Raw genomic sequence first — 72089 nt, forward strand, 5'->3', positions numbered from 1 at the left:
TAGCCCATAGTTAGCTTCTTCCTTTCTCTTGCTTTCTTTTTTCTTTTCCTACTCCCAAATAGCTTCTCCACCTTTCCCTTTCCTTCATTGTCTACAGCCTTACTGCCTATTTAGCGCACTAAAATCAGGGGGATGACACCTGAAGTAGGTGCAACGGCAGCCCTTGTCTCTGAAACAAATTCTGAGCTCATTCAATGTAAGCTTAAATTTGGGCCCCTATGTGTTGGACACGGAGATTAGTATAAAAGTGAATGAATGTATAGGTTGGAGAATCACCAACTTATATATACCTAAGCAGAGCCAAACTAAGAGGTAGGAGCTTACTTTTGTAGTACAATTTTAGAATAACCAAGAAGTTCTCTCCACCTGTAAATTGTTCTCATACTGGCTTGCCATAGCACCTGAGAGTCCATTAGGTCCTATGCATGGTGGGGACTTTTCCCTGCGCTATAGTCACTGTTGCAGTGGTCAGGTTTCTGGCACCCTTGCTTTATTAAAGAATGCCAAAGCTCTGTTCCATTTAGTGAACCATACATTCATGTTCTGAAGAGCCTTGGCAGTTTTTAGGATCATTCTGCTGGGACTTAAAATTGTCACCAAGGGGAGGAAGGTACTAAGAGAAAACAATCCTTGCCTTCCCCTTTCAGTCTTTCTCTGAATTCAAGTCTGCTATCTAGCATCAACCACATGAAACCCAAGGTTAGGTTTGGGAACCAGACACAAAAATCCCCGTTCTTCTCTCTCCCCTTGCAGTCTTTACTCTAGCATCTCCTCATTGCTGCTTGGAACAAAACAAATCAGATCAGTGTTAAACCATTTGGGTTATCAGTTCTCATGAGTTTTGGTATTTAAAAGAGGGCATGGGGACAGCTGTGTGCACTCATGCCCACACTTAAGCAGTGCCCCTACATTCTGAAATTAATCTCTTTGCCCCTTGCTCGAGCCAATTTCCCAATTTTTCTATAGTGGAGACCTTCTATTTGCCAGGGAGGAATATTCTGATTAAATTAACTTGATTTAATGTGTGAATGGTAACTGGCTTAATGTGCTTATTTTTGAAAATAATAAAGAATTTTGAAGGAGAACTTGCTAAAAAGAAATAACTCTCAATTGGTGGGAGTGTAGTAGAAATCTGGGGCCCTTAAGGCTTTTTGAACCTCAAGATACAGTCCATTATTTATTAATGTTTTCTTCTCAATGCCCATAAAATGTTAAAATATACCCACTTTTGTTTTCAACAAGTCTCATGACCATGCTTAATTATGCAAGATGTCATAGGCTTTCTGTTGACATAGGGCCACTAGGCTCCATAGAAGGGTATGGATCATCCTGGAGGCATGGTGAAGTAGGGGTGACAGGAAATCACCCCTAATCTTTCCACAACAACTAAAAATGAACTTTGAGGGGCGCCTGGGTGGCTCAGTCGATTAAGCGTCCGACTTTGGCTCAAGTCATGATCTCACGGCTTGTGGGTTCGAGCCCTGCGTTGGGCTCTGTGCTGACAGCTAGCTCAGAGCCTGGAGCCTGCTTCAGATTCTGTGTCTCCCTCTCTCTCTGACCCTACCCTGCTCATGCTGTCTCTCTCTATCTCAGAAATAAATAAAATAAAACAAAACAAAAATAAATGAACTTTGAAAGTCCCATAGTAGAAGTCTAACCTAGCCCCAAGACCCCCATGTAATTATTGAACTCATTTCCACAAATGTTAAGATCTTCTCTCCCTTCTCTCTCTCTTTCTCTTCTCCTCTTACTTCTGTTTCTTCAGAAGGCATTTAAGGACCTTATTATGCCTGGTGGTCTATAAAGGGACCCATATCACTATGAGATCTGTCTTCTAAGAAGAAAGACTCTAAGGTAGAAAGCCCTGAAATATGTTTTTATATGAGGCAGATGGCCAAATATACGGAAATAAATTGCAAGAAGATATTCTATTTTTTAATGTTTATTTATTTTTGAGAGAGAATGGGGGGAGAGGCAGAGAGAGAGGGAAACATAAAATCTGAAGCAGGCTCCAGGCTCCAAGCTGTCAGCACAGAGCCCATTGTGGCACTCGAACCTAAGAACCATGAGATCATGACCTGAGCTGAAGCCAGACACTTAACCAACTTAGCCACCCAAGTGCCCTGAGAGGATATTCTTAACAAGTCATGATAAGTTATACAAATAGGAGTTAACATTTTTTGAGCATTTGCTATGTGCTTGGTATGGTATTAAGTGCTTTGCTATATACTCTACTCTTTGAAAGTATTGCATGGTTGTGGTTAAGACATAGAGTGCCTTGGGGTGCCTGATTGGTTCAGTCTGTGGAACATGTGACTCTTGATCTTAGGGTTGTGAGTTTGAGCCCCACATTGGGTATAGAGATTACTTATAAGTAAAATCTTAAAAAAAAAGAAAAAAGAAAAAAATAGAGTGCCTAGATTCACATTCTAGTGCTACCACTTACTAGCTGTATGACTTTGGGAAAATTACTTAACTTCCTTCTGCCTAAGGAGTCCTGTAAACTGGAGATAATAATAGTTCCTGTCTTATAGGGTGGTTGGGAGGATTATGTGAGATAATCCATTTAAAGAGTTTAAAACTTTGCCAGATTCCAAGTATTTGGTCAATTAATGTTATCTCTTGTTAATGATACTCTCATTAACCTTATAATAGTTATTATAAGGTTATATAACCTTATAAGGTTATATAATATAATTATACATAATTATATAATAATTATATTAATAACTATTATTATCTATATTCCAAAGATTATGAAACTGAGGCTCAGAGAAGTTAGTTAATTTAACCATGATCAAACAGACAGTAAATAGTGCAACTAGTGTTCATACTCAGGTCCACATGACTTCTCATTGAAGTAGTTTGCTACTCTATAATGAATATAACAGAAGGGAAAAAAACAATCATTAATATGTGAGTCCTAGCTTCACTTATATTCTTAGGTATAATATCTTGTAATTTTAACTGCTTTTCTACTTTCATCAAGATCATTAGTAAACATTATTTAGTTCTAATTCACATATATGCATTTAAATTCTGCATTTGTATTTCACAAAAAGAGATCTAGCCTGTTCTTATACTTTTATATCCTAATATCTATAACAAAAACCTAAGATTTTACTTAATCTACTAAATTAATGCATTGTACAGTAGTAGTATGGGTAGAATTCTGAGTCTTGGATTTATGAGCTATTTGTGCAGCAGACATTACTCTCTGTTAAATCTTTGACCAGAACAAATTCTGCCGATATAAATGGTAAATGTACTTCAATAAAGGTGAGGTAATGAGGGCTAAGTACATGATCAGGGAGGGAAGGATGTGGGTGTTTCATGTCCAGGCTAAACCAAACCAAACCAAACCAAACCAAACCAAACCAAACCAAACCAAACAAAAAACCTGACAGTTGGCCAATCAATCTTAGAAGACTGTAGGGTTTATGGGATTTCAGAAGTTGTTTAAATGATGGGAAAGACCACTTGACTGCCTGAAGGAAAAGTATTCCAGGGAGAATATATTGTTTTGGAAAAGGTTCAGAGTTCAGAGCGGGATGTGCCTGCAGGGAACCTGAAACAGGTGTGCTTTCACACATGAGACATAACCATAAAGTGATGAATGTGGCTTGGTACAAAGATACCAGAACTTTATATTCCAACAGTGTTGTCTTCTTCAAAGCAGACCTCTTGGGAGTCTAGATTCTTAATGAAGCTCAGCACACCATTGAAAATTCTCTTCTGGCCCAGGCTTCAGAGACAAATGTGCTACCTGTGTCTATTCCTTTAAGACAGATAGTGGAAATAACTAGCAGAAGACTTGAATAAAGATCACAGCTTTTCAGCAATCACCTTTGATGGTCATTTGGGAAGCTGGAGACGTGACCTCTATACCAATAAGGTAAACGGAGCCATCTTACTTGATTAAAGGTGGTGAGACTCATATGGCCTTTGATATCTTCTCCTAGGTCTAACTCTCTTTTTTTCCAAGGTTATCTCGAGTCTACGGTCATTCTGCCAGAGTTTGCTTACTTGAAAATGGACAACTAACTGGAGTTTCTACCCTTTATGAAATAGATTCCATGTGACCAAATGAATTTCACCCAGGTCTTAATGGATAGAAACAAAAGAAAGAGAACTTTCAGAGGAAGCTGGTCTGATACAAAATTGAATAGACAGATATTATTGGGTGACCCAAAATATCTGAGGACTATTATCCTAGAAGGCCATTCAAAGAGCTTGGTAGGGCATATGGGGTGTTTTACCAGAGGCTTCACAGAAATTGACAAGTATGAAACAAATAATTGTCACTTAGATTTAACAATGAAAAGTATACAGGACAAATATACATAGTCTAGAATGGAGCTTGGGTTTGGGATCAAGGGTACTGAAATGGCATTGGACAAAGTCTGGATGAACACTGAGGCTCATGAACTTCATACTGTGAGCATAAACAGCATTGCTACAAGAACTTAAATTTTAAAGGGGAAGAAGAGACGGAGTTAAAGGTGTCAATGTGTCAAACTTTAGATAATGTTAGTTGAGAAGTAATGAAGGATGACCCATAATATTTATTAAGCATCTTTTATGTTCTACATTCTTAAAATGTACTGCTTCAAAACAAATCTGCAAACTATATGTTACTTTATCCATTTTAACAATGAGAAAACTGAGGCTCACAGAGGTAGATTAACTTGCCCAAAGACAGATAGCTAGTAGTTGGAAGAGCTAGGATTGCACATAGATCTCACTGACTGATCATGCTCTTTATTAGTATATTAAGCCACTCTTTGAGGATGATGCTTCTTAGTATGTACATAGAAAAGAAATAGCTAGAAGAAAAGTATTTTTAAAAAACAGCTAATAGTCTGAAGGAGGAAGCCTTAAGCATGTGGGCAGCAATGGGATTCCAGATTGGTGATGCCAATGACAGAGAATGTTGGAGGAAGAATTAGGTAGTGTTTTGAACAGAGGTTATAAACTGGTGGCCCGTTGGCCAGATCCAGCCAGCGCACATGTTTTGTTTGGCTTGCACAATGTTTTCTAAAATATCAAATTTATTGTCAGTATTTTAAAGGAATTTTTCGCATAGAATCCCAGTTTCTAGCTTCCCTTAAAAAATAAGATCTGGCAACACAGGGCTTGTAATCCTGCATGGCAAAATCAACTGGAGCCAGGTTGCACATTTACTGGGTACTTGCTTTCCAGTTTCCCAAAGTCTTCAGCACATCCTATATTTGAGCAGCTTTACTTATCAGGTTACCTTCTTAGCCTCTAAAAAACTTTTATGACAAACAGTTTAGATGGTCACACTGGATGGCTCCTTGTTTTCTCTGAAGAAGATGCCATCTTCTGGAATACACAGTAATGAAAGTAGGGCCAAGACGTTTTTCATGAGGTGACTCGGTGCTGAGATATCTGTGTGGCTCATCTGACTGGTGTCTGAGAGTAGCTAGAACCATTGTGTTAACCATCAGCCTAGTTGAGGTTGGTATGCTCCTTTTTAGTTGTTCAGCAATTTGGGTACAGGAGTGAGGGTACTATTTTTATTCTTGTTTGTTTGTGATTCTGGGTTGGATTATGAAACAGTTTTTAGTTGGCAAGTAGAGTGGACAGTAAAGACATTCATTGTCTTTGATAACGTGGACCTCAAGACACCAACAGTAGGGTCTGTCATCCATTACAAAGAATCAATGGTAGAGAAGGAGGCAAGATGGAGGAGAAGTAGGGAGCTCCGTACATTTTATTTACCCCCGTCTCTCAAACAGAGAAGGCCTGAAGCCATAAGACACTGAAACGCAGGAATCTGGGAGGAAAATAGACAGAGTCCACTAAGAAGACAACCTCATGGGTATGTGAGTGCGAACTGGGGAAGACAGAAAAGAGCCAGGACTCAGAAACACTGAGGGTGGGAGGGAACCCCCTTCATGGGGAGCTGCGGACAGTCGAGGAGAAAAGAGCGGCTGAAACTGTTCATAGAACTGTTCCTGGAGAAGAGAAAAACCTTGGCTCGGGACAGAGAGTGATCCTATTTCTAGCTGTGGTGTTGACTTTGGGCTGGGTGCCCTGGTCCCAGGCGGCACCAGGAGAAACTGCTCTGCTACTCTCCCAGTTCAATCCCCAGCTGGGAAACAGCCCTGCCCGCAGGATTATATTTTGGGTGGTATCAATAAAGCGTGCCGACTAAGGCTTGAAAATGAGGCGGGGCTTGGAACACAGAACATGGCCCACCTTGGCTACACCTGACAGCACAGGGAGATCAGACCCAAAAGAGTGATTTGCAATGCTTGGTTCGAGAAAGGACTGGGGCACAGCCATTTTTCTCCCAACAACCACCAAGGCGGGATGTCAGGGAGTGGCCCTTGGGACCACAGTGGAGGCTAAGACCTGCCTACACCAAACCATGCCCTTCCTCGCTAGAGAGCTGCTTTTTTTTTTTTTTTTTCTTTACTGGAGCCTGGGGCAAGACCAAAATGGATGCACTGCTGTCATTAATTCTAGATATCAATTCTTCCTGTTCAGATATATTTCCCCTTGTCTCATTTGTATCTCTACCCTCTGCTGGACTGGGCACTCTGGTCATTGGTTTGCTTAAACAGTCACATTTAATCCATTCTCTAGATGTATATTCTACACCTCCACTGCTAGTGTTCTCTCTCTCTCTCTCTCTCTCTCTCTCTCTCCATCTGGAGTAATCAGACTACATAGTTTCTTTGAGTAACATTATCTTCGTTTCTTTCTCCTCGCCTCCTACCATATTCTCCTCTTTCTCCCTCTGAATTAAGCCTTTTAATCTCTCTGCCTGGTCATTGTCAAATTTCACTTTCTCTCCACACCCATCGTTTCTGTCTTTGTATATGTTCTTCCATCAGCACTGCGTACACCCTGCTCTTTATTTATAGCTGGGAATTCTGGTTTCATGTGTTTAGACTGTCCTTTGTCTTTTTTGTTTTCCTTTTTCCTTTTTTTTCTTTTTCTTTTTCCCTTTCGGTTTGCTTGTTTCTTGAATCTGTCTGTACATTTGCGTGCCTTTGTTCCCTGCGTGTTTGTCAGTCTGTTTTCCTTTCCAGGGCTACCTCAAGAAACAAGCCAAAACACATGGTGGAGCATCCCAAATACCACTACAAATAGGGAAATAAAATAATTCTCCACAAGAGACACCAAGAGACTCCATTCAAAGAACACTTCCTGAACAGACAGTCCCTGGACAGTCAATGAGCCTTTTTAAATACAGCGGTACTCGCAGGTGCATAGTGCATTACAAGCTTTTAAAACTAAAAAGAGACAGAAAGCTAGCCAAAATGATGAAACAGGAGAACTCTCTTCTATAGAAATTCCAGGAATAAACGACAACTAAAGAACTGCTCAAAATAGATATAAGCAACATAACTGAACAATAATTTGGAACAATAGTCATAAAATTAATCACTCGGCTTGAAAAAGGCATGGAAGACATCAGAAAAGCTATTGCTACAAAGATTATCGAGCTTAAAAATAGTTGTGATGAATTAAAAATTGCTATAAATGTGCACAATAAAATGGAGGCAGCCAATGCATGGATTGAAGAGGCAGAGAAAAGTATAGGTAAATTAGAAGACACAATAATAGAAAAAGGAAAACCAAGAAAAAGTGAGATAAACCGATCCAGGAGCATGAAAGGAGAGTTTGAGAACTGAGCGATACAATCAAACAGAACAATATCCGTATCATAGGAATCCCAGAAGAGGAAGAGAGAGGGAAAGGCGCTGAAGGAGCACTTGAACAATTATAGCTGAGAACTTCCCGAATCTGGGGAAGGAAACAGACACTGAAATCCAAGAGGCACAGAGAACTCCCCTCAGATATAACTTGAATCGATCTTCTGCATGACATATCATAGTGAACCAGGCAAAATATAAGGACAAAGAGAGAATTCTGAAAGCAGCTAGAGATAAAAGGGCCCTAAGATACAAAAGGAGACCTATAAGAGTAGTTACAGACCTATCTACTGAAACTTGGCAGGCCAGGAAGGAATGGCAGGAAATCTTCAATGTGATGAAAAAAAATATGCAGCCAAGAATCCTCTATCCAGAAGCCTGTCATTCAGAATAGAAGGTGAGATAAAAGTCTTCCTAAATAAACAAAAATGGAAAGAATTCATCACCACTAAACCACCCCTACAAGAAATCCTGAGGGGGACTCTATGAGGGAAAAGTTGCAAGAACAAAAGTTACCAGAGACACCACTACAAGCATGAATCCTACAAAGAACACAATGACTCTAAACCCATATGTTTCAATAATAACACTGAATGTAAATGGACCAAATGCTCCAATCAAAATACATAGGGTAGCAGAATGCATAAAAAACCAAAATCCATCTATTTGCTGTCTACAAGAGACTCATTTTAGACCTGAGGACACCTTCAGATTGAAAGTAAGAGGATGGAGATATATCTATCATGCTACTGGAAGTCAAAAGAAAGCTGGAGTAGCTATACTTATATCAGACAAACTGGACTTAAAAGTAAAGGCATTAACAAGGGATGAAGAAGGGCATTATATAATAACTACAGGGTCTGTCCATCAGGATATCCACCCTTGTCGTGTTCCTGATTTCAGGGGAAAAGTTCTCCGTTTTTCCCCATTGAGGATGATGTTAGCTAAGGGCTTCTCATAGATGGCTTTTATGATGTTTAAGTAAGTTCCTATCCTGACTTTCTCAAGGGTCTTTATTAAGAAGGGATGCTGTTAGGGGCACATGTACCCCAATGTTCATAGCAGCACTCTCAACAATAGCTAAAACATGGAAAGAGCCAAGTGTCCATCAACAGACGAATGGATCAAGAAGATGTGGTTTATCTATACAATGGAATACTACATGGCAATGAGAAAAAATGAAATCTGACCATGTGTAGCAACATGGATGAACCTTGAGGGAGTTATGCTGAGAAAAATAAGTCAGGCAGAGAAGGACAAATATCATATGTTTGCACGTATAGGAGGATTAGGAGGAACTTAACGGAGGATCATGGGGGAGAAGAAGGGGGCAAATGGTGGGGGAAGGGGAGAGGCAAACCATGAGAGACTCTTGAATGCTGAGAATAAACTGAGGACTGATGGATGGGGGGGAAGGGGGGAGACGGGCATGGAGGGGGGCACTTGTGAGGATGAGCACTGGGGGTTATATGGAAACCAACTTGACAATAAACCATTTGTAAAAATAAAATAAAATAAAACAGCCATTTCTCCAAACTCCATACCTGGAAAACAAACAATCCAGTGAAGAAATGGGCAGAAGATATGAACAGACACTTCTCCAAAGAGGACGTCCAGATGGCCAACAGACACATGAAACAATGCTCAGCATCCCGCCTCATCAGGGAAATACAAATCAAAACCACACTGAGATACCACCTCACGACGGTCTGAGTGGCTAAAATGAGCAAATCAGAGGACTCTAGATGCTGGCGAGGATGTGGAGAAACGGGCACCCTCCTACACTGTTGGTGGGAATGTAAATTGGTGCAGCCCCTCTGGAAAACAGTGTGGAGGTTCCTCAAAAAACTAACACTAGAACTCCCCTAGGACCCAGCAATAGCACTGCTAGGAATTTATCCAAGGGATATAGGAGAGCTGATACATAGGAGCACATGTACTCCAATGTTCATAGCAGCACTCTCAACAATAGCTAAAACATGGAAAGAGTCTAAATGTCCATCAACAGACGAATGGATCAAGAAGATGTGGTTTATCTATACCATGGAATACTACATGGCAGTGAGAAACAATGAAATCTGGCCATGTGTAGCAACATGGGTGGACCTTGAGGGTGTTATGCTAAGCGAAATAAGTCAGGCAGAGAAGGACACATACCATATGTTTGCATGTATAGGAGGATTAGGAGGAACTTAATGGAAGACCATGGGTGAGAAAATGGGGAAAAATAATGGGGGAGAGGGAGGGAGGCAAACCATGAGAGACTCTTGAATTCTGAGAACAAACTGAGGGCAGATGGGGTTGGGGGGAGTGGAAAGGGGTTGGTCTCATGGAGGAGGGATTTGTGGGGATGAGCACTGGGTGTTATATGGAAACCAACTTGACAACAAACTATTAAAAAATAATAAAAACAAATGAAAAATAAAAAAAATAAAACAGCCATTTCTCCAAAGAAGACATATGTTTTTAGGGTTTATTATTCATCAACAGATGAATGTATAAAGAAGACATATAGACATACAATAGAATATTATTCAGCCTTAAAAAGGAGGGAAATACTGTCACACTGAAAACATGGATGAACCCAGAGGACATTAGGCTAAGTGAAATAAGCCAGTCACAAAAGGACAAATATTGTGATTCCACTTATATGAGGTATCTAAAATAGTTAAACTCATTGAATCAGAGAATACAGTAGTGTTTGCCAGGGGCTGGGGAGGTATTGGGAGAAATGTGACATTGTTATTAACTGGATATAAAGTTTCAGTTATGCTACATGAATAAGTTCTAAAGATCTGCTATAGTTAATAATGTGGTATTGTGCACTTCAAAGTTTGTTAAGAGGGTAGATCTCAGGGTGCCTGGGTGGCTCAGTTGGTTAAATGCCCAACTCTTGATTTGGCCTCAGGTCATGATCTCATGGTTGTGAGATGGAGTCCCTTCAGATTCTGTGCCGCGCATGGAGGCTGCTTGGGATTCTCTCTCTCCCTCTCTCTCTCTCTGCCCCTCCCCTGCTCTCTCTCTGTCTCCCTAAAAATAAAAGAAAGAAAAAAAGAGGGCAGATCTCATGTTAAGTATTCTCACCACAATCTACCCCTGCCAATAAAAGAATAAAGGACACAAGGAAGCTGAGGGAGTTGTTGGTTGTGTCTTATTATCTTGATTGTGATGATGTTATCATGGAGTTTACATTATGTCAAGCTCATTAAAATATACACATCAAATACGTGCAATTCTTGTATATCAATTATACCTCAATAAAGATGTTAAAGTAGCTGTATGAATCCATCTAGATGAAATGTCCAGAATAGGTGAATCTGTAGAGACAGTAAGTATACTAGTGGTTGCCTGATGTTTGGGAGACGGGTTTGGAAGGAATGAGGAATGACTGTTAATGGATATTGAGTTTATTTTTGGGGTGATGAAAATATTCTAAAAGTAGATAGTGTTGGTTGCACAACTCCTTGAATATACTAAAAGCCACTGAAATGTACACTTTAAGTGAATAAATTGAATTGTATGGAAATTATATCTCAATAAAGCTCTTTAAAATGTGAATTTATAAAACATAACTATCTGCAAGTCATTGTTTCCCAAACTTGAATAAAGATAAAAATTAAAGAGACTCTGTTCTTAATTGGATCCTCCATTCCTTTTTAACTCCTGAAAAAGCCTTTAGGCCACCTCCCCATAGGAATTCAGCTTAAGTAAGTTAGGGAAGAAGGCTGAAGATAGTTGCTCTGCTCGAAAGTTCCTTTCAAATTCTGTATCTATCTGAAAAGCCTCTCTTGCCTCAGTGCTCATTTATATGCTCACCTCATCCTTTTACTCCTCAGTGTATCTGTGTTCTCTTCCTGAGTATAGTTGAAGACAAATATCACTGAATACAAAAGCTAGCCAACTAACCAACCCAAAACACCACATAGCACTCCCAAAGTCTAGTAATGGAAAGGACCTTGAAATGAATATATTCTAGACAATCCTTTACATGAACATATATACAATGAAAGCAATTCCATAATTTCTTTTGATATGTGGTACAATCAGTCTACCTGTCTATCTGGCAGTTTCTTCTATTGTGAAACTTAAATACAGTTCTCAAAATCCTCAGAGAACATCTGAAAGAACCCTGGGCCTCTAGGAAAAGGCCTTATGGCTCTACAAAAGGAACTGGAGTGAAGAAAAGAATAGCTATCTTTTGGGGATGGAAAGGACTTATCATTACTGAAGACCTTATAAACAGCTCTCAACAGGCAGACAGCACTTCAGCTCTAAGACCACAAATAAATTATCCTAGCTATGATAAAAAGCTTTTCTACTGATGTGGAAAAAACTTTAAAGTGGAAACTCCCTAGGCAATTCTTAGTTTTATCTGAGACTTCTCTTTCTCAATTTGAAACTCAATGATTTCCTTCTGTGGTTTTATCAATGGGCCAGAGGTCTGATAAGATTGCTTCCTTCCTACACTTGGAACTCAGGCATGTCACTTGGAAGAAGTAATACACTTGCCTTTCTGGTCTGGCTCAGAACACAGCAGAACAAGAGTCAAAGGAGATGTGCAGCCACAAAGTATAAAGGCAAGCCAGTGTGTCTAGCCCATGGGTGGATTGGAGTGGACTTGAGTCTTTTTTTTTTTTTTTTTTTTTTTGAGACAGAGAGAGCATGAGTAGGGGATGGGCAGAAGCAGAGGTAGAGGGAGAAAGAATCTTAAGCAGGCTCCATGCCCAGGGTGAAACCCTACATGGGCTCTGTCTCACGACAGTGAGATCATTGACCTGATCTGAAATCAAGAATCTGATGCTTAAGTGACTGTAGACTTGAGTCTTCTATCTTCATCTCTATGAATGGCAATCACCTTCCTTTGCCCAGCTAGTCTGTGAGTTGAATCAACAGCATAGTTTGAAAGTAACAATGATTTAGGCATGATTCTGGGGAGTAAGCCTGGCCCCAAATAATCTATCTTTTCTGTCATTGGTGTTGTCACTAATACAGCTTTAGAAAATTTAGTAAACTGAGTATAATCCATGACAGGAGATAGCCATTGTGTGAAATTCCTAAAGAGCAATTTGACCAATAGGGTAGGAAGTAAAACTAACTTCCCTCTCTTTTTCCCTAACCAGTTTCTAAAAAAATCACTAGGCAACCATTCAGCTTTGGGAAATATCCCTAGTGATCCAATAATGCCATCCTCATGCCCAAGATCAGTCTTTTCTAGAAGCAGAATAGGCAAGTCTCCTGTCCCAGAATTTCCTTATCTACAGTCATGCTTATTCTTCTGAGGCTATTCCTTTAGTTTAACCCCTATGAAAATGCAACAGTCATACAAGCGAAGAGTGACACATTAAGCCACCAACTTTATTTAACATGTTTGGGAAACTTCGTTTGCTGTTTTGTGGAATCAAAAACCGGTCCCTGAGAGATAAGGATGAGACATGCAGTAGAGGGATCTTGAGGCAGGGGGCTGGACTGAGGGAGTCAGGATCAAGAAGGACAATGGTGTTGGAGGGACAGGTGGAAGGATTCCAAGACAGTCAGCCCTGCTGTAGTAGGACTTGCGCTCAGAGGAGAATCTTAGAAAAGGGATTCTACTGCCCTTCTGGCTCACCCAAGAGAACTGAGTCACAGGACTGCAGAGAATAACATGGCAGCAAGAGATTCTGCAACAAAAGAGACCTACTTACAATGTGGTATCTTTGTCAGCCACTGAAAGGTAAGTGACCATTGGCTTTTAACCAAAAAGGGATTTGACATGTCCTGCTGTCTGTAGATGTGTGGGTTTGGTTACCCTGAAAAAGAATACAGCGACAGAGTAGGGTAGAAGGAACAAGAATAAAGGTGCAGTGAGTGGAGAGTGGAAGGGGGAACGGCAAGCTCCAAGGCATCAAAGGCCCTCATCTGAGGCCCTCAGAGAAGTGCTTTGCTGTTTCTTTTTCTCCTTTGTCCTTCCCTTCTTTCCTCTCCCTCATCTTTGTCTCCTCTCCTGCTCCTATTCTCCTAAGACTTTCTGCCTCCTCCAGACTTCTCCCCTAGCTGTGTGTTTCAAGGATGCCAGTGGTGCTCTTTAGTCTGCCATTGCCTCTGGCCCTATCCCAGTCCCTGCTGGTGTCCCTCAGGACCAGAGACTGCTGGCAGACATTGTTTTCACAAATCAAGTCATATACTGGGCCCAAAGTCTACATACGCAGTGTTAATTATCAGCCCATCAATTAACGGTGAGCAGCTGTATGCTTTGTGTGTTTTTCCAGAGCTGCACAGGGAGCCCTGGTAGCTGCTCAGTGGCTTGGGCTTGATTCCCAGTGGAGTTGGAAGGAACAATTTGTTTTGGCTGTGGGTTAGAATAGAATACCTGTTCGAATAGAGTTTCTCTGCTTCTCCTTGGTGTCCAGACTGTTTCCCATTACCTTGTCTGATAGTCAATAAGGACTTCTCCAGCACAGGATGCAGCTTTGATAGCAAACCAAACAAAGAAGATGGGAGCACAGAAGGAATCTCACCTTACTCAGCAGCCCCTTCCTCTTTCCTAAGCATCGACCTCCTCCTCTAACTCCCCATAATACTAGCCTGGTTTTTTTTTTTTTTTTTTTTTTTGGTTTGTTTGTTTTTGTTTTGTTTTGCTTTTGCACCAGAAGTTACCTCCTTATGGATTATTAGAGGTTAGGGGAACCATGAATTCCTTTGCACCCAAGGGACCACTGGGAAAGGGATGTGGAGAGCAGGACTCCCTGTCTCTAGCCTCATCCTCTCCCTACCAGAGACTGGAGTAATAAGCAGAAAATACTTTGTCATAGAAGTTTCAAAAGTGAGACCTTTCCCTGAGGCTCAAAGTTACCTTGGGTCCTCCAAGCTCCTTTGGTTTCTTTCATTTAGGTGTTTTGCTGCTGCTGAAGCTCACATCTGGCATGAACAGAAGGAAAGACCCAGAGAGTTGGCCCCTATGAACTGACCAAAAGCCTAGTGGTTGAAGGAACTGGAAAGAGGTAGTGAGGGGGAGTCAATGAATGGAGAGGAAGAGCAGAAGGTTCTTCTGAGAGCATTCCAGAAATTTTAATGTTCCCCATATTCTACAAGTGCTACTTCAGTTTCCTGTGCACATGGTGGATGCTCAAGAAGTTCTTACTGAATTGAAAAGGAGAATGAAGTCACATTCTTTGCAGCCACTGCATATCTTTTATTAAGCCCATACATATTTCTTGCAGAGGGGCTAGAAACATATCTACATCAATCTTTTTTTAAGACTTCCCCAAATCACACCATATATAGGATATACTCATGATAACACATAGGAAGAAAATTCTCTTTTGACAAAAGCAAGCACCATCTGTAACATGCATCAAACCCTAAATGGCTGATGGATTGTTTCAGCTTTAGAGAGGTGAAGTGACTTATTGAACTTCTTTAGTAGGAAAAACAGGAAGGTGAAAACATAACTCAAATATTCTAACTCATATAACTAAAAGGATAGCTTTTATTCCCCTGGTTAAAATGGCAAGAATGGACATTTTATTTGACAATTCTGGATTGTTCATCTAACGATGGTCAGTTCACCATGAGCAGGAATAGGGAGGTAGCATTATGGTGACTCAAGAGATGTAAAATGTTTGCCTCCACTCCCTCAACTAAATTGTATTTCTAAGAACTTCATAAAGAGTTGTAGCAATGCTAATTATAATAATACGTTGTGGTGTGCCTGGGTGGCTCAGTCGGTTAAGCGTCCAACTTTGGCTCAGGTCATGATCTCACGGTTTGTGGGTTCGAGCCCCGCGTCGGGCTCTGGGCTGACAGCTAGCTCAGAGCCTGGAGCCTGCTTCAGATTCTGTGTCTCCCTCTCTCTCTGACCCTCCCCTGCCCATGCTGTCTCTCTTTCTCTCGGAAATAAATAAAACATTAAAAAATTTAAAAAAATAATACTTTGCATATGTTTGTGATTAAGACCCTTCAATATTTCATCTCTTATGTGTTTCCATGGCACATTTCCCTTTGAATGAAAGTATCTTTTTTTTCATTTTACATAATGCTAAGTACTACAATGGTTCTTTTTGCACATTCATTCTTTCTTGAAAACAATTTTTTTTAAAAGATGTTTTGTTTTTTTAAATGTTTTATTTATTTCTAGGAGAGAGAGAGAGAGAGACAGCGTGAGCAGGGGAGGGTCAGAGAGAGAGGGAGAGGGAGATACAGACCCTCAAACAGGCCCCAGGCTCCGAGCCGGCAGTCAGCACAGAGCCCGACGCGGGGCTCGAACCCACGAACCGCGAGATCATGACCTAAGCGAAAGTCGGACGCTTAACCGACTAAGCCACCCAGGCGCCCCTTGAAAACAATTTTTTTAAAAAAAGCTTGCATTCATTGATTTATAGAAGCATGCATTACTTTTAATGACACTGTATCTAAGTTGTTGCTAGCCAAGCCTTAATTATGTTCCTGCTTTCTGTTCCCCCCTTCCTTTTTTTCTGTCTTATTTTTCTGTCTTGTAATTATAAATAGTGTAATGTTCAACTTGACTGGCTTGCATTTAGCACTTTCTCCAAAGACCCTAGCAGAGGACCTGGGGATGAGCCAGTGTTTCACAAGTTTGGTTTGGACATGTACCCCAGAGGCTTCCCAAGTCTCCAATCTGCCAAGCTGGCCTAGCAATCTCCCAAAAATCACTTCTCCCACTGTGCTCTGCCCCTTGGACTTCCAGGGGATCTATTCAATTGGTTCCTTGTGTTCTAAGAGCCCCAGGTATGCTGGTATCTGAGGCGTAACTAAACAAACCCAGCAGGGAATGGGGAGCTGCCTGTGTTACTACCACCATAAAAGCCATTCCCCCCATCCATCTTTCATCACAATTCCCAGCAAACATTAAGCACTTGGTTGCAGAGGAAAAGACACATTCGCTGGACTCCCGGGGCTCCTGTTCCGTGAGGGCCAGGGACACCCTCAAGCAACAAACACACAAAAGAGAACAATATAACTGGGAAATGCTGAAGGGACAGCTTTAAACAATGGTGTGTGTGTGTGTGTGTGTGTGTGTGTGTGTGTGTTTCAAAGCTACATAAGTTGAGGCAATTTTTCTAGGCCCTTTGTCCTTTTCAGATAATTTGGGGCAGGGCCGGCCATAATCTAAATGAGTCTCTTAGCCAGCACACTCCTAAGCCCATGTCTATATGTTCCTTCTGTCTCCATCTCTTTTTTAAGAATGAAAAGAAAGTCCTGTAGTAAAGCTGTATACATCCATACTTTTATTTAGTAGAGGCAGAAATGTAACCATCTTACTTACATGTGTTGGTCCTTCTTTCTTGTCTTTTCTTCCTCCTTCCAGTGTCCTTTTCAACCTCTTTTTCTCTCCTAACTTCTCAATCAATCTGCTCTCCTCTCTTCCTTTCTTCATCCCTAAAATACCTCTTCTGAATATTATAGCTGGAGGGAGGGAGGGAAGGAGGAAGAGAGAGAGAGGGAGAGACAGAAAGAGAGAAAAGGGAGGAGGGAATAAGACAAGGGTGGGTGAGGACTTTATGGGAGGGCAAATATTTCTCCAGTTCTTAGCATATTGCTACTCTGGCTTCCCTTCACTTTCAAAGAAACGAATAACCATTGGTACCATACTACAAATACTTATTATGTGCAAGTGCTTTCAATATACTATTTTATATCATTTTTATAATAACTCTGCAAGCTGGCATCATTGTTCCCATTTTACAGATGAGAAAGCCAAGGTTCACCAAGTTAATCAAATAGAGCCAAACAGCGGGGGTTTAAATCCTGGCTCTGCTATCTACTAGGTAAGTGAACTTGGGTATGTTTATTTCCTTTCTGTGTCCTAATTATCATAATTTATCACAAAGTTTATATTCCAGGTGCCAAGAAGCTGTACTTTACTCATCTGTTAAACTCCTAGGTACCTATTTGCTAACGGGAGAGAGCCAACCCAGATGTGCCTCAGGACCCGCCCCCCCACTTCTCTCTTCCCGTGAGGTTGATGAACTTAGCTAAAAATCTTTGGAAGACTTGATTGGTGGGCATTTTAGGCCACTAATTTTTTGCACAATTAGACAAATGAAAAAACATACCTACTTAGTGTTAGCCATGTCAGATGCAGAGTATGCAGTGGTGAACAAGACATGGCCCCTGTTCACAAGTTTTTGAGCACACAGGCACATGTGGTACCCTTCCAGTGTACTATATAAGGACAGTGATGGCATATCAAAGATTTTCCAGGGCGTTAATGAATTCAAACATTTTGTTGTGTTGTTGTCATAAGCACTTTAATTCCAATGGAGGCAGATATTAATTACATCATCACACAAATATATGCAAAATTACAACTGTGGTAAGTGCTAGAGTGGATTCAATGGGTAAGATCATGGTGCTACGATTGAGGAAGGCAGGGAAAACTCCTGTAAAGAAGTGATGATGGAGGCAAGAGCTGGAAAAAGATGGGAGTTAATTCTAAAGAAGAGAGTAAGAACTTACCAGAAAAGGAAATTGCTTGCACCTTATAGCAGGAAGGAGTGGGGCAAATGTGAACTGAAGGCAGGTGAGTGTAGTCAGAGTGCAAGGAATGAGCAGTGTGGGTAAGACGTAGTCAACATATCAGGTCAGTAAGCATTGTTTTTGAGCACACAGGCACATGTGGCACCCTTCCATTGTACTATATAAGGATAGTGATGGCATATCAAAGATTTTCCAGGGCATTAATGAATTCAAACATTTATTTGTGTTGTTGTCATAAGCATGTTCATAGCATCAGTTCATGTATTCTAATTTATAGTTTAAAGAATATGGTAGCTGTATGCATCCTTAGTTCCCTGTGTCATGTCTATTTTGTGGCATAAATGAGTTGGCCACAGGAAGTTTCCAAATAGTGAAGGGAATTGGTGTACCATGAAGGAGGTGGAGACACTGGCTAGGTATCTTTATCACTGACTCTTCATCACTTATTGATTTCCTTTCTGTTTCCTCAAACTCTCACCACCTTGAGGGGTGGAGTTTCCAGGGACAGTAGCTTGAATTGGCCAGGGTAGTGACCTAGAACTGTAAGGAACAGGAAGTGCCAGGGAATGAGGAAAGCCTGTTCTTAGAGAGCGCTGAGAGAGAGTCAAAAGCTGAGCATGGAAAGCCTAAGGAATGAATAATGCAAGGCCACAAATAGAAGAAAGTTCCAAGAAGGTCTGGAGCCAAGTGTGCAAAAGGAACAGAGCAGGAAGTGAAGAGCAAGGGAAAGAGTGAAGTGAGAAGGTTTAAGGTAATGCTTCAAATGACGCCCTGAGGTCTGTGATTCATTTTCTTTGGCTGCCTGCCACATAGTGCATGGGTGAGTTGGCCCAGTATAATGGCATGGGGCCGGGACTTCCCCTGGTTTGCCCAGTGAGAAATTGTGACTTGCTCAGGAGCATTCTTGAGGTGGGAGGCTGGTTCCCATCAGTATTCGCTAATTCACAGCCTTCTTCTTGCACCAGCTCCTGCAACTGGCCACTTTAGAGCTGAGAGCTTCAGCATCTCCTCTTCCCAAAGTGCCCAGTTGTCATGACAGGCCATGGTCCTATAGAGAGGGATATGGGTAGGCTGGGCTTGACCCAGGGTGCTGGAAGCCACATACTCACTATGTGGCCAGGGTTAGTAGAAAAAAGAAGTCAAATGTTTTCACGATTTCTTGAATGTAAATAAGCCCAGCAAGTTCTTCAAGCACTTAGAAGGGTGGGTATAATGTAAATTGGGAGCCAACAGTGTTCAGTAATTAAAAATGTGGTATTTAATGGCATACAGACCTGAATTAAAACCTCACCTCTGCCATGTGATGCCTGCATAATTCTAGGTGAGTCACTAAACTTTTCTGTGGTTCAGTTTCCACAGTTGGAAAATGAGGATAAAAAATACATAAGGCTGTTGAAGAGCTTAAGTGAGGGTATGCATGTAAACTATTTAGCATTGTGCCTGGCATATAATAAATGTTTAATAAGTAGTAATGATTATTTTATTGGGAAGAAAGCTGGATATGATCTGCTATCACATTTTTCTCCCCAAGAACTTGGAATCTACAGAGGCTAGGATGCTGCTTAGTAATGCAGAAAAGTGATAAGGATGGAAACTGCCATTGCAGTGGTTGGGTTAAGGGTGCATTCTAGATGTAGGAAGTTCCAAAATGGGAACTCAATGGTAGTAAACTAGGAAAATCAGTCATATTGCTGCATAGCATGTGCTAACAGAGGTTTAGTCTGATGGCCCTTGGCACTGGCTCAGGGCTGCCTCATTGGGAGTTAAGTCTGGAGTTTGGCTGCTTAGGGGATAGCTAAGACAGTCAAGGACAGCAGAACAGAAGATAAATGTTACTCTTTGCCTAGGAAGAACCGAGGTGGTCAAATCTGAGAGAGCTATTTGAAGACAGACACAGGATTCAGAGCCAAGTTCAGGAAGCAAATACCCATAAGGACCAGTTCAGAGTGAATGAAGAGCCAAAGCAGGAGCAGAGTGGGTTTAAGACAGTTGCCATAAAAAAGGGGCCCTGAGGGCTGGTATTTGGCTTTATTGGCTGCCAGGTAAGTAATATGTGGGTGGGCTGACTTGACTTGGTTGGTATGGGCTGGACAGACAGTAATAACAACCCTGCTAGGTGGATATCATTTCTATTTTATAGAAGAGGAAACTGAGAATTAAAGATATCAAGCAATTTGTCTTATGTCACACAGTTCATCATTAGCAAAGACGGGAAATTGGGAGTGATCCCTAAGAGGGCAGTTGAGGTAAAATAAAAGGCAAAGCAAAGTTTCTTCTTGGAGGGTGGTGTGAGAGCAGGAGCCATAAGTACAAGAGAATGTTGGCAGTTGTTATTCTCTCTGAGACTGTGTTAATTAGAATTGCCACATCATAAGAGATGCAATATGATTTTGTGGTTAAGGGGTGCTTCTGGAGCCAGACTGCTTGGTTTCAGAATCTAGCTCTGCTACTAGTCAGCTGTATGACCTGGAGCAAATTACTTAACCTCTCAGTGCCACAGTTTTCTCATTTGTAAAAGGAGCAAATAATAGCACCTACCTTTTAAGGTTGTTATGTAATTTAATTAGTTAATATAATTGAAGCACATGGAAAGTTCATAATAAGCACTATCTAAAATTTGACTATTAATATTATTAATAATAATAGCATTGTTGCAAGGGCTTAGACAATGCATAGAAAATACTTAGCACAATATCTGCATGTAGTAAGTGCTCCATAGATGAATTATTATTATTATATTCAAAACCACTTAAGATTATGTAAGCATTGGCCTCAGAAAGAATGGAGTAGCTTCACAAAACCTATGGTGAAGACTAGCTTCATGCTAGAAATCTGAGAGAAACCCACTCCTCTCCTTGCGAATACCACCCTTTTTCTCTGACACACCTTTTTAATCACACACAAAAAAATGACCCTTCTCAGGAGGCAGAATGCTTGCGTCATTGCAAACACTGAAGCATAGGTTAGCTAACTGCTAGTCAGAGTTGCTGAATAGGGAGGGAATTGACAGATAATAATTGATAGCTAACAGTGATATAGGTACTGTTATTATTTCTCTTTTACAAATAAGAAAACGGAGGCACAGAGCAGTCAAGCTCTTTGCCCAAGATTACATAGCCACTAAGTGGCAATGGTCTCTTCTAAATCTCTGACATCCTCCTATGAGACAGCAGATTCAGCACGCAACACTGTAATAAGAATAAAAGTATTGGTTCCCCTCTTCTTTTGTCCAGGATAAAGGAGAATGGTGGTGGGTTCTGGATTAGAAGATTTAAAGGAGGAAAAATATATGTATTAAAAAAAACACAGTGAGGCTTGTCGGACCTCTAACACAAACTTGATCATCTCATAATTTTCTTTGGGGGCAGACTTAAGCCTGGAATCTAATCTCGTGAAATCAGCATGGCCTGAGTTTTCTCTCTCAGGAGTACTTAGGGGACCTCAGGATAAGAACTGGCCCAGAATTGATGATTGAAGACCCAAGTGCCCACACAAATTTGCTCTATTGTTTTGCCAGATCTGCAAGAAGGTAACTTGCATTTTGTTTGCTGCAATGGGTTTTATTCTGTTAAACAGTTTGATCTCCTGCCAGAGTTGGGTTCACGGGGAAGAGGGGATGAGAGGGGATTTCTAGCAGGTGGTACAGTTCAGAGACAGAAGCAAGCAAGTCATATTTACTCACTCAAGAAATAATACTATTTGGCTGGAACAATGAGATCAAATCAGACAGTAACAAGAACTGAAGAACGTTCAGTAAGGAGTTTGTTCCAGAGAGCTTTGACACAAGAACTTTAAACTTTCTATGAGCGGTGATTATGTGCAAGACACTTCAGAAGGATTCTTACATACCTACATACACTGTACTGAAGGGAGGTAACACAGAAGTTCAAAGAAGAGACTTGAACATTAGGAGGCTGTGTAATAGCTTAGCCTGAAGGGAACTTGATGTGGGACTAGATGAAAATGGAGTAAAAGCCACAGGAAGAGAATTGGCATAAAATGGATAAGAAAAGAATTGATTGATACCAAGGAAACCTCTGTTTTATTTCATCACATCTTTACTGAAGATAAGTCCTCTACCTCGAACCCACCTTCCTATCTTTATTTATTGGACACACATTCACCTTTCTAGACTTAATCATCCTTCAGATTGTATGAAAATGATTTGTTCATATATCTGTCTTCTCTACTAGATTTAGAGCTTATTGAGGACAATATCCTTTTTCCTTCTCTCCCTATCACTTCTCCCTCTCTCCCTGTCTCTTCCTCTTCATCCCCTCTTCCTTCCTTCCTACCATTCTTCCTTCCTCTTTTCTTTTCTTTTCTCTTCTCTTTTCTCCTTCCATCCTTTCAGCAAATATTTTTTGAATATTTCTATAGTCAAAGGAAATCAGTAACAAAGTTGGAACAGCCATTCCACCTGATTCTGAGCTTAGACATTGATGGCATGTCTCATGTGACTACCAGAAAAAATGAAATCTGCTGTCACTAGCATAGAGAATGTGGTATAATAAAAATATATATTTGGTCAAAAAACTGGAACAGTGGAAACTCTTCCAGACAGATTTTATGAGGTCAGAATTGCTCTGATACCAAAAGCAGATAAGAATGCCACAAAAAAGAAAATTATAGGCCAATATTCCTGATGAATGCATATGTAAAAATCGTCAATGATATATCAGCAAACCAAATTCAATAATACATTAAAAGGATCATACACTATAATCAAGTGGGATGTAATCCAGGGATTCAAGGATGGTTCAACATCTGCAAATCAGTCCATATGCTATACCACATTAACAAAATGAGGGATAAAAATAACATCATCTCAATAGATGCAGAAAAAGCATTTAACAAAATTCAACATCCATTTATAATAACAACTCAACAGGACAGGTATAGAAGGAATATACCTCAACATAATAAAAGCCATATTTGACAAGCCCACATCACACTCATTGGTGAAAAGCTGAAAGCTTTTCCTTTAAGATAAGAACAAAACAAGAATATCCACTTGTGCCACTTTTATTAAACATAGTATTGGAAGTCCTAGCCAGAGCAATTCTGGAAAAAGGAACAAAAGCCATCTTGGGGTGCCTGGCCAGCTCAGTCAGAAGAGCATGTGACTCTTGATCTTGGCATCATGAGTTCAAGCCCCATGTAAATAAATAAAACTTTAAAAAAAGAAAGATAAGGCATCTTAATTGGAAAGGAAGAAGTAAAATTGTCGCTACTTGCAGATGACACGATACTGTATATAGAAAACCCTACAGACCCCATAAAAATTGTTATGATAAACAACTTCAGTAAAGCTGCAAAATAAAAAAATCAATACACAAAAACGTGTTGCATTTTTTACACTAATAACAAACTAGCAGAAATAGAAATTAAGAAAGCATTCTTATTTATAATGCCTCAAAAAGAGTAAAATACCTAGAAATAAACTTAACCAAAGAAGTGAAAGACCTGTGTACTGAAAACTATAAGACATTAATGAAAGAAATGAAAGAAGACAGAAATAAATGGAAAAATATTATGTGCACATGGATTGGAAAAATTAATATTGTCAAAATGTCCATACTACCCAAACCAGTATACATGTTCAATGCAATCCCTATCAAAAGTCCAATGGCATTTCTCACAGAAATAGAACAATCATAAAATTTGTTTGGAATCACAAAAGACCCTGGAGGAGCCAAAGAAATCCTGAGAAATAATGAAGCTGGAGGTATCATGTCTCTGACTTCAAACTATATTACAAATCTATAGTAATTAAAACAGTATGGTATTGACATAAAAACAGACACATAGATCAATAGAACAGAATAGAGAGCCCAGAAATAAACCCACACATAAGTGGGTCAATTACTTTAGAACAATAGAGTCAAGAATATACAATGGGGAAAGAACAATCTCTTTAATAAATGGTGTTGGGAAAGTTGGACAGCCACATGCAAATGAATGAATCTGGACCACTATCTTATACCATACACAAAAACCAACTCAAAATGGATTAAAAACTTGAATGTAAGACTTGACACCATAGAACTCCTAGAGGAAAACATACATGGTAAGCTCCTTTATTTTTTAAATTTTAAAAAAATTTTTGAGACAGAGAGAGAGACAGAGCATGAGCGGGGGAGGGACAGAGAGAGAGAGGGAGACACAGAATCCAATACAGGCTCCAGGCTCTGAGCTGCCAGCACAGAATCCGACGCAGGGCTGGAACCCACGAACCGTGAGATCATGACCTGAGCTGAAGTCAGACACTCAACTGACTGAGCCACCCAGGCGTCCCAGTTGGTAAACTCCTTAACATAAGTCTTGGTGACGATTTTTTAAATCTAAGACCAAAAGCAAAAATAAATATGCAAGCACATGCATCAAACTTAAAAGCTTCTGCACAACAAAGGAAATAAACAACAAAATGAAAAGACAACCTATTGAATGGGAGAAAATAATTGCAAATCATACACCTGATAAGGGGCTAATCAAAATATATAAAATCTCATACAACTCAATTGCAAACAAACAATTTAATTGAAATATGTGCAGAAGATCTAAATAGACATTATTCCAAACAAGATATATAGCCAAGAGACGCAGGAAAAGACGCTCAGCATCATTAATCATTAGTGAAATGCAAACCAACACCACCATTAGATATCACCTCATATCTGTTAGAATGGCTATTATCAAATGGACAAGATATAACAAATGTTGGTGGGAGAAATGAGAGCCCTTGTGCACTGTTGGTGAGAATATAAATTGCTATAACCACTATAGAAAACAGTATGGAGTCCCCCCCCAAAAAAACTAAAAATAGAATAATTTTTGATGCATCAATGGATATAGCAATTCCATTTCTGGATATTTATGCAAAGAAAATCAAAACACTAATTTGAAAAGATATGAACCCTGATGTTCATTTCAGCATTTTTATAGTAGCCAAAGTATGGAACAACCTAAGTGTTTATTGATGGATGAGTGGATAAAGATGTGATACACACACACACACACACACACACACACACACACAGGAATATTATTCAGACATAAAAAGTAATGAAATCTTGCCATTTCCAACAACATGGATGAAACTTAAGGGTATTATGCTAGGTGAAATAAGTCAGACAGAGAAAGACAAATACAGTATAATCTCTCTTATAAGTGGAATCTAAAAAAAAACAAGACAAGTTCATAAATGCTGAGAATAGATTAGTGGTTGCAAGAGGTGGGGGATTTTGGAGGGTGGTATAAATGTGTAACTTTTTTTTAGTTGAACTAAATTGAATAAAAATGGAAAATATATATGTATTTGATATTTTTCCCCTGTTCTTGGCACAAAGCTTCAAAAACTCTTGGAATTTTCAGTGATAGGAGTGTCTGGTATGCTAATGCGGTGCTTCCCTGGTGAAGTGGACTAGATAGTCTCAAGTCAACAGGCTATGTGATTAGAGAGGTGATTAGAACTTTCAGTCCTAACCCCTGACTTTCAGGCAGGGAAGGGGGCCTGGATATTAAGTTCTGAAACCCTATATAAAACTCTGGAACTGTGAGTTTCATAGACTTTCTGGGTAGGAGAACACATTAATGTACAGGCAGGTGTGCATGCCCAAATTCCACAAGAGAGTGTATGGAAGCTCAGTGCCATCCAACTCCTTGACTTTATGTATTTGTTCATTTGGCTGGTTCATAAATTAATTATTTATTAAATAATTAATAAAATTATTATTAACTTATAATAAAATTAAGGTAGCAGGCAGAATTAAAGTTGACTTTAAAAAAGAGAGGTTATCCTGGATTATCCAAAGTGGGCCCAATATAATTTTAAGGGTCCATAAATGTGGAAGGGGTAGGCAGATAAGTCAGGGTTAGGGTGATGAAATGTGAGAATGACTCAAATGGTCATTGCTGCCTTTGAAGATAAGGTAAGGAAGACCATAACCTAAGGAATGCAGGTAACTTCTAGAGGCTGGAAAAAGAACACAGTCCTGCCAACTCTAATTTTATCCCAGTCAGCCCCATTTCAGACTTCTGACCTCTACAATAGTAAGATAATAATTTTGTGTTATTTTAAGTCACTAAATTAGTGGTAATTTTTACAACAGCCATAGGAAACTAATGCAGACATATCTTCTTCTTTGTCCACTTTTACTCACATTGGCCTGTACTTTCTCTGCACATAGTGAATTCAACTCAGTTTATCAACTCATTATTCATGAAATATTTCGTTGATGGGTTTGTCTTCTTAGCTAAATTGTGAACTCCTGGAAAGTGGGAATCATGTATTAATGGCAAGTGTTAATTTTATTATTCTTATATAACAAAAACAAGAACAGCAGAAACAGCTAACTGAGCTAAGTACTGATTATTATAAGCGCTGTGCCCATATTATTAGCTCATTTAATTCTCACAACAATTCTGTGGGGTATATACCATTATAATTTCACTTTTATAGATGAGGAAGCCAAGACACAAACCAGTTAAATAAGTTGTATAAGGTCACACAGGTAGCAAATGACAAACATATTTAAACCCATGCACTGTGGCTGTGGAACCATGCAATTAACCTCTACACTACATTACGAGCAAATTTAAACAAATATATGTTAAAAAGAGCCTTCTTTTAGCTTCTATTATATAAAAAAATGTCAGGTATTAGAAGGCAGTTAAACTTATATGTCCAACCAAAATGGAATAGCAAGGTCCAGACTTACCACACCCCTACCTGAAACAAACAGAAGAACAGGAAAAAAAATGAAACAACAGTTCAGGGCATTGTACATCAAGCAGTGAAGGATAGTGATTCCTGAGAAACAAACAGAAATGGTGAGCATGAAGATTTCCTGATCAAGAGTCTACTGCTTGAGAGTGTTACCAGGTTGTAGCTCTGGGATGGGAACCCAGGTGGAGCCATCAGACTTCTTGAATTGAGGTGACAGAATTGAGAGTCCAGGGAAACAAAGGTGGCTAGAGTTTGCTGGACAGAATACCAGAGAAGGGACAGATGCACAAAGAGAGAACTCCAAAGATTTGTGAAGGGCTTCCCTGTAGTAAGTACTTAGCAGAGTACTGATTAGCACATACATGTGAGGAAACTACTAGATATTTGTGGAAAGACCCATTCAAAAAGATTAGGAGAAACAGTACTCAGCACTCACATAAGGCTGGGAATAAGTTTATTTCCACCAGCCAGATTGGAAAACCTTATAATTCATGAGGCATTGTTTAAGAGTTTTAGAAGGAATCTCTCCTCAGTAGTGTAGAATAATTAGTGCTACACTAAACACCGACTGCTCTGGACCAGCCTAACAAATTTTAAAAACAAGACATGAAAGACCAAACTACTGTCAAGTAACTTAACTGCATCTCAGAACAAAGCTCAAGGATGTTTATTGAAATCCAAAAATATTGAGGAAGACTGACATCAGTAAAATGGTAGAATAGGCTGAGGTCAAAGAGGTTGTTGCCTGCTTTTTCCTCTAGGGTTTTGATGGTTTTCTGTCTCACTAAATGTGAGATCTTTCATCAATTTTAAGTTTATTTTTGTGTATGGTGTAGAAAGTGGTCTAGTTTCATTCTTCTGCATGTTGCTGTCCAGTTCTCCCAGCATTATTTGCTAAAGAGACTGTCTTCTTTCCATTGGATGTTCTTTCCTGTTTTGTCAAAGATTAGTTGGCCATATATTTGTGGGTCTAATTCTGGGTTCTCTATTCTATTCCATTGGTCTATGTATCTGTTTTTGCACCAATACCATACTGTTGATGAATACAGCTTTGTAGTATGAAATCATGCCATTTGCAGCAACGTGGATGTAACTGGAAGGTATTATGCTGAGTGAAATAAGTCAGTCAGAGAATGACAGATATCATATGTTTTTATTCATATTTGGATTTTGAGAAAGTTAACAGAAGACCATGGGGGAAGGGAAGGGAAAAATAGTTAAAAACAAAGAGGGAGGGAGGCAAACCACAAGAGACTCTTAAATACAGAGAACAAACTGAAGGCGGATGGGGATGGGAGAGAAAGAAAATGGGTGATGGGCATTTAGGAGGGCACTCGGGCTGAGCACTGGGTGTTGTATGTAAGCCAATTTGACAATAGATTATATTTAAAAAATACAAAAAATTTAAAAAATAAAAAAAATACAGAGAACAAACTGAGAGTGCATGGGAGGAGGGGGAAATGTGTGATGGGCATTGAGGAGGGCACTTGTTAGGATGAGCACTGGGTGTTGTATGCAAACCAATTTTACAATAAATTATATTACAAATGGCAGAATAGGAGTTTTACTGTCTTCCCCTCAAAGGACACCAATTTTCATCGTCATTCATGACAAGAATGCCTTTGTGGAAGTCCAGGAGTCCAGCAGAGAGGTTCCAGCATACTGCTGTAGCAAGGGAAATCTGAGATTGGACACACTGAAGAACACTAGAGGAATAGTTTCATTTCACCCACCTCACCCCTGCCCCAAGGTGGCACAGCTCAGTACCAGAGAGACCTTCTTGGCCTGTGATATTTTCCATGGGGAAAGTGAGAGTGTATGAGTGAGCATCTGGCGTCCCCAGCTATGTGGGATGCTGTCAAAGAGGCTTATTCATTTATTGCACCATCCAGTATACAGAGGTGTGCTACACAACTGGGGGACAGAGAGGGGCTTGGGAGAACGGCATACTGGGCCCTCAGAGGGCTTCAAAGGAAAGCAGATGCTACTAACTGCTTCATGAACTCTATCAGGAAGCCTACCTAAGAAGCACTGTGGAATCCCCCACTGGCCAATGGGCACTTCCAATGCTCTATATACCTCATTGCACATACTTCCCAACTCTGTGGTCAGATCTTGGTGCCCATGAGGGTGGCAAGTATGAGACTTTACAGATGGCTAGTGAGCATACACAGAACACCAGCCCAACTTTGTGGAAGTGAGAGAAAGCACACAAACAGGAACATTCAGTACTGCCCTAGAGAAAGCTCATAGGGGGCTATCAACACCTGACTAGACTTTGCAGGACTGAGAGAAGGCATAAAATCTTAGGATTCTCCCTCCCCTCCAGGAGGAAGAACAAGTGTGGAGCAAGAACCATAGAAAATGTCTGAGAAAGCCTCAATATCCCTAGCAGGGTAATTGGAATGTCATTTCTCTCTCAAAGCTCTCCCTCCAGTTAGTAAAACCTGGAGAAGGTCAATTCTACTTCAGATGCAAAGACAAGACACAAGACTTCAAAGACCATGAAACTCAAGGAAATATATTACCAAAGGAACAAAATTTTCTAGAAACCAAATCCCCCAAAATAGAGATTTGTATTTGTCCAGTAAACTATTCAAAATGGTTTTTAAATTTTTCTTTTTATTTTTTGAGAGAGATAGAGACAGCGTGAGCAGGGGAGGGTCAGAGAGAGAGGGAGTCACAGAATCCGAAGACAGGCTCCAGGCTCTGAGCTGTCAGCACAGAGCCAGACGCGGGGCTTGAAACCGTGAAATCACGACCGAGCTGAAGTTGGATGCTTAACCGACTGAGCCACCCAGGCGCCCCCCAAAATGGTTTTTGAATGGAATAAAAGTTAGCTTGTTTCAGGATAAAATAGACTGTTATAAGATATTTTATGTAAATCTCATGGCAACGACAAAGCAAAAAACTACCATAAATACACAAAAGATAAAGAGAAGGGAACATATGATACCACTACAGAAAATCATTCAATTCACAAAGGAAGACAGCAATAGAGGAAGAAAAGAACAAAGGAACAATAAAAAACAGAAAACAATAAAATGGTATTAGTAAGGCCTTACCTTATCAAAATTTATTTATTTTTAAAAAACTTTTTAATGTTTATTTTTGAGAGACAGAGACAGAGCACAAGCAGGGGAGGAGCAGAGCTGCAGAGAGTGAGGCACAGAATTTGATGCAGGCTCCAGGATCTGAACTGTCAGCACCGAGCCCGATGCTGGGCTCCAACTAGTGAACCACGAAATCATGACCTAAGCCGAAGTCAGACGCTTAACTGAGCCACCCAGGCGCATCTCAATAATTACTTTAAATGAAAATAGATTACATTCTCCAATCAAAAGCCATAAAGTCCTGAAAAAAAAAAAACCCCAAATATATCCTGCCTCTTTAAGGATACATACAGGCTCAACATGAAGCTATGAAAAAACATTCCATGCAAATGGTAGCTATATATCTGTTAGACAAAATAAACTAAGTAAAAAACTATAAAAAGAGAGAGTTGTTATATAATGATAAATGAATCAACTTATTAAGAATATATAACAATTGTAATTATATATGCACCCAACATTGAAACACTTAAATATATTAAGCAAATACTGTGAAATTCAAAGGGTGAACGAACAACAATACAATAATAGTAAGGGACTTTTACATCATACTTTCAACAACATATAGATTCTCTAGACAAACTCGATAAAGTAACATTGGAGTGCTGATGCATAAGGGCACATGTATCCCAATGTTCATAGCAGCATTCTCAACAATAGCCAAAACATGGAAAGAGCCTACGTGTCCATCAATGGACGAATGAATCAAGAGGATGTGGTTTATCTATACAATGGAATACTACACGGCAATGAGAAAGAATGAAATCTGGCCATGGGTAGCAACATGGGTGGACCTTGAGGGTATTATGCTGAGCGAAATAAGTCAGGCAGAGAAGGACACATACCATATGTTTGCACATATAGGTGGATTAGGGGGAACTTAACGGAGGACCATGGGGGAGGAGAAGGGGAAAAACAGTTGGGTAGAGGGAGGCAAACCATGAGAGACTCTTGAATACTGAGAACAAACTGAGGACTGATGGGGGTGGGGGAGAAGGGAAGGGGGATGATAGGCAGGGTGGAGGGCACTTGTTGGTATTAGCACTGGGTGTTAAATGGAAACCAACTTGACAGTAAACTAAGAAAAAAATTCACATTAAAAAAACTGACTGAACATAGTATCTGTCGATTCAGTTAGTGTTCCCTACAGCATATAAAGTGAGAAAGTGAACGTGGTATGTTAAAAGCTGTGATAGAAAATACACATTTAAAGGGTGCCTGGGTGGCTCAGTTGGTTAAGTGTACAACTTCGGCTCAGGTCATGACCCAGGTTTGTAGGTTTCAGCCCTGTGTCGGGCTCTGCGCTGACAGCTCAGAGCCTGGAGCCTGCTTTAGATTCTGTGTCTGCCACTCTCTCTGCCCCTCCCCTTCTCGCACTTTGTTGCACAGATATTCTGTGTTCACGGATTGGAAGAATTAGTAATATTAAAATATCCATACTACCTGAAGTGATGCACAGCTTCAAGGCAAACTCTATATCTCTATCAAAATTCTATTGTCATTTTTCACAGAAATAGAAAAAAAAAACCCTAAAATTTGTATGTAACCATGGAAGCCCCTGAATAGCCAAAAGTCTTAAGGAAGAAGAACAACAAAGCTGAAGGCATTACACTCCTGATTTCAAACTTTATTGCAAATCTAGAGTAATCAAAACAGGCATAAAATCAGATGCATAGACCAATGGAACAGAATAGAGAGCTCAGATATAAACCCACACATATATGGTCAGAGTCCCTGCCAAAGGTGCCAAGAACACGTAATAGGGGAAGGCTAGTCTCTTCAATAAATGGTGTTGGAAACCTGGATGTCCACATGCAAAATAGTGAAGTTAGAATCCTGTTTTACACCATCCACAAAAATTAACTTTAACAGTGGTAAAGACTTAACTATAAGACCTGAAATTATAAAACTTCTAGAAGAAAACCATCAAACCATAATCCTAATAAGAGGTTAATCTTCAAAATATATAAAGAACTTCTACAACTCAACAACAATTTGATAATAATCATCATCCAATTTAAAAATGGGCTAAGAGTTTAAACATTTCTCCAAAGAAGACATGCAAATGGCCAACAGGTAAATGAAAAGGTATTCGACATTGCTAATAATCAGGAAAATACAAATCAAAAGCACAATGAGATATTACCTTTATCTGTTAGGATGGCTTTTACCAATAAGATAAAAAATAGCCAGTGTTGGTAAGGATGTGTAAAAAGGGAAACCCTTGTACACTGTTGGCAGGAATGTAAATTGGTATAGCCATTATGGAAAATGGTATGGAGGTTATTAAGAAATTAAAAACAAAGCTACTATATAATCCAGAAATCCCACTTCTGGTTATATAGCCAAGGGAAACTAAGTCAGTATCTGAAAGAGATATCTGTACTTCCATGTACAGCTAGGCATTATTCACAGTAGATAGATATGGAAACAACCTAAGTGTCCATTTGACTGATGAATGGATAAAGATAAAGCTGAATAGATAAAGAAGATGTGGTGCTTATGTAAATGATATATCATTCAGCCATGAAAAATAATGAAATCTTGCCATTTGCAACAACATGGATTAATCTAGAAGACAGTGTGCTGAGTGAAACTGGCCAAAGACAAATACTATATGATCTCACTTATATGTAGAATCTTAAAAAAAAAAAAAAAAAAAGAGGCTAACTTTACAGAAATAGTGGGATGGTCGTTTCTGGGGCCTGGAGATAAGGAATCACTGTTCAAAGGATACAAGACTTCAGTTTTTAGATGAATAAACTCTGGGGATCTAATGTACATCATGGAGACTACAATTAATAATACTGTGATATATATGTGAAATTTGCCAATAGAGTAGAACTTGAGCATTCTTAACAACTACAAAAACAAAAAACTGCCAACTATGTGAGGTGCTAGATGTGTTAATTAATCAGGTTGTGGTCATCATTTCACAAATCAAATCATTTCACATGTCAAGTCATTGAGCTGTACATATATAATTTTAAATATATATAATTTTATGTGTCAATTATACCTCAATAAAGCTGAAAAATCCAACAACATTAAGCAAGATAAGATTCACAGTGTTGTATATCCAATAAAATAATTATCAGGCATAAAAAGAAGCTGGAGAATGCAATCCATAATGAGTAGAAAAATCAAATCAGAACAAATCCAGAAATGATATAGACACTAGAACTAGTAGACATGAACATTAAAATGGCCATCTTAACATTATTCCATTATTATAACTATACCCTTGATGTTTAAAATGATAAAGATATAGAAAAATTCCAAGTAAAATTTCTAGAAATGAAAGATATCATGTCTGAGATGAAAAATACACTGGATGGAATCATGTCATTGTAGACACAGCAGAGGAAGAGATTAGTGAACTGAAGGCATATAGATAGAAACTAAGAAAAATAAAATTCAGGGATAAAGGAGAATTTAAAAGCCAAATGAAAAGAGTATTAGGACAGGAGTGCTGGTGCATAGGGGCACATGTACCCCAATGTTCATAGCAGCACTCTCAACAATAGCCAAAACATGGAAAGAGCCTACGTGTCCATCAACGGACGAATGGATCAAGAAGACGTGGTTTATCTATACAATGGAATACTACATGGCAGTGAGAAAGAATGAAATCTGGGCATGTGTAGCAACATGGATAGAACTTGAGGGTGTTATGCTGAGCGAAATAAGTCAGACAGAGAAGGACAAATACCATATATTTGCACATATAGGAGGATTAGGAGGAACTTAACGGAGGACCATGGGTGAGAAGAAGGGGAAAAATAGTGGGGGGGGGGGAGGGAAACCATGAGAGACTCTTGAATGCTGAGAACAAATTGAGGGCAGATGGGGTGGGGGGGAGGGAAAGGGGGGTGAAGGGCATGGAGGAGGGCACTTGTGGGGATGAGCACTGGGTGTTATATGGAAACCAACTTGACAATAAACTATTAAAAAAAACAAAAGAGTATTAGTGATTTTTGTGGGACGACTGAAAGCGGCCTATTACACATGTAATTACAGAAGAAGTGGGGTCAAACATTTCAAGAGAGTCGCTGAAAATTACCAGAAATAAGGCTATCCCATAATGATAAAGACTTCAATTCACCAAGAGCACATAACATTCCTAAATGTTTATGTCCCCAATAATGCAGACTCAAAGTACTTGAAGAAAAAAGTAGTACAACTTCAAGGGGAAATAGAAAATTGTGCAAGTATAGTATAAGATTTCAGTATCTTTTGCTTTTTTTTCCAGTATCTTTTTCTGAAAAATTGATAGAATAGAGAGAAATCAGAAAGAATATAGTAGACTTGAACAACAAAATCAACCAACTTGACCTAGTTAACATTTATAAAATGCTGCATCCGACAGCAGTAGAATACACATTCTTTTTGGGTGTAAATGTTCATAGGACATTTGGCAAGATAACTCATATTCCGGGCCACAACACAAATCTTAATGTATTTTAAAAGTTTTAAGTCACAGCAAGAAGATTTTTTTAGCGACAATGGAATTAAATCAATAACAAAGTGACCTCTGTAAATTCCCCCAAATATTTGAAAACTGATTAACAAACTTCTAGAAAACCAATGGGTTGAAGAAGAAAATTAAAAGGAAATTAAAAAGTTTTAAACAAATGTATATGAATACAAGACATATCAAAAATTTTACGATGATATTAAAGCTGTACCTATGGTGAAATTTATAGCACTAAATATCTATATTAGAAAAAAGCAAGTGCTGAAACCAATGACCACAGATTCTTCTAAAAAGAAGAGCAAAGTAGATCAAAACAGCAAGAGAAGTAAAATAATAAGTATCAAAGCAAAAATTAATAGAATAGAAAATAAAGATCAATGAAACCAAAAGCTAATTCTTTACAAAACTAAGAATGCTAAGAAACCTCTAGCCTATCTGATCAGGAAGGACTGAAAAAAGAAACAAATGTCAATACTGAGAATGGTAGAAGTAACATCACTGCAGATTGTACATATGCTTAAAATATATTCAGGGAATATTTTGATAACTTTATGCCAATATATTTGACAACTTAGATAAAATGAACAAATTCTTTTAAGAATGAAACCTAACAAAGGTTAATAAAAAATAGATAACAATGAGTAGCCCTATAATTATTAAGGAAATTAAATTTGTAGTTAAAAACCTTCCCAGAAAGAAAACTCCAGGCTTAGTTGGCTTCACTTGTGAATTCCATCAAATATTCAATGAAGAATACCAACTTTTTATAAACTTACAAGAAATAAAAGAGGAGGGAATATTTCTCAAAGTATTCAGTGAGTCCAGTGTTACCCTTATACCAAAACCAGTAAAAGGCATCATAAGAAAACTATAGACCAATACCCCTTATGAATACAGATGCAAACATCCTCAGGAAAATACTAGCAAATCAACTTCAGCAACATATAAAAATAACTATACATCATGAGAAGAGGGATTTATCCCAGGAATGCAAACTTGGTTCAACATACTAAAATCAATCAGTGTATGAATACACCATATTAAGAGGACATGGGACAAAAACCATATGACAATCAATAGATATAGGAAAATCATTTTACAAAATTCAATACTCATTCATGTTAAATACACTCATAAACTAGAATGGAAGGAAACTTCCACAATCCGAGAAATGGCTTCCATAAAAACTCACAGCTAATACCACATTTAATGATGAAAGAGACTGATTTTCCCCCGAAGATAAGAAATAAGATGGATGAATGTTTGCTCTCATCACTTCCAGTTAACACTGAAAAGAGGTTCTGACCAGTGCAATCATACAAGAAAAGAATAAGGTACAGAATGGAAGAAGTAACTTTCTTTTCATTCATAGATGACAAGATCTTACAATATAGAAAATTCTAAAAAATTCACAAATGAACTGTTAGAAACCATAAATGAGTCCAGCCAGACTGCAGGATATAAGATCAATATTAAAAAATCAACTGTACGTCTATATGTTAGTAAAGGTAAATAGAAAGTTAAAGTGTAAAAAGTGAAATTTAAAATAGTATAAAAATATTATATACTTTGTGATAAAGCTGACAAAAGATGCCGTAAACCCACATGGTGAAAACCACAAAATGCTGCTGAGAGAAATTAAAGATCTAAATAAATGGAGAAATAGATGTTGTTCACAAGGCCAGAACCCTAGATGTTAAGATGCCAATCTTCCCCAAATTGATCTATAGATTCCATACACTCTCACCCCAAATCCCATAAGTCTTTTCTGTAGAAACTGATAATCTGATTCTAAAATTTATATGGAAATTCAAGTGCCCCAGAATAGATAAAACAAATTTTTTAAAAGTTTTCATCTTTTTTTTTTTTTTTTTTACAAATAGTTTATTGTCAAATTAGTTTTTACATAACACTCAGTGCTCATCCCCAAAGTGCCCTCCTTCATGCCCATCCCCCCTCCCCCCACATCCATCAGTCCTCAGTTTTTGTCAGCATTCAAGAGTCTCTCATGGTTTGCCTCTCTCCCTTTCCCCCACCATTTCCACCCTTCTTCTCCCCCTTGTTCCTCCGTCAAGTTCCTCCTAATCCTCCTATACGTGCACACATATGGTATTTGTCCTTCTCTGCCTGACTTATTTCGCTCAGCATAACACCCTCAAGGTCCATCCATGTTGCTACACATGGCCAGATTTCATTGTTTCTCATTGCCATGTAGTATTCCATGGTATAGATAAACCACATCTTCTTGATCCATTCGTCTGTTGATGGACACTTAGGCTCTTTCCATGTTTTAGCTATTGTGGAGAGTGCTGCTATGAACATTGGGGTACATGTGCTCCTATGCCTCAGCATTTCTGTATCCCAGGGGTAAATTCCTAGCAGTGCTATTGCTGGGTCATAAGGGAGTTCTATTGTTAATGTCCTGAGGAACCTCCACACTGTTTTCATCTTTTTTTTTAATGTTTACTTATTTTTGAGACAGAGGCAGAGTGTGAGTGCGGGAGGGGCAGACAGAGAGGGAGACACAGAATCTGAAACCGGCCTCAGGCTCTGAGCTGTCAGCACAGAGCCCGATGCAGGGCTCGAACCCACCAACCATGAGATCATGACCTGAGCCGAAGTCAGACGCTTAACCAACTGAGCCACCCAGGCGCCCCTAAAAGTTTTCATCTTAATTACAGATAGTTAGGATACAATGTTATATTAATTTCAGTTATACGATATAGTGATTCAACAATTCCATACTTCATCCAGAGCTCATTATGAGAAGCACACTGCTTAATCACCATCACCTGTTTTCCCTATCCCTTAACCTCCTCCCCTCTGGTAACCATCAGATTGTTCTCTATGATTAAGAGTCTGTTTCTTGGTTTGTTTCTCCCTTTTTTCCCCTTTGTTTTGTTTCTCAAATTACACATGTGAGAGAAATAATATGGGATTTGTCTTTCTCTAACATATTTCACCTAGCTTTATACTCTCTAGATTTATTCATGTTGTTGCAAATGGCAAGATTTCATTCTTTTTTATGGTTGGGTAATATTCCATTGTATATATATACCACCTCTTTATGCATTCATCAACTGATGGACATTTGGGCTGCTTCCATATCTTGGCTGTTGCAAATAATGCTGCTATAAACATAGGGGTTCATATATTCCTTTGAATGGGTATTTTTGTATTCTTTGGATAAATACCCAATAGTGTGATTGCTGGATCATAGGGTAGTTCTATTTTTTAACTTTTTGAGGAACCACCATACTGTCTTCCACAGTGGCTACACCAGTTTACCTTCCCACCAACATTACAAGAGGATTCCTTTTTTTTTTTTTTCCACATTCCTGCCAACACTGGTTATTTCTTGTGTTGTTCATTTTAGCCATTCTGACAGGGTTGAGGTGACATCTCATTGTAGTTTTGAATTGCATTTCCCTGATGGTAAGTGATGATGAACATCTTTTCATGTGTCTGTTGGCCACTTGAATGTCTTCCTTGGAGAAAAGTCTGTTTATGTCTTCTCCTCATTTTTTCAATCGGATTATTTGCTCTTTGAGTGTTGAGTTGTATAAGGTTCTTATATATTTTGGATACTAACCCTTTATCAGATATGTCATTTGCAAATATTTTTTCCCATTTTGTAGGTTGCCTTTTAGATTTGTTGATTGTTTCCTTCACTGTGCAGAAGTTTTTAATTTTGATATAGTACCAATGGTGTTTGTTTGTTTTTGCTTTTGTTTCCCTTGTCTCAGGAGACATCTAGACATAATAGGCTATGGCCGATGTCAAAGAAGTTACTGCCTTTGTTCTCTCCTAGGATTTTTATGGTTTCAGGTCTCATATTTAGGTCTTTATTCCATTTTGAAAGAAAGAGAGAGAGGGAGGAAGGGAGATAGAAGGAGGGAGAGGGAGAGGGAGAGACAGAGAGAATCTTAAGCAGGCACCATGCCTAGCATGGAGTCTCATGTAGGGCTCTATCTCACGGCTGTGAGATCAAGACCTGGGCTGAAATAAAGAGTTGGATGCTCAACCAATTGAGCCTCTCAGGTGCACCAAAGTCTTCCATCCATTTTGAATTTATTTTTGTGTATGGTGTAAGAAAGTAGCCCAGTTTCTTTCTTTTACATGTGGATGTCCAATTTTTTCAACACCATACTTTACTGAAGAGACTTTTTCCCATTGGATAGTCTTTCCTGCTTTGTCGAGGATTAATTGACCATACAGTTGTCAGTTTATTTCTGGGTTTTCTATTCTGTTATACTGATCTATGTGCCTAATTTTATGCCAATACCATATTGTTTTGATTGCCATGGCTTTGCAATATAACTTGAAGTCTGGAATTGTGATACCTTCAGCTTTGCTTTTCTTTTTCAAAATTGCTTTGACTATTCAGGGACTTTTGTGGTTCCATACAAATTATATAGTTGTACAAAAAATGTTGTTGTATTTTGATAGAGATTGCACTAAATGTATAGATTGCTTTGGGTAGTATAGACATTTTAACAATATTTGTTTTTCCAGTCTATGAGCATGGAATGTCTTTCCATTTCTTTGTGTCATCTGCAATTTCTTTCATTGATATTTTATAGTTTTTAGAGTACAGGTCTATTACCTCTTTGTTTAAATTTATTCCCAGGTATCTTAGTATTTTGGGTGCAATTGCAAATAGAGTTGTTTTCTTAATTTCTCTTTCTGTTGCTTCATTAGTAGTGTACAGAAATGCAAAAGATTTATTTTTTAAAGAATTTTATGTTTATTTTTGAGAGAGAGAGAAAGTGCGAGTGGGGGAGGGACACAGAGAGAGGGAGACAGAGAATCTGAAGTAGGCTCCAGGCTCTAAGCTGTCACCACAGAGCCTAACGTGGGGCTCCAACTCACGAACTGCAAGATCATGACCTGAGCCTAGGTTGGATGCTTAACTGACTGAGCCAGCCGGGTGCCCCAAAATGCAACATATTTCTGTACACTGATTTTGTATCCTTTGACTTTACTGAATTTGTTTATCAGTTCTAGCAGTTTTTTGGTGGAGTCTTTAGGATTTTTTTATATATAGTGTCATGTTATTTGCAAATAGTGTCATGTTATTTTCAAGTAGTGAAAGTTTTACTTCTTCCTTATCGATTTTGATGCCATTGTTTTCTTTTTGTTTTGATTGCTGTGACTAGGACTTCTAGTACTATGTTGAATAAAAGTAGTGAGAGTGGATATCTTTGTCTTTTTCCTGACCTTAGGGGAAAAGCTCTCAGTTTTTCTCCATTGAGGATGATATTAGCTGTGGGTTTTTAATATATGACCTTTATCTAGTTGAGGTATGCTCCCACTAAACCTACTTTGTTGAGGGTTTTTATCATGAATGGATGCTGTATTTGTCAAATGCTTTTTCTGCATCTATTGAAATGATCATACTTATCCTTCCTCTTATTGATGGAATGTAACACAATGATTGGTTTGCAAATATTGAACCACTCTGGCAACCCAGGCATAAATCCAACTTGATCATGGTGAATAAATTTTTAATGTGTTATTGGATCAGTTTACTACTATTTTGTTGAAGATTTTGCACTTATGTTTATCAGAGATACTGGCTTATAGTTCTCTTTTTTTGTGGGGTTTTTATATGGCTTTGGAATCAGGGTAATGCTGGCCTCATAGAATGAATTTGAGGTTTTCCTTCATTTTCTATTTATTTTTTCATAGCTTGAGAAGAACAGGTATTAAATTTGCTTTAAATATTTGGTAGAATTTGCCTGTGAAGCCATCTGGTCCTAGACTTTTGTTTGTTAGGAGTTTTTTCATTAGATTCAATTTCTTTGCTAGCTATTGGTCTGTTCAAATATTCTATTTCTTCCTGTTTCAGTTTTGGTAGTTTTACATTTCTACGAATATATCTATTTCCTTTAGTTTGTCCAATTTTCTGGCATATAGTTTTTCACGGTAGTATCCTATAATTGTTTTTATTTCTTTGTTGTTGGTTTATTTTCTCCTCTTTCATTTGTGATTTTATTTACTTGGTTCTTTGGCTCTTTTTTTCTTGATAAGTCAGGCTAGCAGTTTATCAATTTTATGGATTTGTTTTCAAAGAATCAGCTCTTGGTTTAACTGCTCTGTTCAATTTTTTTTTAATTTCTACTTCATTTATTTCTTCTCTAATCTTTATTATTTCTTTTCTGCTGGTTTTAGGTTTTGTTCATTGTTCTATTATCTAGGTCCATTAGGCGTAAGGTTACATTGTATATTTGAGACTTTTCTTCCTTCTTGAGAAAGGCCTGTATTGCTATATACTTCCCTCTTATGACCACCTTTGCTGCCTCCCAAGGTTTTGCACCATTGTGCTTTCATTTTCATTTGTTTCCATGTACTTTTTTTTTATTTCTTCTTTTATTTCCTGGTAGCTTTATTTAACCTCCATGAATTTGTCATCTTTCCAGACTTTTTCCTGTGATTGACTTCTAGTTTCATAGTGTTGTGGTCTAAAACAACTTTTATTTATTTTTTTAAATATAATTTATTGTCAAATTGGTTTCCATACAACACCCAGTGCTCATCCCAACAAGTGCCCTCCTCAATGCCCATCTTTTAAAAAGAAGAACAAAGTTGGGGCATTAACATTACCTAATTTCAAAGTTATTATAAAGCTACTGTGATCAATCAGTCCTCAGTTTTTGTCAGCATTCAAGAGTCTCTCATGGTTTGCCTCTCTCCCTTTCCCCCACCATTTCCGCCCTTCTTCTCCCCCTTGGTCCTCCGTCAAGTTCCTCCTAATCCTCCTATACGTGCAAACATATGGTATTTGTCCTTCTCTGCCTGACTTATTTCGCTCAGCATAACACCCTCAAGGTCCATCCATGTTGCTACACATGGCCAGATTTCATTGTTTCTCATTGCCATGTAGTATTCCATGGTATAGATAAACCACATCTTCTTGATCCATTCGTCTGTTGATGGACACTTAGGCTCTTTCCATGTTTTAGCTATTGTGGAGAGTGCTGCTATGAACATTGGGGTACATGTGCTCCTATGCCTCAGCATTCTGTGGGGGGGAGGGGGGGATGGGCATGAAGGAGGGCACTTTGGGGATGAGCACTGAGTGTTATGTAGAAACTAATTTGACAATAAACTATTTGTAAAAAAAAAAAAAAAATTCACAATGAAGTATCACTACCAGTTAATTCTTACTACTCCATTCAAGTTTCACCAGTTGTCTCAATAAATGTCCTTTATAGCAAAAGGGTCCAGATTAAAATCATAAGCTGCACTTGCAAAAAAAAAAAAAAAAAAAAAAAGCTACTGTGATCAAGACAGTATGATATTGCAATAAAGATGGACAATAAATTAATGTAACACAATAGGGAATTCAGAAATAGACACACATATATGGAGAACTGATTTCTGACAAAGATACAAAAGTAATTTGTTGAAGAAAGGAGACAATTTGGTATCCAAATGTAAAACTATGAACTTTGACCAATATCTTGCATAATATACAAAAATTAATTCAAAATGAATGACAATCTAAACGTAAAATCATAATTTTTAAGATGTCAACATGGGACAAAATAATTGTGTCCTTGGGTTATGCAAATTTATCTTAGATATGACACCAAAAAACAATCCACAAAAGAACAAATTGATAAATTTGGCTTTGTCAAAATTAAAATTAAAGACTTCTGTGAAAGATACTGCTAAGACAGTGAAAAGACAAGCCACCCACTGGGAGAAAATCTTTTCTATGCTTATATCTGATAAAGGATTTGTATCCAGAATATGTAAAGAATTCTCTTAACCTAACAATAAGAAAATAAACAACTCCATCAAAAAAATGGGTAAAAGAATTGACAATAAACTATTTGAAAAAAAAAAAAAAAAAGGGGAAATGTCTGAACAAATATTTCACCAAAGGAGATTCACAACAGCAAATAAACACATGAAAAGATGGCCATCTTAATTAGTAACTAGGGAAGTGCAAATTGAGAACATAATTAGATACTACTGCATCTTATTAGGATGGTTACATTAAAAAAAAAATATATATATATATATATGTAGCAAATGTTGGAGAGGATGTGGAAGAACTGGAATTCTCATATAAATGTAAAATGCTTCAACTAGTTTGGAAAAAAATTTGGCAGTTTCTTAAAAAGCTAAGTGTACACTTCCTTTAAGATTCAGTCATTTCTCTCCTGGCTATTTACTCATGAGAAATTAAAGCCTATATCCATGCAAAGACTTGTATATGCATGTTTACAGTAACATTACTGGTAATAGCCAAATACTGGAAATAACCTAAGTGACCATCAACAGGTAAATTAAAAAACAAATTTGGTATATCTACACACTGGAACGCTACATAGCAATAAAAAATGAATGAAGTATACATGCCACAAAATATTTTAATCTCAAAATATTTATGCTTAAAGAAGCCATACCAAAAAGAGTATATATTCTCTGATTCCATTTATATAAAACTCTAGAAAATGTAAACTAATCTGTAGCAACAGAAAGTGAATTAATGGTCATCTATGGGAGGAGGAACATGAAGGAAGGATTACAGAGGAGCAAGAGGAACTTTAGGGAGTGAAGGATATGTTCATGACCTTCATTGTTGCAATACTTTAATGGAGATTATATATATTATATATATATATATAAAATGTATATATATACACATATACACACATATACATGCACACAGTATATACATATATATGTATTATATATATTCATACAGTTTAAATATGTGCAGTCTATTGTATATCAATTATGTTTCAATCAGTCTATTAAAAATAAAGAAGAAAACACCAAAAGAAAATAAATTGCTGATATAGCTAAAATTGTGCATCCCCCATAGTTCAATTCAAACACTTACCCATACAGCTCAAGCATTAGTTAGCAGGCAATATTCTTAAGGTTTCAAATAACTGGTACTCTTTCCTTCTGACAAAATATATCAACTAAAGGTTATGACCCACCCAGGTTTTCCGGAGCTAGACAGAACCTCAAACATTTCTCCTATCTCCACCTCCCTGCCCAGTTCCATATGTCTTCAGCTTTTCTTTGCCTACAAATATTTACTGAGCATCTACCATGTGCTAGACACTGCACTAGGCAGAAGTAGGGATGGGGATGCCAGATATAAAAGTGAACAAGACACAGTCCCAGCGCTTAAAAAGTTTTATTGGTAAATCGGACAATATCTAACATCTAAGTGTGAAATCAGCAATGTTTGTTTTCTAAGCTCCAGTGCCCTTCTGCTTTCTTCCTCATTCTCTTTATTAAAGAAAAGATTGGTCAAAACCTCTCTGACTCTTGCCTGAGCTCACAGCTTTTATCAGAACCCTAGCTCTCAATCTGTCTGAAAACAAGAAGACTCTGTGGATTCGAGTCCATTGAAAACACTGGGTTTTCACTTATCCACCTATCTGGCTTCTAGTTCCATAAATACACAACAGAGCTAACAGCTAACCCATTTCACACCATCCCTGTCCCAGCTGTGAACTAACCTCCCAACACCAATCTGGCTGAAACAGATGGCCCCAAACTTGTCCTGCTAGGAGTCCCTTGGATCCCCAGGGCTGGACCCTCAGAATGAGGGACAAGGAAAAGCTGATTATTCAGACAGTAGTCAGGATGGGAGGCTCAGGGTTATGAGAATATGAAGGGATTGGAAATGCCAGGCGACTCAGCCTAATGTCGAGGGAAAAAAGAAAAACTAAGCATTTCACCTGGCTGTATATCAAAATTTAAGGAATTAGTCATTTAAATTGACTTCCTAATGTATGCTTCCCAATGGCCATGAACAGTTATTTCTATGCAGACAATTCAATGTGTATCAAAAAAACTTAGTTTAAGCTGCATTAGAACACAACACCAAACTCTGTTCATGAATACTCAAGTTCCACACTGGTTGCTTCTATACAACGACTTTAGGACACATATTTCTTTAGGATATTAGAAAGTGGTGTTGCACCTGGTAATGTTGAAGCCAGAAAGAAACACTTGTCGTTTTGGAAGGTTAATGTGCTGAAAAGGTATGGTACATCCAGAAGGGCTTTTCCTGGACCTCTTCATTAAACAACTGTCTTTTCATCCCACACAAAATGAGTTTGGGGACACAGCAAAGCATATCTGTTTAATACATTTTTGACACTTGACAGCCCTTCACCTTCCTATGATCAAGTTCTCCACTTCTTCTCAACATATGTACACCTTTCTAAGTTGTTAAGTCACTAGTTACCTCCACCTTGTGTTGCAGTCATAACTTAAAGGCACCCACAGTGATCTCTGTGGTATCCCTAGGAGAAGGGTGGACACTAATGCATAAGTGTATCTAGGCAAAAGAAAATCTCTTTCTTCCAAAGCTATTTCTGTCCCCTGAGCATCTTAGAAAATGTAGATTAATCTCCAAATATTCCGAATTCTTCTGGAGAAGGGGGCATCTGAAGGACCCCTGACATTGGGAGAACTATCTCTTGACTGAAACGGGGTGGGAAAAGTCAGTATTATGTTTGAAGTGGAGTTCCAACAAAGCTGGGAATTCTAGAAGACCCAAGCAGGTATGAAGCCACTGTACCCTGGATTCCAGTACAGAGCCAACTCCTGATGCAGCCTGCTGTATGCATCCTAACTCGTAGGTGCCAGAGTAAATTGCCCTTTGAATGGAAACCAGACTGCACTGAACATTTTGAGCCATTTATTTGTTCCTTTAAAAAAAAAACTGGCCTTTTTTCCCCCCTCCATTACATTATATAAGTTTACTTGGGAAAAATGATTCTGGGCCTTTAAAGAGATTTACTAAGAAGGAGGGAAATACCACTGTTTTTTCACACTGTGCTGTGCCAAGTTGTAATATTTTCTGGAGTTAACCAGGACCAATGAGTTTCACTCCTGGATTTTGCACGCTTTCTATATTTAAAGTAGTTCAGAGAAGGAGCATCACATTTTACTTTAGGAGACTAATTCTATGATTTACCAAAGTTCAGTGCAGTGCAGAGGATTGGGATGAATATTAGTTTAGGGTTAAGCAATCTGACCTTCACTTTCCTCATCTGTAAATCAAGAGAGTTAAACTACATCTCTACATTTACATTCTATAAAGTTTCTTCCATTTCTGACATTTGATGATTTTTAAATTCATTTATATACTCATTTAGTTATTAAATGTTTACTGAGTGAGCGTGTAACATGTGTCAGACATTGCATTGGCAGGAGTAGGATGGGCGTGTCGATACAACAGTGAATAAGCCATGATCCCAACTTTTAAAAAGGCCTAGTGTTGTTTTTTTAATACACATTAAAGATTCTGAATCTTTAAGGGGATGAAGAGCCATTGGTGAACTTACTGGTGGGGGCAGGGGGAGAAGAATAGATTTTGTTTACACTGAGACAGCCAAATCATCCAGTAGAAGCCTTTGAAGAGGCTATTGCAGTGGTTCCTGACAGAGGTGAGGAGGGCTTGGACAAGATCCATTCAACAGCTAGTCAGCAATGTAAAATTAGTAAAATTTACATAGCCTTGTTACCACTATAGAACATGCAAAATAGTATGAAGCCTTTGCTTCCATAGCTTGAGGAGACAGTTAATATGCTCCCTTGGAAGCTGAAGCAAAAAAAAATTCACTGTGGAATGACAAAGCTGAGAGAGATAATTTGTAACACAAGATGGTGTTTGAAACCAGTTGTGATGATTAATTCTTCTTTCAAAGTAGATGCAAAGTACTGTCAGAGTTCAGGGAGTTGGGGGAAGAAATCTGCACCAACTGAAATGGTCAAGCAAGATTTCACAAAGGAAGGGGTTGGTAGGTCTGCAGTAGGGAAAGAAATACATGAAGGCAACAAGGCATAGGTTGGGAGCGCCAAGTGAATTTTTGTGGAATAGCATGTGGTTGGGTTTGAGAGTGGTATGAGATAGACGGTTAAGCTATAATTGCAGATAAGGTTAGATTAAATAGGTTGGAGTCAAATCTGGAAAGACGCCAAAAGTCACGCTAGATAGTTAAGACTTGATTCTTAATGTAGTTGGAAGTTGTTGAAAATCTTTGAGCAACAAGAGACAATCTGATATGGGATTTAGGAAATGAATTTGAAGGCAATGTGGAAGATGGGTTGAATAAACGAGATTATGGAGGTCAGTTAGGAGGCTGTTGTAGTATATGTATGATCATTCTGCCTTTTTGCTTCCCTTCCCTAAACACAGAAACACAAACACCAACTACTTCTCAATTCTCTGGGTCACTGATGAAGCAGGATCCTTATCTTCTGGGTCCTAGGTCCAATTTCAGCAGCCTCAAGTTGAAATCACCATTCAATAGGCATTTCTTGATATTGGCACACAGAAATTTTTTTTTATTTTGTTTTGGTTTTGGTTTTGGTTGTTTTTTTGGTGCTGGTTCAAGGCACTTAGCCTCTTCCCCAGTACCACTGAGTTTAACTTCCCGTTGTGATATGCACACAGCTCAGAGTCAACCACATATCTGCCTTGCATGAAATTCTTATCTCACCCCACTGCCTTTCCTGAGATGTCCAAGCTTTTCCTTTAACATTTACACAAAATATCATATCTGTAACTTCAGGTCCACTATGTCCAGCAGACAGATCTGACCTACAGTGACTTCTGGAGAGAAGGCAGTCATAATAATCATCTAAGAACTGAGTTGGCATTCACACAGTTAGTCCAATTAGCTCAGGGTGGAGAAAATTCTCTTCCCCAGGGCAACATCTCTTTGATTTCCTAGAATGTCAGAGGTAAAGGGTTCATTAGAGAGCATTCTCATACAGATGAGGTGACTGAGACCAGAGAGAATAAGTAGATTTTCCTAGATTACCCTGCTAATTAGTGACAGAACTGGAACTAGATGCAGTTTCTTAAGCTCTGGGTCAGCTTTCCTTTCATTATATTCAGCACTCAAGGCAATGTTGTTCTGATTCCTGTTGCTGCACCCTAGAGAAAAATTTGCCCTTACGTGGCCATTTTTCAGGAAATTGAAAATCTAAAGATAAGGAAGATTAAGAGACCTATAAGAGTGACTAATCAGCTACTCAATTTCAAAAGAAAGTAATAAGAGGTAACACATTGAAGATTACAGAGTGTCCAAGAGCATAACAGCAATGGCAAGAAAATATTTTAAAATATTTGTGAATTTACAGAATGCATTTTCATGTCCCTAATATTGTCTTTTATCTGTTGTTAATGGTCACACAAAAATTCAAATCTCTTTTTTTTAATTGGTAGGTGGATTAAAATTTTTTTTGAGAGAGAGAATGAGCTGGGAGAGGGGCAGAGAGAGAGAGACACACACACACACACACACACACACAGAGAGAGAGAGAGAGAGAGAGAGAGAGAATTTTAACCAGGCTCCATGCTCAGCACAGGGCTCAGTCCCATAACCCTGGGATCATCACCTGAGCCAAAACCAAGTCGGATGCTCAACTGACTGAGCCATCCAGTCACCCCCAAATGTCTCTATTAATTAAGCCTTTTAATTTTTCGATAATTGTAGATTATCAGGAGCTATAAGAAACAATGTGGAAAGATTTAAAGTACACTTTTTCCAGTTTTCTGTAATGGTAACATTCTTGAAAAACAATGGTACAATACTGCGGAATACTGACACTGATTCAGAGAAGATATAGAGCATATCTGTGACCACAAGGATTCCTTATGTTGCCCTTTTACTGGTACATCCACTTCCCTCCTGACACTCCTCCCATCCAGCTTCTATAATTCCTGACGACCACTAATCTATTTTTTGTTTACATAATTTTGTCATTTCAAGAATATGTAAATGGAATCTTACAGTATGTAACTTTTTAGAATTGGCTTTTTTCACTAGGCATAAGTTCTCCAAGTTGTTTCATGTATCAATGGTTCATTTCCTTTTATTGCTGAGTAGAATTCTGTGGTATGGATGTACCACAGATTTTTTTATTCATTCCACCCATTGAAAGACATTTGGGTTATTTCCACTTTCTGGCTATTACAAATAAAGCTGCTATCAACATTTGTGTACAGGGTTTGTGTGAATATAAGTTTTAATTTTTTTGACATAGAAGCCCAAGAACGTGATTGATTACTGGATCACATAGTTTCTGCATTTTAGTTTTTTGAGAAACCACCAAACCATTTTCCAAGTGGCTGTATCACTTTACATTTCCACTAGCAATGTATAAGTGGTCCAGTCTCTCTGCATTGTTACCAATATTTGGTGTTGTCACTATTTTCTATTTTAGCCGTTACTATAGGTTTGTAGTGGTATCTTATTATTTTAGTTTGCATGTTCCTAACGGATAATGCTGTTGACCATCTTTTGAGGTGCTTATATTCCATCTTTATATCCTCTTCAGTTAAATATTTTGTCACCTTTTTTGCCAGTTTTATAATTGAGTTGTTTGTTTACTGTTGAGCTTAGAAAATCCATTATATATTCTAGATATGAGTGCTTTGTTTGATATTTGACTTGCAAACATATTCTTCCAATGTCTTGTCCTTTCATCTACTTTACAGGGTCTTTCTTTTTTAAATTTAAATTCCAGTTAGTTACCATACAGTGTTATATTAGTTTCAGGTGTACAATATAGTGATTCAACACTTCCATACATCACCCAATGCTCATCACAACAAGTGCACTCCTTATTGTCTATCATTTATTTCACTCATTTCCCCACTCCTCCTCCCCTCTGGTGGCCAGCAGCTTGTTCTCTAATAGTTAAGATTCTATTTTTTTGTATGCCTCTCTCTCTCTCTCTCTCTCTCAGAGTTTTTCTCAAACTCTATTTTTACTTTGGTGAGGTTCAATTCTATTAACTTTTCTTTTTTTGAATTGTGCTCTTGGTGTCAATTCTACAAACTCTTTGCCAAAGCCTAGACCCTGAAGATTTTCTTCTTTGCACTTTTCTAAAAGTTTTAGTTTTACAGTGTATATTTAGGTCCATGAAACACTCTGAGTTAATTTTTGTATAAGGTGTAAGACAGGTCAAGATTCTTTTTTATGTTTTGTCTATGGATGTCTTCTTGTTCCAGTACCATGTGTTTAAAAGAATCCTTCCTGAATTGTATTGCTTTTGTATCTTTGCTAATAATCAGTTGGGCATATACGTGTGGGTCTATTTCTGGGTTCCCAATTTTATGTCATTATTTTGTGTGCCTATCACTTTTTGATATCACAGTCTTGATTACCATAACTATATACTAAGTCTTGACATTGGGTAGAATGATTCCTCCCACTTTATTCTTTTTTTAAAGTTTTATTTATTTATTTTGAGAGAAAGACAGTGTGAGTGAGGGAAGGACAGAGAGAGAAGGAGAGGGAGAATCCCAAGCAGTCTCTGCACTGTCAGCACAGAGCCTGACGTGGGGCTCAAACTCACAAACCATGAGATCATGACCTGAGTCGAGATCAAGATCAGAGTGAGCCACCCAGTCACCTCCCTCCCACTTTATTCTTATTTTTCAAAATTATTTTAGCTATTCCAGTTCTATTATTTTTCCAAATAAAATTTAGAATAATCTTGTCTATAGCTACAAAGAATCTTGCTAGGATTTTAGGAAGAATTATGTTAAACTTGTCTATCAATTTGGGGAAGTAGTGGCATCTTCACTGAATCTTTTAATACATGAACACAATGTCTTTCCATTTGTTTAGATCTTTGATTTATCAACTTTTTGTAGTTTTCAGTATACAAGTTCTGTACATATTTTGTTAGATTTAACCCTAAATATTTCATTTTTGAGCAGTAGTAAGTGGTAATGTATTTTTAATTTTGGTGATCTCATACTAATTGCTAGTAAACAGAAACTCTATAATTGATTTTAGTATGTTTGCCTTGTATCCAGTGACCTTGCTGAGTTTATTAGTTCTAGACTTTTTTGTAGATTTATTGGGAATTTCTATGTAGACAAACGTCATTTTCAAAAAGGAAGTTTTATTTATTCCAATCTATATCTTTTTTATATCCATTTCTTACTTCGTTACACGTTTTAAGCTTCCAGCATTATGTTTAATAAGAGAGATGAGAATGAACATCCTTGCATTGATCTTAGGGGAAAAGCAGTCATTCTTTCACCATTCAGGATAATGTTAGCTCTAGGTTTTTAACGATGCTATTTATGTTAGGAAACCTCCTTCTGTTCCTATTTTTCTGAGAGATATTATCATGAAGGGATGCTGAGTTTAGTCAAATTCCTTCTCTGCAGATTTAGATATGATTATGTGATTTTCCTTCTTTAGTTTGTTAATATGGTGAATTACACTGATTTTCAGATACAATCAGCCTTGCATCCCTTGAATAAATTTTACTTGGTTATGGGGTATAATTTTTATTGTATATTGCTGACTTCTATTCTTAACACTTCATTAAGGAAGTTTGCATCTATAGTCACAAGTAATATTGTCTGTAGTTTTCCTTTTTGTACTGTCTTTGTCTGGTTTTGCTACCAGGATAATATTAGCTCCATAATACTTAGCCCCTATTTTCTAGAAGAAATTGTGTAGAATTGGTGTTAATTATTCTTTAAGTGTTTGGTACAATTCTCCAGTGAAACCATTGGGCTTAGGAATTTCTTTTCAAGAGCTTGAAAACTAAGGGTTGCCTGGGTGGCTCAGTTGGTTAAGCGACTGACTCTTGATTTTGGTTCAGGTCATGATCTCATGGTTTGTGGGACAAGCTCTGTGTCAAGCAGGAAGCCTGACTGAGTTTCTCTCTATGCCCCTCCCTGACTTGTTCTCAAACTAAATGAATAAAAAAAAAGCTTTAAAAATACAAATTCAATTGATGTAACAGTTTATAGGACTATTCAAATTATCTATTTCATATTGAGTGAGTTGTTGTAGTTTGTATTTTTTGAGGAACTGGCCTCTTTCATTTAACTGTGTAGGGTTGTTTGTAACATTTATCTTTTTGATGGCTATAGGGTCTATAGTGGTATCCTCTCTTTCATTCCTGATATGTGTAAGTTATGTCTTCTCTCCTTTTTCTTTGTCAATTTTGCTAGAGGTTTGTCAATTTTATGGATCTTTTCAAAGAACTAGGTCTTTGTTTTATTGTTTTTCTCTATTTTTCTGTTTGTTTTAATTTTTGCTGTACTGTTTATTATTTTCTTCTTTCTTCTTCTTTGTGTTTTTTTCTTTTTTGCTCTTCTTTTACTAGGCTCTTGAGGTAGGTAGGACTAATATTATTGATTTGAGACTTGTTCTCTTTTCAAATATAAGCATTTTGTGCTATAAATTCTCCTCTCAGGATTGCTTTAGATATGTCTGCCACATTTGGATGTTGTACTTCCATTTTCATTCAGCAATTTTATTTTGTAATGTATTTTTGTTTTTTATTGTATTGGTATTTTGAAATGTATTTTTATTTTTCTAAAGATGTTATTTATTTGGAGAGAGAGAGAAAGTGAGAGAGAAAATCCCAAACAGGCTCCGCACTGTCAGTGCAGCAGAGCATGATTTAGGGCTCGAACCCATGAACAGTGAGATCATGACCTGAGCTGAAATCAAGTCAGATGCTTAAACGACTGAGCCACCTAGGTGCCCCAGTTTAATGTATTTTTAAATTTCCCTTGAAATTTCCCCTTTAACTCATGGCTTATTTAGAAGTGTGTTCTTTACTTTCCATGTGTTTGGAAATTTTTCTATTGATTTTTTAGTTTGATTACATTGTGGTGAGTGAGCACACTCTGAATTATTTCAGTTCTTTCAGATTTATTGAGGTTTGATTTATGGCCCAGAATGTGGTCTAGTTTTGTAAATGTTCTGTGGAATTTTGAAAAGAATATGTATTTACAATGTGTATTCTGCTGTTATTGGGTGGAGTGTTCTATGAATGTCAATTAGATGCCGTTGATTGGTGGTGTTATTGAATTCTTCTTTATCTTCATTGATTTTTGGCCTAGTTTTCCCATGAGTTGTTGAGAGAGGTGTGTTGAAGTCCCAAACTATAATTCTACATTTCTTTATTTCTTCCTTTAGTTCTGTCAGTTTTTGCTTCACATACTTTGCAGCTCTGTTATTTGGTGCACATACATTTAAGATTTCTACATCTTCCTGGTGGATTGACCCGTTTATAATTTGTAATACCCTTCTCTGTACTTAGTAATTTTATTTGGTCTGAAGTCTACTTTATTTAATATTAATATTGCCATTCTTGATTTCCTTTGACTAATGTTAGCATGATATATATTTTTTTTCCATTCTTATACTTTCTGTCTGCCTATTTTGCTTTAATTTATGTGAGCTTTCTGTAAACAACATATGGTTGGGTCATGCTTTTTTTTAATTTACTCTTTCACTTTTTAAAAATTGGTATACTTAGATTATTTACAATTAATGTAATTATTGATATATTAGGGCTTCTGTCTGCCTATTTACTTTGTGTTTTCTTTTACTCCTTTACAGTGGCTCATTGGAGTAGACACTTGTAATCACGTTATATACTATAATCATCAAACACGAAATGTAATTAGAAAACTCAAGATGAACAGGAAAGTGTATTTACTCATATTTTGGCTTTCTTTTATTTTATCTTCCTGAGGTGGAAAGATTCCTTCTTGAATTGTTTCTTTTCTGTTTAGAGATTTTTTACCATTCATTTTTACAGTAGGGCTCCTGGCAACTAACTCTCTTAGTTTTATTTTTTTTTAATGTTTATTCATTATTGAGACAGAGAGAAACAGAGCACGAGTGGGGGAGGGGCACAGAGAGAGACACAGAATCTGAAGCAGGCTCCAGACTCCGAGCTATCAGCACAAAGCCCCACGTGGGGCTTAAACCCACAAACCGTGAGATCATGACCTGAGCCGAAGCCAGATGCTCAACCGACTGAGCCACCCAGGCACCCCATAACTATCTTAGTTTTCCTTCACGTCAGAATGTTTCCATTTCTCTTTTATTCCTGAATGATATTTTCACCACATATAGGAATCTGGATTGACAAATCTTTTCTTTCAGCACTTAAAAAAACCTGTGCCACTTCCTTTTTGTGTCTGTGATTTCTTACGAAAAATTTGTGTCCTTCAAATTGTTGTAAGGAAGGTTTCATTTCTCTCATTGCTTTCAAGATGTTTTTTGTCTTTAAATTTTCAAAAGTTTGATTATAATGTATCTTGGTGTGGATTACTTTGGGTTTTTTGGGTTTTTCTTTTTAAAAAATTTTTTAAATTTTTTTGATGTTTGTTTAATTTTGAGAACTGTGAGATCATGACCTTAGTCTAAATCAGACGTTCAACTGACTGAGTTACCCAGACGTCCCATGCCTTTAGTTTTTTAAAAATGTTTATTTATTTTTGAGAGAGAGAAAGAGATACAGAGAGAGAGGGAGACACAAAATCCAAAGCAGGCTTCAGGCTCTGAGCTGTCAGTACAGAGAGTAAGGCGGGTGCTCAAACCCATGAACCTGAGCCGAAGTCGGAAGTTTAACCCACTGTCACCCATGCCTGGGTTTTTCTTATTTGGTTTTCACTCAGCTTCTTGAATGTGTAGGTTTATACTTTTTGCCAATTTTTGCAAGTTTTCAAACATGAATTAGGTAGTTTTTCCATCTTTTCCTCTATTTTTTCCTCTGAGACTTCAGTGACATGCCTGTTAAATCTGAGACTCTTCACTTTTTTTTTCCAAACTATTTTCTCTCTGGTGTTCAAATTGAGCAATTTCTATTGTGTTCTCTTCAGGTCCATGGATTCTTTCCTTTGTTCCCTCCATTCTGCTGTTGAGGGCATCCTTGGTATTTTTTTCTTTTTTGGTTTTTGCATTTTCAGTTCTCAAATTTTCATTTGGTTCTTCTTTATGTCTTTTATTTCTTGCTGAGGCTTTTTACTTATTTGAAAAGACTCTATTTCTTGTTTCAAGCATGCAAGTAATTGTTCAAGTATTTTTATGGGACTGCTTTAAAATATTTATCAAGTAATTCTAACATTTATGTCATCTTGGCATCTTTTCACTGTCTTCCTTTAAACAGTTTTATTGAAGTATAATTGATATTCAAAGGACTGTCCTTATTTAATGTGGACATTTCAATGAGCTTGGGCATATGCAAACACCTGTGATAAATTTTTTTTTCAGTTTGGGATCTTCATACTTGGTATGATAGGTGATTTTTAAAATTAAAATCTGGATATTTGGGTATTATTATAAAAGAGTCTGGATCTTATTTAAATCTTCTATTTTGCTGGTTTTACACAGTGCTCTGCCAGAGAAAGGAAACACACCTTGTTACTGCCAGGTAGAGAATGAAGTCCAGTTTCCCTACTTACTTAGCCTCCTTTGACACTCAGGTGGGATGGGATCCTCATTATTGTTAGGTGGGGGGTGGCATTTTTGGTTTCTACCTACTGATATCTCCCTGGCTAGGAGGAATAAGAGTGCCTCATTATAGCCTCCACATGGCACCAAATGACACAATAGGGTGGAGTGGCCTTATGACTGCTGGTTAATGATGAAAGCACTTACTCTCCACTAGAACTCCTTGACGTCACCACAAACAGGGAGGGGTGCCTCATTGCTGCTGGATGTGGGTGGAAGTTCAGTTTCCCCAGGTAGTCAGTTTCCATTAACACTGTGGGGGATGAGGGTTTGACCTTGTTACCAACTCGCAGTCATTAAAGTTCTAGTTCCCTATTTGGCCTTCTCTGACTCAAATCTGGTGGGGGTGTTCTGCTGCTTGGTAATAGACCCCAGAGAGTTGTAGGCTCTCTACTTGTCCTTTACTAACATAGATAGTGGTTGGGCCACCATTTTTCCCTTTAGTTTTTAGCTGGAATAGAGAAGATACTGCCTAAAATGCTTTCTGTTATGCAAAGTTGTCCTTTTCCTGGCCATTTGGCTAGAGAAAGCAGGCTTTTGTTGGGACCTTTTCTTTGTTTCTACCTGTAGCCATTTCGTATTTGAAGATTTCTTCATTTCCATGTCGGTGATATATGAGGCAAAAGGAAGACAAAAAAACTCAGGAACCTCATCACCACATCATTTTTTGGGTCCCGAAAGTTTTCTAGCCAGTCTGTTTTCTTGTCTCTAACTTCCAGAGTCTTCTCTTGTTTGTTTTATATATGACATCTAGGGTTTTTACTTGTACATTATGGGAGGGAATAGGAAAAAGGAAATCTACTTCATCTTCCCATAGTCAGAAGTAATCAAATATCTCTTTAAACAAAACTAATGTGTGTGTGTGTGTGTGTGTGTGTGTGTGTGTGTGTACATGCTTGTTGTTTCTTTTGGTGGATATTCCTGGGTCTCTGGCTATCCATGGAGTGTCCTGAAGTCCACTGCCTCTATGCTAACATATTTTCTTGTATCTGAATTAGTACCACTAACGACTCTAATTCTAAAGAAAATCTTGTTTGCTTGTCCAAGAAGGCACATTACATTGGCTTAAGGCAGTATTGTGCAGTGATTAGGAGCACACTTCGGAGCCAGACACCTTGAGTCTGAGTCCCAGTTCTGTTGCTGTGTGATCTTGAGCGTGTTACTTAACCTCATTCTTCATTTTCCTCAACTCTAATATGGGGATAATGGTGGTACTTATCTCGGAATCAGAACTAAATGAGCTAATATCTATAGAACAGTATCTGCTTTATTATTGGCCAAAATAATATACGAAGGGTTGTGCTTGCATTCTATATCACTAAGAGGGGTGTCTTATTTCCCTCCCAAGTTCTTAACCTTGCCCCCTTTTCCAGTTTTATCTCGCACCATTATCCACTAGTTCTTTATACTCCAATTGCCCTGGGTGTGTTCAGTTTCTTAAGCACATCACATACTCTTTCAACTCTGGGCCTCCATACTATATCCTACTCACTCTTCAGATCTCAGGGAGGCCTTTTTTTGTGTGTTAGAGAGCATTTCAGGACCCACTGCTTTGTGCTCCTACAGCATCTTGCACTTCCTCTACCATTTGTGCCCTTGACCTCAAGAAGCTTCAGACCCAGCAGAAGGTGACCTCAGGTCCCTTCTGGCCCCAACTCAGGGATCTTGGGCCATAATCAGCAGTTTGTGATAACAACAATTCTGGAGCTAGTTGGGTTGGGGCTGGGACACAAATAGTTTGAGATAGGTTTGAACACAGCTTTGAGTATATAAATTTGAACAGGAACTTGGGGAACAGAGCAGAACAAAAGAAAATATAAAAGGAACCTCACTAAATCTGCTTTATAATTTCATTTTAAATGCAGATTCTTAGTCTTTAAACTTTGTAATGTTTATTTATTTTTGAGAGAGACAGAGTGCAAACTATGGAGGGGCAGAGAGAGAGGGAGACACAGCATTTGAAGCAGGCTCCAGGATCTGAGCTGTCAGCACAGAGCCTGATGCGAGGCTCGAACTCAAGAAACATGAGAACATGACCTGAGCTGAAATCAGATGCTTAACCAAGTGAGCCACCCAGGAACCCTATCTTCAAACTTTTAAAAATTGCGCTACATGCAACAACAGTTTAGTTATACTGAAAGAGAGTTTTTAAGTGGAGAAATTCATTATCGGCATGCAAAGCCTGAAATTAAGAGTAAATAAATGCTTACCTGGCAAGCCAATTCTAAAAGGTTGCCAACCTCTGATTTAGATGTGAGAAGGCCCCGCGTGTGGCCTTCTACTGCTGATAATCACCATTGCCTTATGCTTCCCAACTTAGAGGTCATGTGAACCTGGAGCCCATTGATCCTTTCCTTCAGGCTTTCTCCACTTCTTTCTTTCAACCTTTAATCCTTCTGCCTCTTAGTCTACCTGTTACACTTTTAATAAATATCTCATTCATCTTTCTTTTGTGTCCCAAACCCTTCCATGGTCTGTTTCTTTTTAATGCATGCTGGAGGCAGATAAAATATGCAGTGACTGTTTATTATCAAAGCTTGTTGATTGTTCTCCCTTAATGTCTCCCGAATATGATATTGGATTCCCATCATGATTGTAATTGGTCAGCCCCCCGTTAGCTAACTGCTTTTTTTGGTCTCCAGTATCTACCTTCTCCAATGTATCTGAATGCCATTGCCAAATCATTTTCCCACATGGCACCTTTTATCACACCATCTTATCCTTTTGCCTCCATGATAAAGGCTGAAGGCCTTAACTTATCTGGTTCATTTCCCACCACAGCCTGGTCCTTATTTTTTTTTATTTTGTTTTATTTTATTTTATTTTATTTATTTATATTATTTTATTTTAGAGAGAGCAGGAAGAGGGATAGAGGGAGAGAGAGAGATTCACAAGCAGGCTCCATGCTCAGCGTGGAGTCTAACATGGGGCTCAATCCTATGACCCTGGGATCATGAACTGAGCCGAAATTAACAGTCAGATACTCAAACAACAGAGCCATCCAGGTGTCCCCCAATTTATTTTTCAAGCCATATCACACACTATGTCCCTACTCAGAGCATGGACCTGGACATGGTATAGCCTGTTCTTAAATTCCCTACAGAGGTTTCTAAATTATATCTTTTAAACTCTCAGTCAAAACCCTCTTCTCTTTTAATTTTTTTATGTTTATTTTTGAGAGAGACAGAGCATGAGCAGGGGAGGGGCAGAGAGAGAGAGTGAGACACAGAATCCAAAACAGGCTCAAGGCTCTGAGCTGTCAGCACAGAGCCCGATGTGGGGCTTGAACCCACAAACTGTAAGATCATGACCTGAGCCAAAGTCAGACACTTAACTGACTGAGCCACCCAGGTGCCCCCCCTCCTCTTTTAAAACCATTCTAGATATATAATGTTCTCCCCACCTTTTTAGCTGCTTCTTCTCCCTTCCAAGTTTTACACATATACATGTTTATTCAGAATTTTGACACTATAATGCTACTCTAAGTTCTGCTATCTCTCCTGAATGTGGCTGAAACAGTATTCCACTGACTCCCTTGTATTTCTTAGCCTTCCTTTCAATTATTGGGGCCATGTAAATTGCACTGACCAATGAACTGTGAGCTGAAATAACATATGTCACTTCTGACCTGAGGAAGTTAAGAGACAGTAGGTCTTGTCCATCTCTTCTCCTTGTCTGCAATAACAACCTTGGAAATTGTATTGAATTGATCAGATTTCAACATGAAGGAGCCTGAATTCTAAGCCACTTGATGGAGAACCCCTACCAGCTTGCTTCTGACTGTACATGACTGCAAAACAAACCTTTGTATTGTTAATTTACTGCTATTTCCTGGTTTATCTGTTGCCACAACTAGCATTAATTATTCTAATTTACTGGATAACTTCAGAAATGTAGCATTCCAATTTCTGGAGCTCATTCAATTTCAACAAATATCACTTCTACTCTACTTTAGTAAGTGTATAGACACATCCTGGAGCTTGTTATCTTGTAAAACTTGTCTATCTCCAGAAATTTTAATTCAGATATCTCACCCTCTGATGAAAGCATCCTAATCTTTCTCCTCTCAATTTCCCCACTCCCATTAAACTTGTTCTTCAATATCTTTGAGACTTCTAAATCTTTGAACCTTTTCTATTCTCAGAGTTTCTCACTCCTTGCTCACTTCATGTTCCATGCAAAGCTGGAGCAAATTCTCATTTCTTTTGTACACCCTCACTTTTGCCCTTAATTCCTTTACCTACTTATTTTTCCATCATCCCTGATCTGCAAATATCCAACATGAGGTGGATATAAAAATCCATTTTCTTTACTTTTAATCCTGAGTTGCAAAATGTTACTGCAGCAAATAGCATAAGCACATTGGTATGCACCATTTCCAAAGTTACATTTTCTTATCTTACATGTACTCTCACAATTGTTAACACTTCTGCTTTTGTCCTCGTCAATTATTTTCCTTTCATTTGTCACTAATATGTTTGAGAAATTTATCCTATTATTCTAAAGACTGCCAAGTACACTTCTCAGTAGATGATCTTGCCTCCTTCACAGAGAAATTAAAAGACACCTAGAAGTGCCCTAAACTAAATGTTTTGTATTTCTTTCCTTTCCTCCTGTTGTATAAGAAGAACTGTTCTTACCTTTTCCAAGATTAATCATTCCACTTATGATTTGCCTCAATAGAATCATTACACTATTAGGCTCCCCTCACCTCTTCTATGTCTTCAAGCCTTCTTTTTTACATACAAACATGCTCAAATACTCTCTATCTTAAATAAATCACCTTGTTTAACGAGTGCTTCTTCTTCAAGCTATCACCTTGTTCCCTTAATTTTCTTTGTAGCTAAGCATCTTGAATAAAGCAATTTGTACTCAACGACTGTATGTCTTTGTCTCTGACTTATTACTCAATCTGCAACAATATGGTGTCTGCTTTGGTCTGCTGAAACCACTCTTAGAGGTACTAATGTATAATTAAACCAGATCAAATTACCTCTTCCTCAAGTAGGATAAACTACTTGACCTCTCAGCAATATTTAAAACTTTTTATTGCTTTCCCTTGGAAAGTCTCTCTTCCAGTTTCCACAATATTAGTCTTCTAGTTCTTTGATATTTTTGACTTCTTCCCTTTCTCTATCTGATCCTTACATGTTGATATTACCAATGGATCCACTTTTGATTCTCTTCTCATATGAATCTAGACATTTTCTCCTTCTGCCCTATCTACTTTTATGCCTTCAACTCATATCCATTGTGAATGATTCCCAATTCCATCCATCTTACTTACTTCCAGCACTTCTCTGCCTGGATGTTCCACAGGAACTTCAATCTCAATATGTCCTAAACTGTATCCCCTAAGCTAGTGTTCCTGCTGTTGATATCTCAGAATAATATCAATAGTTCCTCCATTTGCTCAAGTCAGAAACCTGGAAATGATTCTCCTTTTCTTCAACATTCTCATTCTCTCTTTTCCTATACTCCTCAAAATCCTTGCACCAAATAATGTCAGTTCCATTTGAACTTGTTGGGATGAACACTGGGTGTTATATGTAAACCAACTTGACAAACTATTTAAGGGGAAAAAAAGAAAATTTTATAAATTTTCCTTTAAAAAAAAAATCACTGCCCAAATTTGGGCTCTTCTCTTATTTTACCTTGACTTCTCCAAAGCCTCACAGATTATCTCCCTGAATTTGATTATCTCCTGACTACCAATTACTGTCCATCCAAATTGGCCTTTCAAAAACACAAATCTGATCATGTCAAGCACTCACTCTAAAAGCTTAGATTGTTTTCCATCATCCATGAATAAGGTTCAAAATCTTTAGTACAGTATATGAGGTCTTTCTTGATAGACCTGAACCTAATTTTAGAATCTTATTTTCTAGGGCTTTCCCTCCACTCTCTATGCTCTAACCACACTGAAATATTACCATTCCCCAAACACCTCATCCTCATAATCAAAGCTACTGTGCCATTAGCTTATAGTAGTCCTTTAGTTTGACCAGTATGAACACCTGTTTATTAAATCTAGTTCAGTCTTTATTCTCTCTGTGCTTCATTTTGAAAATTTCTGTTATCTTTTCACATTCACTCTTTTTTCTATAGTACCTAATCTGCCCTTACTTCCATCCAGTGAATTTTTCAGATATTGTATTTTTCAGCTCTATAAGTTTCACTTGTTCCTTTTTAATAATTCAATTTACTTTTTCATTATGTTCATTCATACCTTTAAACCCTAAGCATATTTATAATAGCTGTTTTACATTTTTTCTCTGCTAATGCTATCACTTTGGCATTTGTGGATTTATTTCTATGGAATGATTTTTCTCCTGGTTATAGGTCACATTTTCTAGCTTCTTTGCATGTTCATTTTTTTTTTTTATTGGAGGATGGAATTGTGAATGCTACACTGTTGAGTACTGCATTTTCTTGTCTTCCTTTAAAGACTGTTGAACTTTGTTTGAGGAGACACTTGATTTACCTGTATATTAGTTTGATCCTTTCAAGGCTTTATTTTAAGTTTGTGAGATGCGTGTATGACAATCTTTACCTAATTTAGTCTTACTAGAAAGAAATGATGCTTCTTGGCTCCCTACTATTCCTTTTTTTTTTTTTTTTTTACAAATAGTTTATTGTCAAATTAGTTTCCACATAACACCCAGTGCTCATCCCCACAAGTGCCCTCCTCCATGCCCATCCCCCCTCCCCCCCACATCCATCAGTCCTCAGTTTTTGTCAGCATTCAAGAGTCTCTCATGGTTTGCCTCTCTCCCTTTCCCCCACCATTTCCCCCCTTCTTCTCCCGATTGGTCCTCTGTTAAGTTCCTCCTAGTCCTCCTATACGTGCACACATATGATATTTGTCCTTCTCTGCCTGACTTATTTCGCTCAGCATAACACCCTCAAGGTCCATCCATGTAGCTACACATGGCCAGATTTCATTGTTTCTCATTGCCATGTAGTATTCCATGGTATAGATAAACCACATCTTCTTGATCCATTCATCTGTTGATGGACACTTAGGCTCTTTCCATGTTTTAGCTATTGGGCTCCCTACTATTCCTGAGTGAGCCCTGGGCACTGAATAGTCTCTTTACTCTGGCTGGTAGAAATTTAAATGTCTCCAAGTTCTGTGTGAACTCAGAATTGTTTAACTCACAATTCCCTGGTCATTCATTGCTCACAACTGTAGGGTTTACCCTAATGCATGCAGGATTTATTATTTTATCAACAGACTCCAGTGGACCTCTAGGCAGGTTTCTAGTGTTTATTCTCTGTGTAGCTTCCTCCTCAGATTCCTAAGCCTTCTTGAATACTGATTCTCTGTATTCCCAACTTGGTAAAACCACTATGCTCTACTTGGATTCCTCTTCCCTGCAGTATAGTCTGGAAATTGACTCAAGGCAGAAAGCCTTGAGATCACTTCATTTGTTTCCGTTCTCTCATGAACTATAATACTCTCTTTTCTGTTGCTCCGTATCTGTAAATATATGTTTCTTTCTTTTTCTTATTTCCACCCTTCAGAACTTGAGAAAAAAAAAAGTCTCTTCAGTAGTTAAGTCACCTGACTGCCTTAGCAACAAGATCATATGGTCATGCCATTCAATTTCCATCCTGAGTCCAAAAAACAGTGTTGAGACATTACTTCCATGCATCTTCAAAAAACTTTTAACATATAAAAGTAAGATTCAAATTTTCAGGGAATTAATACATGTGTTATTCCCATACTCCTGTCTTCTACAACATGTTTGCAGCAGACTGTGTTGATTGTATTCATCTAGAGAAGCCAAAGGCCAAGAAAGAAAGGCAGAGAGAGAGAGTGCTATTTTTCCACTTGTCTTTATTCAGTAACTTTTACAGATGAATAATCAGGATTTTATTTCTATTATCCTTAGCAGATCCAAGTGATAGCTATGGATGGTCCATAGCAGAACATGTGTTGTTTCAGCATACAAAATCACTTTAAAAGCCATGGCACAAGTCCTTATTAAAAGATAGATGCCATGATGTAGAACATCTGAGCAGCCACAGCTCAGAGAAACTCCAACAAAGATGACAAAAAAAGTATAAGGAAGCTTGTGCATAGCATTGCTAATCAACAGTCTAACTTGCCTCCTGTTAGATTGACATTGTGCTTTGGTTGATAATGAGACTACTTAAAGCCAAAGAGATTTAGAACAAGTTGTACTGGCATGTTGCCATTGTACTGAGTGACCTTTTTCCTATGGAATATCAGAGACCTCAGATACACCAAGTCACTTCCCAATAATATGATAAAAGTGAGAAAAATATTGAAAATCTCAGTCTTGACATTAGATGAAGATTTTAAATTAGTATGCAAGACAAACTGTTTACAATGCAGATGTGAACTAAGAAAATTATGTGACAACTACCTACCCTCTCCATCTCTTCTTCCTAACATTTTTCCTTCTCTCATAACTCATCTATTCTTTACCCTACCCCCAACCCAGTTAAAGTCAGTCAGATGAGACTTGTGTCATGTTCAGTTTTTGGACTTACTGAACTTCCATCAAGTTGATGGATGACAGGGCCAGGAAACAGAATCATAGATGCTTTATCTTGGGGGTCAGAACCCATACTCATCATCTGTCTTGATTTGGCAGGTGAAGTAAGGGTCAAAAAGAATTGAGACAATCCTGTCTCCCACTTAATACCCCATCTGCTGCTACTGGCTTCTTGCTAAGTTCCAGACATTTAGCTAAAAAAAAGATATAAGCCAGACAAAAAACATACAAATACATAAAATGAACTAAATCCAAAGTCAAAACAAATCAACCAAACTAACACCCAAAAAGAATGAAGATAGAAAAATGGACAAAAAATTTACTTTGTCTATTTAAATCAGGAGGAGATCTCCTTTTCCAGAAACCTTAGCTCGGATTTACTTTCAGTAAGCGATAGATTTTTATGTCCTTGAGCCTTGAGAAGAAATCATGCTTTCTGGCTGAATTTAGAGGAAGATTTTGCTAGAGTAATTGCTGGGCACCTATGCACAATTGTAATTTGATAGGCAAAGCTGATATTCCACTGCCAATCGACAAAATATTTATTTACTCAGCACAGTGCTAGGCTCTGCTACAATTCTCCCACTTTCCTGGATGTGGCCTCTATTTCCTTTTTAAAATTTTAATTCCACTTGAGTTAATATACAGTGTTGTATTAATTTCAGATGGACAATATAGTGATGCAACAATTCCATATATTATTATTCAGTGCTCATCAAGATGACTGTACTCTTAATTTCCTTCATCTATTACTCCTATTTCCCACCCACCTCCCCTCAGGCAACTCTGTTTCTGTTTGTCTCTTTTTTCTCCTTTGTTTGTTTTGTTTCTTAAATTCCACATATGAGTGAAATCATATGGTATCTGTTTTTCATTGTTGACCTATTTTGCTTAGCATTATACTATCCATGTTGTTGCAAATGGCAAGTTTTTATTCTTTTTAATGGCTGAGTAATGTTCCACCATATCCTTATCCATTCATCTATTTTTTAAAATTTATTTATTTATTTATTTATTTATTTATTTATTTATTTATGTAGGCTACAAACCCAACATGGGTTTTGAACTCACAACCCTGAGATCAAGAGTCACATGCTCTATCAACTGAGCCAGATAGGTACCCTTATCCATTCATCTATTTTTTTTTTTTAATTTCTAGGAGAGAGAGAGAGAGAGAGCGTGAGCAGGGGAGGGTCAGAGAGAGAGGGAGATACAGACTCTTGAAATAGGCTCCAGGCTCTGAGCTGGCAGTCAGCACAGAGGCCGATGCGGGGCTCGAACCCACGAACCACGAGATCATGACCTAAGCGAAAGTCGGACGCTTAACCGACTAAGCCACCCAGGCGCCCCAATCCATTCATCTATTGATAGACAATTGGGCTGCTTCCATAATTTGGCTATTGCATATAATGCTGCAATAAACACAGGGATGCATATATCCCTTAAAATGAAGGTTTCTGTATTCCTTGGATAAATACCCTGTAGTGCAATTATTAGATTGTAGGGTAGTTCTATTTTTAACGTTTTGAAGAACCTCTGTACTGTCTTCCACAGTGGCTACACTAGTTTGCATTCCCACCAACAGTGCTCAAGGGTTCCTTTTTATCCACATCCTCCCAACACCTGTTGATTTGTGAATTTTTTATTTTAGCCATCCTGACAGGTATGAGGTGATATCTCATTGTGGGGTTCTGATTTCTATTTCCTTGATGATGAGTGATACTGAGCAACTTTTCATGTGTCTATTGGTCATCTTAATGTCTTCTTTGGAAAAATGTCTATTCATGCCTTGTGCCCATTTTTAATTTGATTATTTGTTCTTGGGGTGTTGAGCTCTATAAGTTCTTGACATATTTTGGGTAGTAACCCTTTACCAGATAAGTCATTTGCAAATATCTTCTCCCATTCAGTAGATTGCCTTTTAGTTTTGTTGGCTATTTCCTTTGCTGTGCAGAAGCTTTTTATTTTAATATAGTCTCAGTAATTTTTGCTTTTGTTTCCTTTGCCTCAAGAGACAAATCTAGAAAAATGTTGCTATGACTGATGTCAGAGAAATTACTGCCTGCGCTCTCTTCTAGGATTTTTATGGTTTCAGATCTCACATTTAGGTCCTTGATCCATTTTGAGTTTATTTTTGGTTATGGTGAAAGAAAGTGGTCCAGGTTCTTTCCTTGGCATGTAGCTGTCTAGTTTACCCAACATCATTTGTTGAAGACTGTCTTTTTCCCATTGGATATTCTTTCCTGCTTTGTCAAAGATTAATTGACCATATAATTGTGGGTTTATTTCTGGGCTTTCTATTCTGTTCTACTTATCTATGTGTCTATTTTTAATGCCAGTACCATACTCTTTCAATTACTACAGCTTTGTAATAAAACTTGAAGTCCAGAAATGTGATGCCTCCAGCTTTGTTTTCTTTTTCAAAATTGCTTTGGCTATTCAGGGTCTTTTGTAGTTCCATACAAATCTTAAGATTGATTGTTCCAGTCCTGTGAAAAATGCTGTTGGTTTTTTGATAAGGATTGCATTAAATGTGTATATTGCTTTGGCTAGTCGACATTTTACCAATATTTGTTTTTCCAATCCATGAGCATGAAATGTCTTTTCATTGTTGTGTCATTTTCAATCTCTTTTATCAATATTTTACAGTTTCCAGAGTAGAGGTCTTTCATCCCTTTCCTTAGGTATCTTATTATTTTGGGTGCACTTGTAAATGGGATGGGTCATGATCTCATGCTTTGTGAATTGAGCCCTACGTTGGGCTCTGTGCTGACAGCTCAGACCCTGGAGCCTCCTTCAGATTCTGTGTCTCCCTCTCTTTCTGCCCCTCCCCTGCTCATGCTCTTTCTCTCAAAAATAAATAAACATTGAAAATTTTTATTTTTTTAATTTAAAAAATGTTTATTTATTTTTGAGAGAGACAGAGACAGAGTGCAAGCAGTTGAGGGGCAGAGAGAGAGGCAGAGACACAGAATCTGAAACAGGCTCCAGGCTCTAAGCTGTCAGCACAGAGCCCGACTTGAAGCTTGAATTTGGGATTAGCAAGATCGCTGACCTGAGCCGAAGTCGTAAACTTAGCTGACTGAGCCACCCAGGTGCCCTGAAACATTGAAAAAAATTTTTTAAAAAGACTGTTCATTTCCCACCCAAATCCATTCTTTCCTTCAATAATGTACAGTTGTGCCTTGAAAGCAGCTGCCCATCCATCTTTCACCTCAATGTGTGTGGCTATATGAGTATTTATTGCCAATGAATGTGAGCAAAAATGATATGGCCACTTCCAAACCAAAACTTGTAAGAAGCAGTTGTAACCTCTTTTACATTTTCTTTCCTTTCGTTCAGCTGGATGCAGAGATAACTAGGAAGTCCTGGGGCAAATGTTCTCTATAAAGGCTATAGAGTAGAATCTACAGAGGGAATTTGTTAAACATACCAATACCAAGTTCCATCCCAAACCAACCACACCATAATCTCTGCAGATAGAGCCCAGGTGACATCCCAGGGTTATAATTCAAAATCTCAATATTGTTAAAATGTCAATTATCCACAAATTGATCTTTACAGTCAATATGATAGAAATTAAAATCCCAGCAAGCTTGTCTTTTAGTAATGGACAAGCTGTTTCTAAAATTTACATGGAAATGCAAACAACTAGAGTACTCAAATAGTGGAAAAGGAGAACAAAATTGGAGAACTTCACCACGTCCCACCTACTTTCAAAACTTTTGATACACTAATTTAATCAGGACAGTACGGCATTGACATAAAAAGTGACATGTAGATCCATCAAACAGAATAGGAAGTATAGAAATAGAGCCCTACATGTTTGGCAAGCTGAAGTTCATCAAAGGTGACAAGGTATTTCAATGGGGAAAGGAAATTCTTTTCAATAAATAGTGCTGGAAAATATGGATATCCATATGGAAAGAATGAACTTTGATCCTTAGCTCACACCACACACAAAAATTACCTCAAGGTAGGTCATAGATCAAAATATAATAGCTAACAATCTAAAAAATTTAAAAGAAAATATAAAATATCTTCATAACCTGGGCACAAAAACATGGAGGGCAATTACCATAAATAAAATTATTTGTAAATTAGATTTTGGCAAAATGTAAAATTTCTGCTCATCAGAATATACCATTAAGAAAAATAAAATGATGACTATGCCAGTCACAGTATGGATGAAAATATTCACAAGACATATATCTGACAAAGGGCTTATATCCAGACTATATGAAGAGTCCTTAAGATTCAGTAATAAGATAAACAACCTGTATTCAAAGGCAAACACTTGAGAAGACATTTGGCAAAGAATACATACAAATAGCCAACATGCACATATATAAATAAGTTATCAGTAAACACATGAATATATTCTCAGCATCATTAGTCTTTAGGGAAGTAGAAATTAAGACCACAATGAATAGTATATAAGTGTTAAAATGTCTAAAATTATAAAGCTTTACAGTTCCAAATGTTGGTGAGAATGCAGAGCAACTAGAATTCTGCTACATGGCTGGTAGGAATGTAAAATGGCACAACCACTTCAGAAAAATGTTGACTTTCTTTTAAGTTAAACATACATCTAGTATATGACTAGCAAGTCCACTTCTAGGTAATTACTCAAGAAAAAAGAAAACATGTTCACTGAAACTGTTGTACATGAATGTTCATGGCAGTTTTATATACAATTATGCAAAACTGGGGAAAAAAAGCAAAAACTCATCATTAGGTGACTAGATAAATAAATTATAGCATAGTCCTAGAACAGAATACTATTCAGTAATTTAAAAAGAGAACAAATTACACATACAATGACATGGATAAATCTGAAAAACATTATGTTAAGTGAATAAAGCCAGGAATGAATGATTCTATTAATGTAAAGTTCTAGAAATGTCAAAGTAATCTATAATGATAGAAAGCAGATCTGTTGTTGTCTGGAGATGGGCATGAGTGACATTGACTGTAAAGGGGCACAAGAGCACTTTTTCCGGTGATGGAAATAACCTATATCTTGATTATGATAACTACATGGGTAAATACATTTTTCAAAAATCATAGAAATGTGCACTTTAAATTTGTGCAGTTTATTTTTATAAATTATGTCAACAAAATATTTAAAAGTCTACCAGGGCATTGTCAAATGCAGTCAGGTTTGATAACCATTGCTCTATGGCCTTACTTCTCCAAATACATTCCTCAGATCAGTAGCATCTGATTCCTTGGGAGCTCATTAGACATGCAGAATCTCAGCCTCCCTTCCCCCACCTAAAGCTACAGAATCACAATCTGCATTTTACCAGGATCCACAGGTAATTCAAATGAACATTAAAATTTAGGAAACATTAACATAGGATATAATACAATCTTGAGCTGTAGGCAGCCTAGGTCCTGAATCTCCACATGGAAGAAAGCCACCTGCTGACCAGGAACACTCTGGTTCACCTTACACTCTAAGGTGAACAAGGAATAAACTCTTGTAGTTGAGGCATTTTAATTTGGGGTCTGTTTGTTATGGAAGATTAGCCTCTCTAACTTTAACAAGATTGATCTTGATTCCTAGAAGGCCTAAGTGCACAGCACGAAGCGGTCTCAGTGGAAAATAACTTTGAAGCCTCATGTTTATGCTTCATCTTTAAAATTCACTCAAATTCCTTTCAATAGAAATATCATGGTGTATTTGTGGTTGTTTGATTTCAATTATTTCAATAATAATTATTTTCAATTATTATAGGTTAAATTATTAAACTTCTTTCTTCTAAATCTGGAAGTAAAACTGAAACTCCAAGAAGACACGTCGTATCTATCCCATTGCTTTCCTTTCTTCCAAGAGTTTAAGTGTTCACTATTTGAAAAGCGCAGGGTTGGAGAGGAAGCATATTGCACAGAGCAGAAATTAAATGTTTTCCTTACTGTCACAGGTAGGATGGTCAGATATGAAAGGCAATTGTCTGCAAATGGTATTTTATTAAGTTTATTGACAGAGACAGAGAGACAGAGACAGAGAGACAGAGAGAGAGAGAATGAGCAAGGGAGGGGGAAAGAGAGAGAGGGAGAGAGAGAATCCAAAGCAGATTCCACACTCTCAGCGCAGAGCCTGATGCGGGGCTTGAACTCACGAACCGAGAGACCATGACCTCAGCCGAAACCAAGAGTCAGACACTTAACCAGTGTCCCTGAAAATGGCATTTTAAACAATAGGAATGACTATCTGGCCATTTGACTCTCTAGTCTCTAGTATGCAATTTCAGAGACTTTAACAGGTTTGGCAAGGAGAGGAAATCACGCAAAGTCAAACCTTCCCTCAGTCTGTCAAATGACATGACAAAATTATTTGCATACCTTATACAAATTAAGGGCTGCAAACTGTTCTGTATATTTGTAAAGCTGGTGTGAGGATCCATGGCTTACCTACTGAGCCTTTACTGTGCACCAGATTCTGGGCTGGGCACTTGCCTACATATAATTTTATTTGATACGAGTCACAAATTTAGAGAATAGTATTATTTGCCCTTAATTTTGAATGAAGATAGTGAAGTTCTGAGGCATCAGGTAGCATGTCAGACCGCACAATGAACTGAATATTAAACTGTCTGACTCTACTGCCATCCTCTTTTTACAACAGCATTGAGCCCAGGGCAATCTCTTACCTACCTTTTTATCCTAATGTATTTCTATCATTATAAAAGAGATAGGGCCCTGTGATGGTGAGAACCAGTGAGCAATTGAGAGCTCTTTCCTGTATAGAGAAGGAACAAGGAAGCCAGTTAAAAACAGATGGAGCAGCCCCCTCATCACCCTCCCCGCGTCCCACCATTCTGAGGCTCAATACACTTCACACCTGTCTCCTCAGTTTTGCTCCTTTTCAGTCTCAACACCCTGCCCCCTTCTGCAATCCCTAGGCTTTTCTCTCCTGTCTCCAGGCCACCTCATTTCTCTTTCATTTCCTTTGATTCCTAACCACTGCACCGCGACCCCACCCTCTGTCACCATTTTTTGCACCCCACCCCCACTTCCTTTCCTCCTTCTGCTCTCTCTGTTTCTTTCTCTACTGCTCAGCTTTCAAGGCCCCATTAGAGCCCCACCATTGACTCTGCTCTTACAATGGCTCAGTGGTTTTGAGATGAAGTAAAACGTCACTAATTTGTTCTAATTGGGGGGAAAGGTCAGTCTGCCTTAAATGAAAAGTATGAGTGATAAGGTATTTGGCGGGAGAAAATGCAATCTCATTACTTTCAAGTACATAAAGTAATCCCAATGACTAACGCAAGAGGATAAAAAGCTAAGCTATATGTTTCAGAGATCTGTAAGTGGTTTGACAAGCATGGCTCATTTATAATTAGGATATTCAGTTGGAGGATACAAATGCTGCTACTGGGGTCTTTGCACTGAAGTACGCTAATATTTCTGTTGTTTACATAATTAGTTTGTGAAGAGCGCTTTTTCATTACAGATACAGGTACAATCTCATTAGAAGGATCCAGCATTTTAGATACATTTTCTTATGTTACATGGTGTGTGGGATGAATGTTTTGTTCTGCCAGTTCTCCAAAAGGAGTCATGGTAAACAACACCAAAAATATTCACTTCTCTAGTTGCCTGCTATGTGAGAGTTACTATCGATAAAAAAAATTTTTAAAGCCTGTTTGGTTACTATTATTTGGGGATGAGGATGAAGAGGTGTAGGAAGAGAACTGAATAGACATGAGCAGAGCCAAATCTCAAATGGTCTTAGTTTGGAACTATTATTCAGAATTAGTGAAAATCGAGGAAACAGCTGACTTTATTTTTATATTCTAAGAAGCCAAATTGCTGAGCCAATTATAATAGCAAATAAGATTGTCCTACAAAGATTTATAAAATTCCTTAAAACACCAATTTTCCATGCATTGTCTAATACTTTGAAAGTGCCCCCTTTGTTTATGTGTAATTCTTAAGCTAATTAGTTGAGCTTTCTACCAACTTCTTTTTTTTTTTTTAGATTTTATTTTTTATTTTTGGATTTTTTTATTTTTTACAAATGGTTTATTGTCAAGTTGGCTTCCATATAACACTCAGTGCTCATCCCCACAAGTGCCCTCCTCCATGCCCATCACCCCCTCCCCCCCCACACCCATCAGTCCTCAGTTTGTTCTCAGCATTCAAGAGTCTCTCATGGTTTGCCTCTCTCCCTCTCCCCCACCATTTCCCCCCTTCTTCTCCCCCTTGGTCCTCCGTTAAGTTCCTCCTAATCCTCCTATACGTGCAAACATATGGTATTTGTCCTTCTCTGCCTGACTTATTTCGCTCAGCATAACACCCTCAGAAGATGTGGTTTATCTATACGATGGAATACTACATGGCAATGAGAAAGAATGAAATCTGGCCATGTGCAGCAATGTGGATGGAACCTGAGGGTGTTATGCTGAGCTTTCTACCAACTTCTGAAAGCAGTTCCCTGGAGGAAGTCTTATAAGGAAGCCCTTCTTCAGACTATTTCACTTTATGATGTATGAAAGCAAGCAACCATATTTATTTTCTTTTCGAATAGTTTATAATTAAAGCTTCCTGGCAATTTGAACTGACCTTTCCCCATCGTTGCCTTATCACGGGCACAGCACATCCCACCTCCCACCCTCCCATGCAATAAGCAAGAATGGGAAGAAAGGGGGCTAAGTTCTTAACAAAGCATCTCTGAACTATTAGGAGGCCAGGATCCATGAATCTCCATGCGTCCTTACCCTCTATCCCTGACAGTGTGGAGACAGTGGGGATAATTGGCAAAAAGGGACATTCCACC

Source organism: Hyaena hyaena, unplaced genomic scaffold (assembly GCF_003009895.1).
Source record: "Hyaena hyaena isolate Hyena2069 unplaced genomic scaffold, ASM300989v1 scaffold_77, whole genome shotgun sequence".
NCBI lineage: Eukaryota > Metazoa > Chordata > Mammalia > Carnivora > Hyaenidae > Hyaena > Hyaena hyaena.